The sequence below is a fragment of the Dreissena polymorpha genome, chromosome 16 (assembly GCF_020536995.1).
Source record: "Dreissena polymorpha isolate Duluth1 chromosome 16, UMN_Dpol_1.0, whole genome shotgun sequence".
In the NCBI taxonomy this organism is placed as follows: Eukaryota; Metazoa; Mollusca; class Bivalvia; order Myida; family Dreissenidae; genus Dreissena; species Dreissena polymorpha.
Window position 1 is genome coordinate 9,736,347 of NC_068370.1, and position 70,689 is coordinate 9,807,035.

At 35.4% G+C, this 70,689-nt stretch overlaps 2 protein-coding genes across 5 annotated transcripts; one reads left to right on the top strand and one right to left on the bottom strand.

Moving 5' to 3' along the window:
* The first annotated feature begins 9,062 nt into the window (after nucleotides 1-9,062).
* On the top strand, nucleotides 9,063-39,729 carry LOC127861891 (ankyrin repeat domain-containing protein 29-like). Of its 2 annotated transcripts, none has more exons than XM_052400610.1 (9): nucleotides 9,063-9,199; nucleotides 15,083-15,193; nucleotides 17,624-17,722; nucleotides 20,024-20,122; nucleotides 22,053-22,250; nucleotides 24,082-24,180; nucleotides 27,981-28,076; nucleotides 28,797-28,895; nucleotides 29,735-39,729. In XM_052400610.1, exons 1-9 carry the CDS (start codon nucleotides 9,188-9,190, stop codon nucleotides 29,843-29,845), a joined length of 924 nt encoding a protein of 307 aa, XP_052256570.1. In that variant the 5' UTR covers nucleotides 9,063-9,187; the 3' UTR covers nucleotides 29,846-39,729. The 2 variants fall into 2 exon arrangements, with proteins under 2 accessions (XP_052256570.1, XP_052256572.1); XM_052400612.1 differs by having other exon boundaries at nucleotides 9,073-9,199; nucleotides 15,086-15,193.
* A 9,912-nt stretch (nucleotides 39,730-49,641) lies between these two features.
* On the bottom strand, nucleotides 49,642-59,971 carry LOC127861887 (tRNA 2-selenouridine synthase-like). 3 transcript variants are annotated; one of them, XM_052400603.1, is made up of 3 exons: nucleotides 59,828-59,971; nucleotides 52,736-53,270; nucleotides 49,642-52,456 (listed from the first exon to the last, which is right to left on the bottom strand). In XM_052400603.1, the coding sequence occupies exons 2-3, from the start codon at nucleotides 53,244-53,246 to the stop codon at nucleotides 51,813-51,815; spliced, it is 1,155 nt and encodes a 384-aa protein (XP_052256563.1). In that variant the 5' UTR covers nucleotides 53,247-53,270; nucleotides 59,828-59,971; the 3' UTR covers nucleotides 49,642-51,812. The 3 variants fall into 3 exon arrangements, with proteins under 3 accessions (XP_052256563.1, XP_052256564.1, XP_052256565.1); XM_052400604.1 differs by lacking the exon at nucleotides 59,828-59,971 and adding an exon at nucleotides 59,128-59,295; XM_052400605.1 differs by lacking the exon at nucleotides 59,828-59,971 and adding an exon at nucleotides 57,944-58,068.
* Nucleotides 59,972-70,689: the final 10,718 nt, after the last annotated feature.

Consider the following 70,689-nt stretch of genomic DNA (forward strand, 5'->3'; position numbering starts at 1 on the left):
AAGAAAGAACATAAACACCCAAGAGACCCCTCAACTGTTTAACATATGCTATGGAATGCAGAGAGAATTGTGACTAAGTTCAGGTTTGGCTAGTCAGACCAGTGCCCCTGTTAGACTGGCAGCATGAAAACAGAACACTCGCTACGGTCCTGCCCACTACATGAAATATTAAGGCGCAATATCTTTGCGGAGGAGACCTTAATGCCAAGGAAGCAGTCTGGAGGATGTGCAGCACATGGTTACCTTTAACCCATGTATGCCTAGTGGACTCTCCCATCCTTCTAAGTTGGATCAATTTATTATAAAAATTAGGGATGTCTAGTATGTTTATTTCTATATTTAGAATATTTCTTACAGAAATTCCTTCAAGCAAACAGCGCAGACGCTGCATCATGCGGCGTCTCATCTGGGTCTACGCTGTTTGCCAAGGCCTTTTTTTCTAGACGCTAGGCATGGGTTAAGCAGAGCCGGTTTTTCCATCTGAATGATCAACATGAATAATGAGAAGTTATAACTTTATTGTATGATGTTGAAATTATTGTATTTGATATATGCACGTTATGTGAGGATCTGGAGGAAATCTTTCCTTTGATCCGATTATTCACATGTGACCTATTGACTTTGCTTGTCTTACTCGGGGAGACAAACTCACCTTCTAACCACTATGGTATTCATAAGAGAAGTCAAATTTCAAAGTAAGTCATAAATATGTGCCTAGGTAGAATATTTTCTTTTAGAAAGTTATTCGCTCGGCGTTTTCGGAGAAAACCCGAGGTATTGTCATAGCCAGCTCGTCGTCTGACGTCCGCCGTCCGCGTCGTGCTAAACCCTTTACATTGGCTCTAAAATCAAAGTAATTCCACCTACTACTGTGAAACTTCATATGGCTATGCACCATGATGATTTCTAGACGCACACCCATTTTGGGGTCACAAGGTCAAAGGTCAAGGTCACTGTGACCACTAAATATTTTTGACAAGCTTTCATTTATTCAAAACTGCACCCGTAGCCGAGCATGGCACTCGTTATGCGGTGCTCTTGTTTTAATATAATTATACAACGTGTCATTGCCACAATTGTTCACAGATTAGACAATAAAAAATATGTCTGCATATATATATTTTATCTGCAATATATCTAAACCTTTCTACAACTCGATGATTGAAAAAAGACACTTTACGGTCAGCGCTTTATATGGCCAGTCCATCGTCAAAAGTTGTGATGTAAACCTCCTAGAAGCCACATTATAGACCAATTTTCTTCAATGGTCAGAACATTTAATACTGTCTAAATGGAATCTCGAGTTGTAATTTGGTAACGAAGTATCAAAGACTATGCCCGTACGTTGACTCGAACAACTTTGGAAGTACTTTTTTCCCAATTACCATGGATGGAACTTCCTAAGATTATTTTGTCCTATTGCTTTCTATGTCGAGTTTGAAATTTGTTCCTGTCCGTTTAAAACATTTTCGGCTAAAGTATTTTTGTCTAGTGTTGCCTCACTAACACGGCTTCTATTGCATTGAGCAAACCAAAATTAATATATCTACTAAAACCATCAAACAACCATTGTGACTGGATTATGCGCGGACGACCCATTGTTCCCTACATAAAGAGCAAAAGTAGGCATCAATACGTAACAACGTTTTAAAGGAATTATAATTGTTATTGTCGTATTTACAGCCTAGTGACGTTATTTATTAGACATGTTCACAAATTCGCAAAATGACGATAATAAAAAATGTCATTATTATACTAAAAAACTAAAAAAGATAGGTATGATGTAGTTTATTCACATAATCAAAATAACACATTTTAGCGAAACGTGCTACGGCCGTCGACATCATTTGCATTGTGAATACTTGAGGCACCGTTTATTTCCCGATCTTCATGGAACTTTCTCTGAACAATTGCCGTATTAATATTTCGGCCAATTTTGGAACAGGGTTTCTGTAACATAGAAGACAAAACGTGTAAACACTAAAGGCCGCACCTATATTGTCAAATATTCATGAAACTTTGCGAGAACGTTTGTCCCCATGATATTTCGAATTAGTTTTATACGTGGTAACGTAGAAGTTAAAATTGTCCCCCCAAGTATAGCTCGACCGAGTCCGTACAGGAGTACGTTTTGTTAAAAATTCTGTCACTAGCTCGACTTAAGGAAAAAGTTGTGAATACTCGTCAGGCCACATTTATTACCCAATGTTGAAACGTGGTCTGCACATTCTAATGATTTCGCCACCGAGTGAAATATGATTCCTGTCCACATACATGCATCAATGAGGCGGGTCAGTTTACCTTATCTGATTGAATGAAAAACATTTGAACACTTGAGAAATAATATATGTAACCCACTCACGTGAAACTTGCTTACAATCTTTTAAAAATGTTGTGTGATGCAGTAACTGGAATGGGTTGAAATGATGGTTCCAAGTGTGTGGGAAGATTTATTGAAAAACGTAGTGAACAACTACACGGCGAGTCCGTTTAATTGAACAAGGACGTGTTGCATTGATATCCGATTATCCCCCGCTAAATTTGTTAATTGATAGGTGTTATTTCCAAGCTTGCAAACGTGGTATAAGGTCGTTTCGGCCCTAAACCAAATCGGCCTCGATGAGTACACCTTAGACAAATCGGCCTCGAGTCTTTTCGGCCCCATATCTAAGACGTTTCGACCCCAAAAGCATAGTCATTTCGGCCCCAATTTATTCAATCTACTTTTCTGGTGTGATCTTTTTGAAAACCTGGGGAAAATGTTTTTTTAATAAATTTTATTATTTTTTACATGTAATAGAATAACATTCTGTTTTGGTTTTAAATCGAAATGCATTTATAAAGTATTAATAATAATATTATTTAATATTATTATTATATAACCGATAAATTGGCGTCTTATACTATAAATTATTATTTTAAATTTCATTGAACTCCATCAATAAATAATTTAACTCATTTAAATGATTTAAGACTGCAATGACATTTTAATACATCGTAAACACTGTAAAAGATACTTTTACCCGTGTATCTATATGTACCTTTTAATATGTTTTAATGATATTTATATCACGATAAATCGGTCCATAGTCTCTTTTAACTCAAATTGAGTGGTTTTGTACATGTTATTGTATGTATTTTAACTAAACTACCTTTTATTATATTTTATTAAATGAAACATGTTTAAATTAATCATATTTACAATTGTTTGTGCACTACGATACCTTAAAAAAAGTTATTAAAAGTATTTGAGATCGCAATACATGTTAGCATCCGTACTGAATTAATACGATAATACATCATTGTATTTTTTTTTCGCAAACATATTTTTTTTTATTTGGATGCCTATGTGTTTTATGTGAAAAAAAAATTGCCTCCTGTCACATATGCTCTACAACAACCCGACTTTACAGCGTTACATCGAATAGCTAGCTGTGTAGGAGTTTTGCTGTTAATCGATCGATTTTTTTCCTTGTCATTATTTTTGTCACAATAATACTAAGTCAACCATTCATAATAAATAATAATCAACACCTACAAAAACCTAGCCCGATCACACATTTTCCCAAGTACATGTAAAATTGACACATACAGTTTGTAACGCGCTTAATATCTTCTATCTTCCACGATCAATTAGCACCGTCTTTAATAATGGGGGGCTCTATTTAAAAACGGATTACTGAGAACTTAAAGAGTGAAAGCCGAAGAATTTGAAGCATACGATTATATCACCTGTAAATCTTGATTTATCAACCTCATTACTAGTTTACAAAGAACTCAAACCTTCGGTCCTACTTAACACTGCAAAGGACATGCAAAGACACACAAAAACAGACAAAGACATTCAAAAACAGACAAAGACATGCAAAGACATGCAAAGATCTCTATTTTATATTCCTTAGCAATATGATCAAAATTATCCGCTTTTTATCAACATCAGACACAGTCAGACGGAAAATACTTGATATTGCAACATAAATATACATAAACACGTTCATGCATTATTTCATCAAGATGTTTGGTGGCGATAATTATTATGTATTATACATTTGAAATGTGCGTCGATACGGGTGAGAAATCTGCAAAGCTGGTCAATTATTCGTGTCATAAGCGCTTAGTCTAAGTGATTTATGGTAAAACTTCTTGTATCGACAATACTCTAACATTGATATAGTAAGATCCTAATATATACCGGTTTACTAGCCCATCGTGTTGCAATAAACGAGACGACGCTCAGAAAAATATATATACTTAATTCGTGTCGAGCCTCATACATTAAAAACGATGGACGGTTATCCGTTCTCTATTTATCTTAAAATTGAACAAATAATATTAATTTTATTTTATTTTGAACCTGACTCATTGTCATAAACAATGATGACTTTAGAGATGATTCCCGTACTATGGCTTCATTGGTCATTGTCGACTCGGGAACTACTTACATGTAGCCCGGGTACTCTTTAGTATACTTACATGTACCCCGGCTACGGTAAATATATTAAAACGTACCCGGAAAATTTAACGCTACATCGGTCGTTGTCGGCTATTTTTATTTATTTTTTTAATTTACTATATTCGCATTTATGTCAATTTTCTATAAAATGGTCTCTATATTATCGGAACTCATACTCAAAAAGCATGTTGATGCATTTTTTAAAGAGAAGTTTGTTTAAGATAATCGGTAGCGCGTTTTACGACATCGGATTTGGGGCGGGAATATAACTCGGGTACAGTCTTATATCGACCGGGTACGATTAAGTATATTTACCGTACATAGGTACAATAATCACTTTTGGATGCTGTATTGTAAAGAATATATATTTTTTGTTTAAAAAGAGGAACGTATTAAGGACAGGTTACTTATGACTAGTTGTGTAGTGGTACACTCCCAAAATAGACGTTCTATAGTCTCCTCATTATTTGAACAAGAAGAGCATATGGGTAATTCCAACATTTCCTAAATGTGCTTTAGTTTGTTATACCAATACGTGTAATTCTGTGAATAATTCTACACTGGAGTGGAACCATTGGAAATGTGACTCGGTATAAATTATAAAAGGCAAAAGGAAAAACATTTTCCATTCGGCATCACTGATTGGTGTATTTAGATTAAAACTCCATTTCTTTGATTGCTATTTTATTTTCAGTTTTTTAACACATCATGCATTCGTTTCGACCTCGGTTCTGGACTTAAGATTATCTTTAAACGTGGAGGAATAAAGGGCCATTCTTATTTTCAATTTGTATTATGGTCCAATTTTATATTGTGCATTTTGAAATTAATAATTACAGACTTTTAACACATTGATACCTGAGAAAATACATTTCAAGTTCGTATGTATGAAATTCATCTTCTGATAAAAAGTTCCCATCATTATCAACGAGGGCCCCAATGTAATTGTATGTCATTGTACCAAGAATTGAATAGTATATGCTTTTATTTCCATTAAGTTTCTGATAATTTTAGAAATAGTGGATAATAAAATATATAGGCTAATCACAGGCTAATCTGGGACGACACTTTACGCATATGCATTAAGCCCGGTTTTCTCAGAACGCGACTATATATATATGTATATATTAATATAGCTCGTTGGGTCATTGTCGACCTGAAATGGCCCACAAGTCACCCTATGGTGACTTCAAGCTGATTCATGTCACCTTGGGGTGACTTCAAGCCGACTCTATGGTGACAAAAATCGGCCTATAGTCACCCTCGGGTGACTTGTGGGCCATTTCAGGTCAACAATGACCCAATTACCATTAATATACCCATCCTTTTTCACTTATTCTGATTATCATGTTTGTTTGTTATTCAGTGACCGTACAAAAACTCTACCTTCAGGTTATCTCAACAGCTAAGGAACAGATATTTAGATCGGCCAATGATATAATCAGCGAGCAGCTACATAATAATGTCACAGGTCAAGAGTTCAATCTCCCCAAACCGTCAAACCTGCATCGAGCTGCAAACCGTATTTGGCAAAAGATGAGACCGGAAGAACCGAAAGATCTCAATTTTCAGGTATGTATTGTTTTACTATATATTACTTGTATATGAGCTTAAACCCTTGTGGTCAAAACAGATTTCAAAATATTTGCGTCTATGCAACTCCTAGCTCCAGCAGAAGAGGTGGTTTTGACATCTGGTGTTGCTTCCAAATTTGTAACCTCCGATTTTAGCCAAAACTTTAGACACAACTATAAGACGTCGATAAGCGTGCTATAATAGGGGCTATAACGGGTAATATTTGTTATAAATAGTCACAAGTTTTTCTCCGACAGATTTTTAAAAATACTCCTTGTATTTTAAAGCCTGTGCATTCAGCCTGTGCAAAGAACACAGGCTAATCAGTGACAAGATTTAATGCAAAAGTACGCCTTACCCTCATAACTCCAGTACATATTGTCGATACATGTACATATTATTATGAATTCTAAATTGTTAAATAGTCCATGTATTTTAAAGCATGTGCATAAAGCTGATCACTGCAGGTAAATTGTGTTTGAGTTTTCTTATCATCTGTTGATATCAACTTGGCGGCAGTGTACATCTGCTGGTCATGAAACACATCTGGTTGAAATTAGACAAGAAATCATTCAAAGAGCCATTCATAGTTTTATCTGCAGAAATATATAATGAAGGCACATTGATTCAAAAAAGTAAAATTATCTACATTAATTTATATTATAAGTTTTTTTTTAAACGAAGTAGATGGGAAATCCATACTCAAGCATGTTAAACGAGTTAAACATTCCCAATATTATTTTGTTAAATGGGGCCGAAACGTCTAGGGGCCGTTTTTGATCGGGGCCGAAATGTCTAGGGCCGAAATGACTAGGGTCGAAATGGTTTGGGGCCGAAAATTCAAGGGGCCGAAATGGTTTGGGGCCGCTATGTCCCAAAAGCGCAAACTTTACGAAACTCTGTACACAACTTCTACGGAGACGCTGATTAATACGCTTTTATAAAGATTTAATGAAACATAGAAAAGCAGTTCTCAAGAACAGGTCCATATTTGAAAAAAAAATCCAAAATGCAGTGTAATGTTTTTTATGGGTGCTATTAAACGAAGGTGTATAATGAAAATTTGTTTCCTCATTTAGCCGTGTATAAACTCGCCAATTTTTTTTAATTTAATTAATATAATAATCTATCAAAAAAACTTATTAAATTTGTTTGTTTCAGTGAAGAAGTGGTGAAAAGGCGATGCGTAACGAATTTTGCGTGACTTTGACCTTGGTTCGGGGGCTTTGGTCCACGCAGGCTAATCGGGCACGACACTTTTCGCTCTGATTTTTTCCGCTTTGACACTTCCCGCTTTGATATTTTTCGTTTCAAGAATTTCTCGTCTTAGCAAAAATCAAGTTAAGACGGTAAGTGTCGTCCAAGATTCGCACAAGCTAATCTTGGACAACACTTCACGCACATACATTAAACCCATTTTTCATCGAGCACGGCACAAATGGTTTGCGTCGCAATTTGACATGCATCATCCTCTTGTGCATATACCTTGGTAAACATTAATATCAAGTGTCCATAAAATCGGACAAAGTAGTTCCGATATATTGTTCCGAAGGTTGATGAGCATGCGTTACGGAAACGCCAAAGCCATCTCTACAAGCTGACAGATGTTGGTCTGGTCCTACGTACATCTGCAGGTACTTTGCCAGGCTGTCAAGAACACAATAGCGAATGAAAGTTGTTTTTCCCCGGGGGTAACTTCCTATATAGGGGTGTGCCAAAATATGGGGTGTGTTTTTCGTCTAAAATTATAGATATGGGTATGTTTTTGAACATCTAAGTAAAGATATGGGTATTGAAATCAGAAATTTGCTTGTATATAAATGCATATAGATTTGAAAGTATCAGTATCAAAATAGGTATGATAAATTTCATTCTTGTATATAAATGGGAATCAAAAAGTAAATTTCAGTAGCGAAAAAGATGCAGAAACTTGACTGTTTTTATCTGTTTGCACAATTTTGACGGACGGGATTGTGTGCATATTTTCATTTCCTGTCGAAGAATGCAGTTTGCTGGTTGACTGTAAGACGGCTTCACTATATTAGGCTGTACAGATCGCTCAGGTTGGTCGATAAGCTTCGTAGTGCAGGACATTGCCATGCCGTCGGTATCGCTGCCGTTGGTTTTCTCTGCCGTAACGAGTGGGGGGTATAGCTGCGTTTGAGTCGCAATCGCCGCGTTTGGTGATCCATGATTAACTAGTGGCAACGGTGTCGCTAATAGAAGGGGCAGTGGCGGAAGCATTTACCTCGGATGGATGCAGTTTTGACTGGTCAACATTTTCGGGACTTAATGGGAACAGTCCACAACGTACAAACTCATGGATCGCGTTCTCAATCTTTGTGACATCTTCCCAATATTTTCGGAAAACACCTGGAAATTGCCGTTTAGTGAAACTTTGGCCTAGATATTCTGTTAGCCAGTACTTCACTTGCCGTTTCCATGATGATTTCAGTGGCCCGAAGAAACCAACATCACACGATTGCAGCAAGTGTGTGGCGTGTTCAAGGAGACCGTAGAGAGTTATCTGGTTCTCGTGGCAAAACTGCGCCTCAGCGAGGCTCAAATGCGTAAAGTGTCTATATATTGAAATGGGTCCACTTTTTCAACAATGGTATCGTATACAAATGGGTCTGCTTTTTCAAAAATCTTGTTTCAATATGGGTCTACTTTATCAGAGTTCCGGTATAAAAATGGGTCACATTTCGGGAGTCTCAGTGGGACACCCCTACCCTAAAATTTGGGAAGTTACCACTCCCACCCCCTCCCTTTTTACTCCAAGTAGCAGTGGTTTGAGCCCGAGGGTTGAATCAGTTTTTCTTTTTTTAACTCTAATCTCTTTTATACTGGAGCTATTAAGTTGCGATGCTTACATTAATCAATTAAAAAAAACATTAAACGACAAACTTCAAAACATGCCATCATCTTTTGAAACGATCCTTTTAATTGTGTCGGACGATTTGACCGAAAGTTAGCAAAATCAGTTCATTGTAACCTGCCACTCGGTGATATTTTCTTGGGTGTAATTCTTGATAGACAGGAGCCGTAACTCTACTGACAGTTCACGATTTTCCTAATTTGGCAGCAAACAATAATTTGTAATACGTTTGCTTTACTGGAAAATTTAACGAGCACGTGCTGTACCCTTTAGTTTTACAAATGTCTTTAAAGGTAGGTATGTATGACTGCATTTCAACAGTAATACAAACACATGTCCCATAATAGCTCCAAGTCCAACCAGGCTAGGCAAACCAACTGTGCATGTTCCTTTGACATCTGGCATATTCGCATCACCACGCTTTCTCGTTGATAGTAATTGCAATACATAGTTTTGAGGAAATTTAATTCTTATACAATTCCAAATTCATTATAGTAAAGATGTGATTTTGGAGCAGAGACTGAATGTTTTTCTTCTGAAATCTCCATGGGTCAGTGTAACAAAAGCATAGATATGCCAGGAAAGGGCTTGGCCTGAAGTTTACATTTTTATAAATTGCATTAATTTTAAGGCATAAAGAAACCTGGTTGTTGATGGTGCATATATTTGGCAGTTTCACATCATATCATGAAAAATATATCCTCCAATTACCTTGAGTCCAGCGGTTAAGGACACAACTAAAATAATTTCTGAATTAATTCAAACAGAGCCGCAATAAGTGATGTACCTTTAAAGATTTATTTCATTCCCATTAAATCCATGTTAAAATTGTTTAATTACAGTGTGTTAAACCACTCGAAGCCGATGGTTCCATACACTCCCGCAAATACCATACACATACGCACGTTGTTTACCTTGAGTCGAGAGGTCACATCCAAAAAGCGAGAGTACTCGATTGCAATAGGCATGAGGTCAACAAAACTTCGAAAATTCGATTCACTGAACAAATTTAGAGAAACTGAAAGTTTATTTAAACTTTTTTTATAACTTCTATTTACCATTTAAAAAGTTTCTGTTTTATTGGTCGAACTTCTTTTGAGCAACATTGACAGGAAAAAGTTCTTAAGAATTGAAAAAAAAAACGTTCGCATTTTGTTCAAATAAAATTTCTGCATACATGTTACTATTAAAAGATTTGAGAAAGTTATCATCCAATTGGGACAGGATATACCCACTGAACATGTGGATAACAGGCATGTCACCTATTTTCGTGATGCGCGCGCACAGATTGTTCCATGCAAAATTTTCTGGGAATCGTGAAAAAGTAAAAGAATTTTCGTTTCAAAAAATCAAATCCATGAAAGTATGTGTTTTCACTAGCGCAGTGGTATGCAGTTTATGTGCAATTTTAATGAAGAGTACGGAAACAAATGCATGGAATAGGCATAAATTTGTATTATCAGTTGAAGTAAGATTTTTAAATGCAATTAAACTGTTTTTTCCTTATTTTATTCGTGTTTGAAATTTATTTCAAGCGTAGTAATGTTAGTAAAACAAAATACTCGGAGCGCATGCATGTTACGTAATCACGAGAGCCACGTTCTTAATGTCAACAAGGTGATCGAAATTGGGTTATGCTCGAAATAAGGGAATCGTACGATAGGGGAAAATGAAAATAATCTCAGTTTTCTTTAGTGCTCAGACAGTCGTATAAACTTGTCCAATAGAAACACAGATGCTTTGTGTCACAACACATAAAAATGTCATGATCATGATCAAGGACTTCTAGAAAAAGACGACCAAAAACCTAAGAAACAATATAATTTATAACAAATTGTTCTATCTTGCCAAAAGAGAAAACAATTTACCGTAATAACTCTATATTTTCGGACACTTAAAAATAATTATTTTTTTCGTGTCCGAAAACTTAGATACAAAAAATATTCACAAAATACAGATGTCCGAAAACTTAGAGTCGAATATTGAAGTGTCCGAAAATAGCGTAAATTGATTCAACGACTACCGGTAATAGCACACGCTTGTAAAATACCATGCCGTATAGTATAAATAACAGTTATAAAAGTTTGCACTGCATTTAAAGTAATTTTAAAAGCTTAATTTATTTGACAGAAAGTTACTACAAGGCTGTACTTTGACCAACAAGTTCAAAGATGAGCATGTGATGTACCGATACTCGTAGTATGATCCTGTAATTAACGCAATAAAAACAAGCAAACTAAGAATTCTTTGTTTGTTAATTTCCGATAGTTGTTGTCAAACACCTTCCATTGTTCGTAAAACATGCAATAGGGTACATCAAACTTTGAAGCGTTTAGTATTTGTCACAGTTATTTAACTGAGAATGTGTAGTACCACTGCGGTAGATAATTGAATTGTTAATTGGCACTACCCCTGGTAATTGTCATAACGCTTATTATATCGGGTGAAACCATTGTTTAATACCGGTTTACAAGGTTATTTACCCCATAACGCAAATGTAATGGTCCGTTGCCCTCAGGCATGCACCTTCCATGTTTTATGATTTTAATCTGGTTGTAAAACCCCATGATCGAAGTGTCATTAGATATCGAAAACAGAACTGAAATTTGGTAACATAGCGCTGTACAATATATTGTCCGAAAACTTAGAGACATTAATTATGGACGAAAACTCGTGTGTCCGAAAATTAAGTCACGAAAAATAATAATTTTTGCTAAAATTATTATTTTTTTTTTTTTGAAAGAAGTCTAATGCGTATTTTATCTTAATTTCAATTCAATTACATCTAACAACGTATTATATGATTTTGTTCTTTTAATTTGAATGATTATAAAGAGTTATATCAAATTTAGTATTTCCCTAATCAGTGGACTTTTCATGTGGAAAAAAAGGCTAATGAATTTATTTTCCCAATTTCATGAAAATGCCGATAAAATTCCCAATTCCAAAGCCATGGGCTATCTTCCCAAAAAGTGGGAAAAAAAACCTGCCGAAAACTTAGAGTGTCCGAAAACATAGAGTAATTACGGTTATTCAGAAACACATTCCCATGAGTTTTGTAAATTTCCTTTTTCTAATAAATGTTGTAAAATATACATTGTTTAATCGATTTTCTGAACATGTGAACCTGTGATAATTATTCATTGAAATTCTATTCAAAATCTTTGCGTTTTTGTTTACTTAAAAAATATGTTTTTTGTTTATTTAAATAATAATTCATTACTAATTTAGTAATGTTTTTTGTACACAATACACAAATAATTAATTTATTTGCAATTCAGTACATCTGAAATATTTGTGAGGATGAAGCCCATGAATGCATCTTTTATCATGACAACTTCAAAAGATATTCTTTTCTTCAGTTATTGATCCTCCATTAGGTTTGAACTCATTTATTTTAGCTTGATTGCATTGAAAGCCTAAGGCTTATACAAAAGCTCTCGACTCTGTTTCCTGGGCCTAGAAACAGTACTCGGTGTTTTGGGGGGAGATCAAAAGAAAGCTTCCACGATGGGGATCGTACGCTAGGCGGACACCATATCCATTACACCACAGTGTGACGGGACAACTATGGCTTGATTTGGTGTCCCATGTCTGGCCACATTAATTATTCAACTCTTCGTCATAACATCAAACAGATGACATAATGATACACTGACAGAAATCATGGAATTTCGTGCCAGACATTACAATAGTGTGTACATGTAGTTATAAAAGACCGTAAGCTAATATATTACAGATCATTTTTGTCACTACAACGTGGGTGTTTAGACCATTTTAAAAAATTGCTTTGTTTCAGTTTCAAAGAATCTTATTAAATGCATTGTCAATAATATTCCATATATATTTTTCCTGAAACATTTTGCCTTTCTTCAAAGCTGTTCAGTGGATTATTAGATTCGTTGATAAGTGAGGTATAGTATCATAGTATAATTGTATTTAAAATGGACAGTATATCCCAGTGTGTTTGGTGTATTACTTTTTAAAGTTAAACATTGGGTTTGGTGTTAATTTTATATAGGGGGGTTTTGGTATATGTAACCAGATTCATCTTTTTACAAAACCTCAAAGATCAAGTGAACCATGTTATGTGAAACCTTAGTCAGTTACCTTCCCATAATACCCACTAAACAGATAGATCCTTATAGTAAGTTGGTGTCAGTTTTTAAATAGCTTTTTGGTATAAAAAAATCTTCAAGAACTTTTAAGATGATAAAACACAAAAAGGAATTGTATCCATTTGTGTTTCTTGGCTTGTTCAATCCCATTTTTAATGTGGTATTGGGTGAATTTTGTTTTCCTACATTTAGGGTGGACATTATGTGTTATTTGATTTAAATACATTGCATGCCATGTTGTATACTGCAGACATTTTTAACCAGGTTTTCCAAAGGAAAAAACTTGTTATTAGATTGGTGAATGTCGGCAGTCTGGCGGGCGGAACAAGCTTGTCCGAGCCATAACTTTGTTGTTAATTGTGAGATTTTAAAATCATTTGGCAAATTTGTTCACCATCATCAGACGGTGTGTCGCGCGAAAGAGTTACGTCGATATCTCCAAGGTCAAGGTCACACTTTGAGTTCAAAGGTCAAAAATGGCCATAAATGAGCTTGACCGGGCCATAACTATGCCATTCATTGTGAGATTTTAAAATCATTTGGCACATTTGTTCACCATCATGGGACAGTGTATGGCATGAAAGAATTACATCAATATCTCCAAAGTCAAGATCGCCACAGCTAAAAATATTTATTTTGATTCAAAGGGGGCTAATTATAAATAATCAGTTCAGTTTGAGTTGTCTCCCTTTATCATATTTTTTTTCACATTGAAAACTTGGTTTTGTGACAATTTTTGTCCCATGTGGAAAATGTTTTTAGTAGCCTTACACCATTATATATATGGGCCGTGCTCTGTGAAAAGGGGGTTTACATGTAATGCATGTACGTAAAGTGTTGTCCCTGATTTGCCTTTGCAAGTTGCACAGGCTTTTCAGAAATGACACTTTCCGCTGTTATGATATGTGTTGTTTCAAGAAAGTTTCTTCTTGGCAAAAATCCAGGTAAGGCGGAAAGTGTGGTCAACACTTTATGCACATTCATTAAACCCCTTTTCATAGAGCATGGCTGATATATATGAACTGAAAGCTATACATTGATTAACTATGTTATGGATTATGGTATTTGTTAATATCTCTGTACTTTTTATGCCCCCCTTCAAAGAAGAGGGGGTATATTGTTTTGCACATGGCGGTCGGTCCGTCCACCAGATGGTTTCCGCATGATAACTCAAGAACGCTTAGGCCTAAGATCATGAAACTTTATAGGTACATTGATCATGACTGGCAGATGACCCCTATTGATTTTCAGGGCAAAGGTCAAGGTCACAGTGACTCGAAATAGTAAAATGGTTTCCGGATGATAACTCAAGAATGCTTACTCCTAGAATCATGAAACGTCATAGGTACATTGATCACGACTGGCAGATGACCCCTATTGATTTTCAGGTCACTAGGTCAAAGGTCAAGTTCACAGTGACTCAAAATAGTAAAATGGTTTCCGGATGATAACTCAAGAATGCTTACGCCTAGGATCATGAAACTTCATAGGTACATTGATCATGACTGGCAGATGACCCCTAATGATTTTCAGGTCACTAGGTCAAAGGTAAAGGTCACAGTGACTCATAACAGTAAAATGGTTTCCTGATGATAACTCAAGAATAATTAGGCCTAGGATCATGAAACTTCATAGGTACATTGATCATGACTGGCAGATGACCCCTTTTGATTTTCAGGTCACTAGGTCAAAGGTCAAGGTTACAGCGACAAAAAACGTATTCACACAATGGCTGCCACTACAACTGACAGCCCATATGGGGGGCATGCATGTTTTACAAACAGCCCTTGTTTTATCATAGGCATTTTTTAAGTTAGATAAAAACAATATAAAATGTATATATCTAAGTAGGTAACATAAGACAAAGACTTCAAAGCTCTTCTTTTAAAAAGCCCTTATTTTCTTACTTCTGTTAGCTTTTCATGCTAAAGCGAAATTATATTTGCATAGACAAAAACTTATTAGTTCCTTAGAAAACTGATAATTCCGAGGTAAAATGGTTATGTTTTAAAAATAACAAAGCATATTCACCTTACTATTTTTCCTGTTTTGTCCCAGAAGGAGACCCCATCTGATCAGCAGCTTCACCTGGCAGCTCTGCAGGGCAACCTTGATCAGTTGAAGAAAGTCCTGGACTCTGGCAAGGTCCATGTGGACTGCAAAGACAAGGTATGACTCTAAGGTCCATGTGGTATGCAAAGACAAGGTTTACTATAAGATCCATGTGGACTGCAAAGACAAGGTATGACTATAAGTTCCATGTGGACTGCAAAAACAGTGTATAACTATAAGGTCCATGTGGTATGCAAAGACAAGGTATGACTGTAAGGTCTGTGTGGACTGCAAATACAGTGTTTGACTATACGATCCATATGGTACATGTATGCAAAGACAAGTTATGACTGTAAGGTCTATGTGGATTGCAAATACAAGGTATGACTGTAATGTCCTTGTTGACTCCAAATACAAGGTACATGTATGTCTGTATGTATTGACTATTAAGTCGAGCTATGGGTGTAAGGTCAATGTGACTGCAAAAACAAGGTATGACTGTAAGGTCAATGTGACTGCAAAGACAAGGTATCATGAGGTATGACAGGTTGACTGATCCAGATTGTCTTAAAGTGACTGTATAAATGTAAAGCTAAGTAATTATGATGTTAATTTTTATGCCCCCCTTCAAGGAAGAGGGGGTATATTGTTTTGCACATGTCGGTCCCTCTGTCTATCCACCAGATGGTTTCCGGATGATAACTCAAGAACGCTTAGGCCTAGGATCATGAAACTTCATAGGTACATTGATCATGACTGGCAGATGACCCCTATTGATTTTCAGGTCAAAAGTCAAGGTCACAGTGACTCGAAACAGTTAAATGGTTTCCGGATGATTACTCAAGAATGCTTACTCCTAGGATCATGAAACTTCATAGCAACATTGATCATGACTGGCAGATGACCCCTATTGATTTTCAGATCACTAGGTCAAAGGTCAAGGTCACAGTGACTCGAAACAGTAAAATGGTTTCCGGATGATAATTCAAGAATGCTTACGCCTAGGATCATGAAACTTCATAGGAACATTGATCATGACTGGCAGATGACCCCTATTGATTTACAGGTCACTAGGTCAAAGGTCAAGGTCAAAGTGACTCAAAACAGTAAAATGGTTTTTGGATGATAACTCAAGAATGATTTGGCCTAGGATCATGAAACTTCATAGGTACATTGATAATCATTAATGACTGGCAGATGACCCCTATTGATTTTCAGGTCAAAGGTCAAGGTCACAGTGACTCAAAATAGTTAAATGGTTTCCGGATGATAACTCAAGAATGCTTACGCCTAGGATCATGAAACTTCATAGGTACATTGATCATGACTGGCAGATGACCCCTAATAATTTTCAGATCACTTGGTCAAAGGTCAAGGTCACAGTGACTCAAAACAGTAAAATGGTTTCCTGATGATAACTCAAGAAAAATATGCCTATGGTCATGAAACTTCATAGGTACATTGATCATGACTGGCAGATGACCCCTATTGATTTTCAGGTCACTAGGTCAAAGGTCAAGATCACAGTGACAAAAACGTATTCACACAATGGCTGCCACTACAACTGACAGCCCATACTGGGGGCATGCATGTTTTACAAACAGCCCTTGTTTTTTTCAGGTACACAAACTAATGCTAAATGCAGGTATTATCCAAAAATACAATATATCTTTGATAAAGTGAGTCAGGCATTTATTTTCTTCTATTTGGTCAGGAGACCGATTGATGAATTTAAGATCCTGACAAATAATTATGTCTTATGATTCAACAAAATTAAGACCAAATTACCGTTGATATGAGACATTAAAATTTAACGTACATTTGTAATCTATGCAAACATACTTCGCCTGTTTCCTTATCAAGATAAATCCGGTTTTGACACAAAGGGATGTACATTATTAAGTGTACTTAACTGACACATTACATTGCTGTAAAACGCAAATGCAGTAAAGCTATATGGAATGCATTGACTTCGTTTAGGTAGAATAGTAACGATTTTTGCTAATTGATAACAACTTTATTCTATTGAGTGTATTGTGTTTTTCAAGGGTGTTGCAGATTATACAGCCATCACCTGGATCTGTATCAAAGACAATAAACGCAATTAAACGATGACTGAAATTGATTCTGCTCATTTATTACAAATTATTTTAGAACATATTAATTTGTGTTTGGTTGTCGGCGTTTAACTATGATAGTTATTTAATAGGACTAATTTGTCTTTAACGGGAATTCCGTCCCAATAACCTTCTAATCATAACATGAACTTGTTAAAGGCATACAATAATAAGGGCTGAAGACAAGTTAATTGGAATGTGACAAACAGGCCCCACCTCCTGAAAGTGACTCCCAAGTGTCCTCCCCCACCACGATATTTCACAACCGCGATTTATTATAAATCAGATATTGACTGACGCATTATTTTTCTATATCAGAAATTGGGGAATTTAAGTGCTGACAAAAAAGTCATGTTTTGTAAATTGACAAACTTTGTGCTGAAGGAAACAAATGGTTTGACAGTATATGAAATTTAATGATTGGTTCCAGGAAGGGACAACGCCTCTCATTCTGGCTGCAGCCAACAACCACATTGAGTGTGTCAAGGAACTGCTGAAGAATGGAGCTGACGGTGGTGCAAGAAGGCTGGTAGGTCACTGCAGGGATGGTTTTGGATGCCATCCATAGCAGGACACATGTCCCAGTAAAACTGGTGCCTGTATTTCATTAAGGTTTTGTCAATAGAGGCGAATCAGACATAATTTAACAATTGCCGTAATTACACTTTAGTTTTTGGACACTTAAAAATAATTTTAAAAAATTGTCTCCAAAAATTTAGATACGAAAAGTAATATAAATTCCGAAAATTTAGAGACAAAAATTAAGCAATAAATCAATGTACATTACTTTTCTTAATATTAACTCTTATTTTTCTGCTATTAAACATTAATACAACTTCATAGCCTTGGTAACTCTTGCCTGAAATGATAAAGAACAAAAAAGTTAAAGCCGGAAACATTCTTCTTCCTTAATAGGACAACACTGTTTCAAATGCTGTTGGGTGAATCTATGATTTTCTACCGGTATACATGGATATTTCCTCAACTACGCAAATGTAATGGTCCATTGCGTTCAGGCATGCACCTGCCAGGTTTTATTACCTTAATCAGGTCGTAAACATCTATGATCCATGATCCAAGTGACACGAGATAAGCAAAAAGAGGGCCGAAGCACAGTAAAATATACTGTCAGAAAATCAAGAGACATTTATTATGGACAAAAACCTGTATGCCCAAAAAGTCACAAAAGATTATTCCATATATTTTTGCTAAAAAGAGGGTGTCCGAAAACTTAGAGTGTCCAAAAACTTAGAGTTATTACGGTATTGACATTTTTTAAACATCATTAGAAAAATATAACAGCTGATTGTGACTTGTTTTGCAGAAGATACTAATTTTAGAGCAAAGTTATTATTAAAGGAAGTCATCCTAGAGGGTGACATGGGTGATATCTTTGTCCAATGGGACATAATGATACCCTCTGATTATATCAAACGCAAATCAAAATCACTTAATATCCAGCAATCCATGCCCATTTCACCTACCGTAATATTCACTACTGACATGTAATGATAACACTATCCATTATCAATCAAGACAACAGCCGGCATAAGAAAATTAAGACATCAATGATTTAGCAATATTTTTACAGATTTTCTGAGGTTATTTTTCCACAGTCCCTGATATGGCTTACTGTATTTATTCACTGTGAATGTATGGTGGTGAATTTTTATAATTAATCTTGTTTTCAACAAAAAAGGCTAGACCATGTTTCAAACCTAGATGGCATGTATTTTATTATGTTGCATTAAACATTTCATGTAAAATATATATAGCTCATCAGAAGTCACGTTTTTAGCCCAATGTTCATGAACCTGTGTCATGCGATTTGTTCTAATGATATCTGGGCCACTTGCAAAAACTGTTCCAAACCTTTGAAAACTTGTCCACCAGGGACGGGGCAGTTGTCCTTATAAAGCTATAGTTAAAGCTTGTTAACACTTAAGAAGTCACCTTTTAGTCCAATTTTCATGAAACTTAGAAATAACTTTTGTTCTTATGATATCTTGGCCAGGATTAAAACTGGGTCATATGAAGTAAAAAAACTAGGTCAATAGGTAAATTTAAAGTAAAAGCTTGTTAATGCACTGCAAGTCACATTTTAAATTAAATCTTCATGAGACTTGATAACATTTGGCATAATGATTTAGCAGCTGAAGTTAAAAAAGGTTCCAGTCCCTTTAACAACATGGCCATCATGTATGGGGGCAGTGTTCCTTATATTTCTATAATGATACTTTGTATACAATCTGAAAGTCGCATTTTAGTTAAATCATTAGGAAACTTTTTTAAAGATTGCCCAGAATGTTAGTTCTTATGATATCTCAATGGAGTTCAAATATGGTGTTGGTCTGTTAAAAAATACAGCTGTGTATTAATTTAGCCTGTTTGTCATAAAGGGCAATCTTTTCACATGGGTTGGAGTTGCTTATTTCTGAAGATGATTATAAGACATACTTTGAAAGTGTGACGTTGATTATACTGGTGATTCTGAAACATGGCCAGCAACCCACAGTTTAAATGGTATTGAATTGCTCAAATTAAATGTTTGCATTACTTCTGATTACTATATTTATTTTTTCAGAACATCAATTGGGGATAAATGCATAGCATTCTTATTTGAAGTCCTATTTCAGACGGTTACACATGGTATATTCTTTGCTGAGTTATTTCAGGCTGTGGTTAGGACAGATTTCTCTATTTCAGGCTGTGGTTAGGACAGATTTCTCTATTTCAGGCTGTGGTTAGGACAGATTTCTCTATTTCAGGCTGTGGTTAGGACAGATTTCTCTATTTCAGGCTGTGGTTAGGACAGATTTCTCTATTTCAGACGGGTACATGTGCGTTATTCTTCGCAGCTCAAGGGGGCTTCCTGGACATAGTGCGACTGTTGATTGACCATTCTGTGCCTGTTGACATACCTAGCTATGTGAGTGGTCTTGTGGTCATATGACCATTCTGTGCCTGTTGACATACCCAGCTATGTGAGTGGTCTTGTGGTCATATGAACATTCTGTGCCTGTTGACATACCCAGCTATGTGAGTGGTCTTGTGGTCATATGACCATTCTGTGCCTGTTGACATACCCAGCTATGTGAGTGGTCTTGTGGTCATATAAACATTCTGTGCCTGTTGACATACCCAGCTATGTGAGTGGTCTTGTGGTCATATGACCATTCTGTGCCTGTTGACATACTCAGCTATGTGAGTGGTCTTTTGGTCATATGACCATTCTGTGCCTGTTGACATACCCAGCTATGTGAGTGGTCTTGTGGTCATAGAATTTCATGTTGAATTTTAATTTATTCTCAATATTATTTGGTTTATATGATTTTTATGCCCCCGAAGTAGGGCATATAGTGATAGCACTGTCCGTCTGTCCGTCACACTTTGCGTTTAGGTTTCGAAAAATGCTCATAACTTCTATTTCGCTTCAGATGTAACCTTCATATTTGGTATGAATGTGTATATGGACAACGCCTTTCCATACACACACAAGTTTTGACCACTTTGACCTTGACCTTGAACTTAGGGTCCATGTTTAGGTTTCAAAATTTGTGTTTAGGTTTCGAAAAATGCTCATAACTTCTATCAAAGCGTTTATCAGGGGGCATAAGTCATCCTATGGAGACGGCTCTTGTTAAGCTTGGTTTCATTTGCCTTTTACATTCATGATGACAATTATGGATGGGAAGAGTTAAATTAAAAGATAAGAAACAGTTGAATGTTCAATCGTTTAAATGATTGTTGCATTTTATGATGACAATTTCATTCCTATGGCTAGGCTGATACTGATGCATGTAATTGTGGTGGAGAAACACAAATGTGTCCATGTGTCATACATGTATATGCACAAATGTTTGGAGACTTCCCAATAACATGAATGGCGAATGTTCAAGAATAAGTATTTTACTGGAATACTAATTGTATTTTTATGTCATAAAACTTTTATGTTAGGGCATTAATATTTATGATTAATATTTATGCCCCCAGTAGGATGGCATTCAGAAGTCGGATTGTCCTTACATCTGTCTTTCCATCTGTCTGGCTAACCGTTTTCCAGAGGTTTTTTGCGGAACGCTTTCAGTTATTCAGCTGATTTTTTATGTGTGAATCTATATACATAACTTAAAGATGAAGTGTATACAGTACTGTCTATTGACTTTGGCGATGCTATGGGCCTTGGACTTTACAAAAAAATTATCTACATTAAGAGTTTTTTTAGGAGGATTTTTACTCCATTCTTTTAGATATTCAGCTGATAGAGATGGAGTGTTGGTTTCTTTCAGGTCCATTGATTTTTTGGGAAGTTTATGGGCTAAGACTTGGACTTAGAATATTTCTCTAAACTAGCTGCTGTGTGGCTTCAAAGCCCAAATTTTTGCATTGTGTTTAACAGTCACAGGTCTTGTTATTTTTATTAGCTAATATTTTCATAGAAAACCCGAGTTATTGTCATAGCCAGCTCGTTGTCTGCCGTCTGCCGGCGTCGTGCTTAAATCCTGACAATTGTCTCTAAAATCAAAGTGCTTCCACATACAACTTTCATATGTTGATGCACCTTGATGAGTTCTACACGCCACACCCATTAGTGGGTCACTAGGTCAAAGGGCAAGGTCACTGTGACCTCTAAAAAAAATAAAAATAAAATAAATTCTGACAAACTTTCATTGATTTAAAACTGCACCCTCAGCCGAGCGTTGGCACAGGTAATGCGGTGCTCTTGTTTTCTATTAAAACAACTTGTATCAGGGTTTTTTTACATTTATAATTTTCAATGAAATTATTGATTAAACTAAATGTTTATATATTTCCCATATTTCACAATTTGACATAAGCAATCCCCATGTACATGTCAGGATGGGGGTACGCCCGTGTTCGTGGCGTGTCAGTGCAATCACCTTGATGTGGTGAAGGAGCTCCTGGACAGGGGTGCAGACATCAACACACAGATGGTGGACGGGGCTACACCCCTGTTCATCACTGCACAGAATGGCCACTACCAGCTGCTGTCCTACCTCGTGAAACAGGGCGCAGAGATCGATGCCAAGCGCAAGGTAGGAGAAATTTGGGTCTGGTATTTTAAATACAAGTTATGCAAGATCGGGGCCTGGTATTTATAATGTTAGGTTTAAGAATTTGAGGCCCAGTATTGAGGGGTTTGCCTAAATTTTAATATAAAGTCAAAGACACTCATTGTTAAAATATATTTTAGTTTTGTGTCATTTGAAAGTTATATTCTCATCATGATATGTGTTCAATATACAAAAATGATGACTATATATTGGATTTTTTTCAACATCAATAACTGACATTGTTAATGAATAGACAAGTCGCTATTATCACCAAGCACTCGCCAGAACGTTGTAATATATTGTGACATATCGGGGTGTGGAAGCCCCATCTGTTGTTAATTTGTTAATGCCATATCAATTGATCATATTTATTACACATGTGTGTATGAGTGGATACTGCCTGCAGAGGCCTTTAGGGTGTGTAGATTTTATTTGCCATTTTATTAAAAATTAGTTGTTCAGGGTTCACTCTTGGGTTTAAAAAGTTGTTGCCACTTACTTTTGCCAAATTCAAAAAGATGTTGCCAAACTGTAGCCACATTGGGGTAAAGAATATCATGTAATAATAAAACAAACAAAAACATCTTTCTGCACTATGTAAAATAAGTTTTTTTTGATAACAGCACATTTAAAAAGTTAATTTAATTACAGCACATTGAACAAGTCTATTTAATAACAGGACATTTAATAAGCAGCCTGCATATGTCGCTGCAGTTTGGATGCTTCAGCAGCTTTCTGGTGCTGTGACAAAATTAAGGAAAGCAAACATAATATTAAGATTATAGTAATAAATGTATGTGTAGCATATAAATTATATAAATGCGTTCTAGCATATGACCTACTAAATAGTGCCCTTTTTAACCAGGTTTTCCGAAGGAAAAAACTGGTTATTAGATTGGCGAATGCGGGCGGGCTGGCTGGCGGGCGGGCGGAACAAGCTTGTCCGGGCCATAACTATGTCGTTCATTGTCAGATTTTAAAATCATTTGGCACATTTGTTCACCATCATTGGACGGTGTGTCGCGCGAAATAATTACGTCGATATCTCCAAGGTCAAGGTCACACTTTGAGTTCAAAGGTCAAAAATGGTCATAAATTAGCTTGTCCTGGCCATAACTATGTCATTCATTGTGAGATTTTAAAATCATTTGGCACATTTGTTCACCATCATGGGACGGTGTGTCGCACGAAAGAATCACGTCAATATCTCCAATGTCAAGGTCGCCACGACTGAAAATAGATTTAAAAAAAAAAAAATTACAAAGGTGGTTAATTTTTTTTGTTCATTTCAAAAGTTCAGTTTGAGTTTTCTCCCTTTATCAGATTTTTTTTTCACAATGAAAACCTGGTTTTGTGACAATTTTGTCCCTTGTTACTTGTTGTTGAACTTAAACTTTTTGACCTCCCCTAAAGTAAGCTAAACGGGACACACTGACTTAAAATAGAAAATTATTATTTTAAGAAATGTGCTTGATTTTATGGACATCTAAAATGTGACTAAATGGGATGTGACCTCCTTTGTCTTCTTAGTCATTTTGATATACTGAGATTGCTTAAATGTGTAAATTATTATGATGTCCCCCATTGCTTTTATTTCTAAACAACAGACTGTCAACAATGTAATTTATGTGCTTGTTACTTTAACCATAAGCAATCCATGCAGAAGTAAATACTTAGAGTTTCATTTAATCCGTATTTAAGCTTCAAGACAGCATAAATATTTTTTTAATTTTCCAAGTATCTCATAACTGGAGCTGTAAAATGTTACATTATTAATAATATATACCAAGTGACCCTGGTGGTGTAATTTTAGGACAATGCCACTCCACTATGGATAGCTGCCCAGATGGGTCATCTGAATATAGTCAGAGAGCTGCTGGCAAGTGGGGCTAATGTGGACATCGTCAGAGAAGTGAGTACTGGATCTTTCTATTGCAGCTCTGTGCCTGGGAAAACTGGGCTTAATGCATGTGCATAAACTTTCTGCCTACACTGGATTTTTTTTAACTCTTTCCTACTCAGAAGCAAAGTGAAAATAGCTATGTGCCAACAGCATAAAACCAGAACAGCCTAACTCGCAGTCTGTTCAGATTGTATGCTGTTTGCTGCTCATCAGTTTCTTAGGGTTGGAACTGAAGCCATTAAAACTCGAATCTATTAAGAAAGGTCTTTAATTAAATTTAACTTTCTAAGGGAATACAAATGCATAAAATATGCATCTAAGTGGTAACTGGTTAAACAAAAAAATTCCATTAAAACAGAAATTGTTAACCCTGATTAGCATGTGAAGACTGCATTTTCGTAGAAAGCAGCAATATTGTAGCTCTGGTCCTGGATTAAGTAGAACACAGCACTATTGTAGCTCTGGTCCTGGATTAAAAGAAAGCAGCACTATTGTAGCTCTGGTCCTGGATTAAAAGAAAGCAGCACTATTGTAGCTCTGGTCCTGGATTAAAAGAAAGCAGCACTATTGTAGCTCTGGTCCTGGATTAAAAGAAAGCAGCACTATTGTAGCTCTGGTCCTGTAGAACGCAGCACTATTGTAGCTCTGGTCCTGTAGAATGCAGCACTATTGTAGCTCTGGTCCTGTAGAACGCAGCACTATTGTAGCTCTGGTCCTGTAGAAGGCAGCACTATTGTAGCTCTGGTCCTGTAGAATGCAGCACTATTGTAGCTCTGGTCCTGTAGAATGCAGCACTATTGTTGCTCTGGTCCTGTAGAACGCAGCACTATTGTAGCTCTGGTCCTGTAGAACGCAGCACTATTGTAGCTCTGGTCCTGTAGAACGCAGCACTATTGTAGCTCTGGTCCTGTAGAACGCAGCACTATTGTAGCTCTGGTAACTATTGTAGCTCTGGTCCTGTAGAATGCAGCACTATTGTAGCTCTGGTTCTGTAGAAAGCAGCACTATTGTAGCTCTGGTCCTGTAGAACGCAGCACTATTGTAGCTCTGGTCCTGTAGAACGCAGCACTATTGTAGCTCTGGTCCTGTAGAAGGCAGCACTATTGTAGCTCTGGTCCTGTAGAACGCAGCACTATTGTAGCTCTGGTCCTGTAGAACGCAGCACTATTGTAGCTCTGGTCCTGTAGAACGCAGCACTATTGTAGCTCTGGTCCTGTAGAACGCAGCACTATTGTAGCTCTGGTCCTGTAGAACGCAGCACTATTGTAGCTCTGGTCCTGTAGAACGCAGCACTATTGTAGCTCTGGTCCTGTAGAATGCAGCACTATTGTAGCTCTGGTCCTGTAGAACGCAGCACTATTGTAGCTCTGGTCCTGTAGAACGCAGCACTGTTGTAGCTCTGGTCCTGTAGAACGCAGCACTGTTGTAGCTCTGGTCCTGTAGAATGCAGCACTATTGTAGCTCTGGTCCTGTAGAACGCAGTACTATTGTAGCTCTGGTCCTGTAGAACGCAGCACTATTGTAGCTCTGGTCCTGTAGAAAGCAGCACTATTGTAGCTCTGGTCCTGGATAAAAAGCTCGAAAGGAGAAACTTCAGGAATTTGTATAGTGTCTTAATTGTTTGATGTCCTGTTCTACAAAGCTAGTACCGCTATTCACAGAAATGTGCAAACAAATTAAATTCATTGTCGAGTTCAATTCATTAAAATATTCCAGTTTACAATGTTTTAAACTTAATTCAATATATAACAAAAAACTGTGTGTCAATATTTTTATGCTCCCCCAAAATAAATGGCATATAGTTGCCGCTTCGTCTGTCCGTGCGTCTGTCTGTCTGTCTGTCCGTCCTTGCACAATTTTTGTCCGGGCTATTTCTCAGCAACTTATGACTGGAATTCAATGAAACTTTATGGGAAGCTTCACTACCAAGAGAAGATGTGCATATTATCAGCGGGTTCTGGTCGGATGATTTTTCACAGAGTTATGGCCCTTTGAAATTTTCCATTAACTGTACATATAGTGCAATTCTTGTCCGGGCTATTTCTCAGCAACTTATTACCGGAATTCAATGAAACTTTATGGGAAGCTTCATGGCAAAGAGGAGATGTGCATTTTATCAGCCTGTTCTGGTCGGATGATTTTTCATAGAGTTATGGCCCTTTAAAATTTTCCATTAACTGTACATATACTGTGAAACCATTATTATTCGTCAGACATTAATTTTCGTCTTTTTCGTCCTTGGACCGATGGACGAATTGAAGATCCTAACGAACAATCATGTCCCATATTTGAAACAAATAAGACTGAATTACCGTAGGCATGAAGCATTTAAATCCAGCGTAATTCACGCATATACACAGGGCTCGAAATTAACACTCGCACACTCGCAAAATGCGAGAAAAAAGATTGCAAGGTAAGTTATAAGCCACTAGTATTTTTTGCAAGTAAAGAAATAGTGAAAAAAAACAAGTTATATTGCTAAATGCGTTCGACGGTGTGAACGCTAAACCGTAGGTCAATTTTTTGAACGTCCGAATACCCATATGCGGAAGCGCGCACCTTGTTTGTAGACTGGTATACTTATTATACAGATACTCGGATTGTATTGATACAAGGAACATAAAACAGTCGACTTTTCACACTCAAGTTAAATCCGGTTTTGACACAAAGGGGTGTACATTATACAGTGTCCTGACAACTGACATTTCCTGTAAAACGCGAATGCAATAAGGCTGTATTGAATGCGTCGACTTCGTTTAGGTATAATAGTGTTGATTAGCGCTAATTGTTAACAACTTTATTACCCATTGTGTGTATTGTGTTTTTCAGGGGTGTTGCAGATAATACAGCCAACACGCGGCGAATCCGGATTAAAGACAATACTATTAAACGCAATTACATTATGAGGATGTGTGATCAACACCCGACTGAAATATATTCTGCGCTTTTATTACAAATGAATAAAGAACATATTGATTTGTGTTTGGTTGTCCGTGATTGTAATGGAAAAAGACTAATTGGCAATTGGCTTCGTTGTTTAAAACACTCGTTAACGGTTATTCAGTCCCACTTATCCGCTAATCATAACAAAGAAGGTGTCAATGACATAAAATAATAAGGGACAGTTACTATCACCTGAAATAAAAGACTTGTTAATTGGCATATGCCAAACAAGGCCCACCTCCTGCAATTGACTACCAAGTGTCACCCCTCTTTCCCCAGCACGATTTTTTCGCAACCGCGTATTACATGTATTACAAACATAACAAACAAATCGGATGCTTTTTTTGCAAAACCAGAAATGGACAAATTTAAGTGCTGAAAAAATAGTCATTTTTTAAAAAAGGACGAAATTTCGTGCTGACAAAAATAAATGGTTTCACAGTTGTTCAATTCTTGTCCGGGCTATTTCTCAGCAACTAATGACTAATTCAATGAAACTTTATGGGAAGCTTCATGACCAAGAGTAGATTCGCATATTATCAGCGGGTTCTGGTCGAATGATTTTTCACAGAGTAATGGCCCTTTGAAATTTGAAATTTAAAAAATATAGTCGCGGCTTCGTCTGTCCGTGCGTCTGTCTGTCTGTCCGTCCGTGCAAAAAAATTATTGTCCCCCCTACTACTGTGCCCTCAAGACGTTTCCTTTTATCTGAATATATAGTGCAATATTGTGACAAAAAAAAAACTTTGGGGAGCATCACCCGTCTCAGACGGTTTCTTGTTATTTATTTATTCTTATGATTATAAAATAAATGTGTGAAATCTAGATAATTTTTGGTATGTATTGTATATTCACCTGTTTACTAGGACGGCGCTACCCCGCTGTTTAAAGCATGTCACAAGGGGCATCTAGAAGTGGCGGAGGAATTGCTGAAAAAGGGTGCTACTTTGGGACTTTTGAAGGTGGATTTTACAATATGCTTTTGGTGGAAATTGACTGTCTTGTTGTTTGGTAGTTATTTAGTTGTTTGTTTTCTTAAATTAGAGAAACCTAATCAGAATATGCGCTGGTAGCTAATATTTAGGTTGTATATACCACAATTGTTAAGAAATTATCAGGATAATCCTTTGATAGGTCAAATAAATTGTGATTTGCATATGAGCCGTGCTCTTTGAAAAAGGGGGTTTAGTGCCTGTGTGTAAATTGTCGTCCCAGATTAGCCTGTGCAGTATGCACAGGCTTATCAGGGACGACACTTTCTACTTTAATGGTACTTTTCGTTTACAGAAAGTCTCTCCTCAGCAAAAATCCAATTTAGGCGGAAAGTGTCGTCCCTAATTAGCCTGTGCGGACTGCACTAATTAGCCTGTGCGGACTGCACATGCTAATATGGGACAACACTTAATGCACAGAGCATGGCCCATATTTAAAATATTGAAACACATAAATTAATGACAATGTCATCCAAATTATAAATATTCCAAATTGAATCTCAATTTTGTGTCAACAATCTTCTTCAATTTAAAAGTAGTAAAAGAGTTTTAAAAAGTAACTGTTTGTTAAAAGTAGCAATTTTTAAATGTTAGTAAGAGTCCTGCCACATGTACAAGTATTCTTAGGCCACTTAATTTAATGTCAAGACTTTGTCCCAACTTCATACTATTGTTATGTTGTTCTGTCAGAACGGTGAAACAGCATTGCATGCAGCAGCGCTGTTTGGTCACATGAAGTTGACACGCCTACTCATGTCCTATGGTGCAGACAAGACAATCAAAAACAAGGTAAGCTTGCATGTAGTGGGTGTTATACTCAATAGGATGTGAGCTGTGCTCTGTGAAAATGGGGTTAAATGAATGTTTGTAAAGTGTAGTCTAGGATTAGCTCGTGTCTGCACAGGCTAATCGGGGACGACACTTTCCGCCTAAACTGGATTTTTGCTAAGAATGGACTTTCTTGAAACTAAAATATCATAAAAGCAGAAACTATGCGGACTGCACAGGCTATTCTGGGCCGACACTTTAGGAACATGCATTAAACCCCGTTTTCACAGAGCATAGTCCATATAATAATAAATAGTGATTGTGTCACTGCTTTTGGAAGTCTGTCTGTACCTATCATTGTGGAATGGAATCTTGCAAATAGAGGACATTTGAGAAAAACATGTAAATTATTGAAACAAATGTTACAATTTTACACTCGGTGTTTAAAAAGTTTTATGTACTTCCATAATGACAATTCCATGTTATTATGTTTATCATACATGCACAATATTAAATGTATTATGCATTTTGTCTATTTTCATTTGCAAATTGTTTCACTTAAAATGCGCAAAATACCATTGTTGGGCATGGGAAATTGATCCTGTAACTATATTACATTATCATAAAGGGAAAAAAATCACTTAACACATAAAGTGAAAATAACTATAAGCAATCACCATAAAACCAGCACAGCCTGTGAGTAACTTGCAGACCGGTCAGGTTGCTCATCGGTACCTTATGGTTAAGAATGAAGTCTTGATAACTGAAATCTAGTAAGAAAACTGTTAAATTTCGTTTGATTTTTTCTTAGTGACTACAAATGTGTCAAAGTACGTATCTATGTGGCGTTCAAATTGTAGGAGGGTCAGACACCATCAGAGCTGGCGAGAGATGCTGGGTATGACTACATTGCAAAGTACATCGAGAGTTACACACCCCAGATGAATGGCAAGGCGGAGGGACACTCATGATGGCAATGTCTGTCTGCATAATGTGATACTTTTATCTTCCCATCATCTGTGTTCACAGATATATATGATACATGTTGCTTTCATGTTATGGTGTCCAGAGTTTTCTTTTGCGTCCATGCTTTTGTTTACAAATCAAAAAATCTTGCTAGGATGTTACATTGACCCAAAGGTTGTTTTTTTAATTTAAATTGTAAATTGTTTAACTTTGTATTAGTTAAAGCAACAATCTGAAGCTTTTTTTTTTTCATTTTTGAAACAAAATATATTAGTAATATTTTATAATTCTTTCTAACACATGTTTTTTCCTGGTAAAAGCATGTGAGTTCATATATTTATTTGATGAGATTAAGTGGGAAGAACATTAATTCATTTACTTCTCAAATAATATATGTAATACATATTGTTTTCTAGAAAACAATGTTTTGCTTACATTGGTATTACTGTAAATTAAAAAAAAAATGTAAGGAAAAGGATGTATAATTCAAGAAACCTAGGTTTTCCTCTTTTTATTTTATATGACTTGTTCATGTGCATTATTTGGGTATATTTTTTCATTATTGCTATTTAATATAAGTATTTTGTTTCACAAGGAAAATTCTAGATTTGAACCGAAATAAATCATCTTCATAATATTAATCATAATGCTTTAACTATTATGGGCTTAAAATTATAGCAGTCAGATTAAATAATTACTGTCTGAGATGAGACTTTTCACTTGCACTTCATGATTTATATTTACGTGATTTTCTTCATGCCTTTGTCTATTTAAGTTTAGGATGATAATATTGAGAACCTGACTTGTATGAAAAATGCCAAAGTCATGAAAAGTCATGAAAATGGTACAGATGCATTTTTTGCCAAATGATATCATTTCTTGCTTGTGCATAATTTTCTATTTTTGTTGTTGTCATATGTTAAAGGGTGCCATGAATAAGAAAAATAATTTGTTATATTTTTTTTACAACTTTAATTAGTTTTACAGCACATTTATGCAAGTATTTGTACATGTTAACGGAAAAATCAACAATGCAGTATGATTTTGTCTTGCTGGTTGCTTGGTTGAAAGGAACTTTTATGTTTGATGCCAGTTATATGCAGAACTGTTTGGATTTATTCTTTTAGTTGATGATTTTTTCTACGCAAATATGTGTTTGATTCAAATAAGTTGTAATAGTACAGAACATGTTTATGTCAATATGAGTACAGTCAAACCTGAATTCAGCGGTCAGTCAAGGGAAATGATCAAAGTGACCGTTGTCCACAGGTGACCGTTGAATTCGGATCACAATTTTAAGAAGGTTGGTCAGTTGGTAGTATTACTACGTTGTTACCCCACCCAGTCGTTTGCATACAGTGTAAAACAAATGCTCATTGCATTAACAAAGCATAATAACAGCATTAACTTACGCGTGTACATTGAATAATAGAGAATAATATCTTTTAGATTGATTTAATTTCATAATGTTAAATTAAACAATGACTTTATCAACGCTGGTATAATTGTTTTCTCATGCATCTCATTCATTCAGTAAATAAAGCTTGTCACGGTCCGATGACGTCACGTCCGTAAAAGTCTAAAAGGCGGAGTCGGTGTCATAAACTGATAGTATGGTGTAATTGTACCGTTCTAATTCAAAGAAATAGCGGTCATTTAATTTAGCGATAATTACTTTCAACAAGTCATAAACTCTGATAAATTTTCTTTAGAAGATACACCCTGAATTATCCCCGGAAAAGAAACCTTCTCAACACCTTGTAATTTGTTTACTCGCAGCGGGCCGCTTTTATAATATCATAGACAATTACCGCTTTCAGACGCTTTAAATGTTGCAAATCAGTCCATATTTTGCCATTAAAGCTGATCATGAATCCTCTTATCGCTTTCTTATCAAAACACTCGCCAGCTTAATGTTGTTTTAACACTTTATCAGCGATACAGATCAATTGACTTTGTCACGCGCTAATGCGTTATGCATGCAGACGATAATTGCTATTAATACACATTGTTATTGTTAATGTCACCTGTTTAAAGTGATATTATGGGCGTCTAACAGTTTATAGCTGGCTATCGCAACCGTTGTTTATTTTTGGTATTTTCACTACATATACAATGTACACTTATTTTTGTTAATTCAGCATCAACATACTAAAACACTATCCCGGAGAGAGAAAAAAATGCATTTCAATATCAACCGTCTTTTCGTTAAACAACTGATCATGCATGTACGATGTGAACCTAAATTTAGTTTTAGTGCAGATTCGTTCATACGACAGAAAGACACAATTTTGTTTTACGGATCATTTCGGCTTAGAGGAGTGGGTGAGTTATGTAAAATAACGAATATAAAATATATTTTTAATAAACAACTTGTAGCAAAATGAGTTGCAGACAATTGGTCTTTTAAATCAATCAAAATGAAAATTCAATAATAATGGTGATTCAGAAACAATTTTACATACCGGTCATGGATGCACAAATTGTTTGTTTACTTGCAGCAGGCCGCTTTTATAATATCAAAGACAATTACCGCTATCAGACGCTTTTACCGCAAAATAGACGGACACATGATGTGCTGTGTTTTTAATTTTCGCGACTCGAGACGACTGACGCGTGACCGTTGAAATCAGGTCAAACATGAATTTCGAAGTGGAATGTAGTGGCCGTTGGCCGTTATGGACAGGTGGCCGTTGAATTCAAGTGTAATATAGAGTGTTTTTCGTCGGGGGGATTCCAGACTGACCGTTGTCTGCAGGTGACCGGTAAATTCAGGTGGCCGTTAGGTCAGTTTCGACTGTATGTATTTTTTTAGAAGTGAACGTTTGTGTTTAAAGAGCGAGTGTTATGTTGTTATATGTCCTATGTAACTTATTACAGAGAAAAAACAAGTTAGAATTGTTATCATTATTGAGCAATGGTTAATTGTATTTTTAGTGATTTGCTGTCATTTGTTTGCGTGTTTCAAATACCATTAGATGAAAATAAATCTTTTGTAGCATTATTGTATGGGGAATAGACATTAGAACTTTTTACACAGTTATTTGCATGAAGTTTTGGAATTGTTTGCATCACTTGCCACACGTGGTCATGTGCAATACAATGGGGATTCACAGAGAAACCTGCATAACTCAGGTGTAGATACTTACCTTGGTAGGTTTGTATGAAAGTATAGTTCGGTGTGCCATTTTTGCATGGCAAAATATGATCATGTTTTTTAGGATCAGAAGATTTATAAAACATAGCCTATATCATGAATTTTAAAATGTTAATAAGTCTTTTGCATTCACAGAATTAAAGGCATGTGGAGAATGCAGTTTTAATTTTGTCTATGTTGAAGAGGTACATATATTCAAAATCTTAATGCATTTGCAGTTATAAAGCAATACTTTACAAAGATTGTTGTAAGTTGTAAGGGTTATTTTGCTTGAATACAAATATTGTATACTTTGTGGGAGAGGGGGTGTTAAAGCCAGTTCGCCTTTTTAAGGAAGTGGTCCCATATGTTACCTATAGTTGTGCAGGGTTTAACTAAGGGGTTAAAAGTCTTGTTTTTTAAGTTATTTAAACCCCAAAGTTGCATTTAATTATATTTAATAGCAGCTGAGTAACTTGTTGTAATTAATCTGTTTTTAAGTTGAAATATTCATGGACTTATATATCCATGTTTGCATGTTAGGTGTTGCTACTCCGTTTTATATGTGATTTAGGATTTTGTTTTCGTCTTAAATCATGTTGTTACTTTAGAGAGTTGTATTGACCTTCAGTTACTTAGCTGTTTTCGTCGTATTGTTGTATAATTAAAGTGTTTTAAATTTCATTTAAGGCATGCATTTAATAGTGTTAATGGGGGTTGTTTTGTTTGCATTTTTGTTGTCCCATACATAATGGGATGCATTAAACATTGCACTTGTCTATACGTATGTATGTGGAGGTACATCAGTCGTGTTCTGAGAAAACTGGGCATAATGCATGTGCTTAAAGTGTCATCCCAGATTAGCCTGTGCAGACCGCACAGGCTAATCAGGGACGACACTTTCCGCCTAAACTTGATTTTCGATAAGAAGGGGCTTCCTTAAAACTAAAAATACCATAAAAGCAGAAAGTGTCGTCCCTGATTAGCCTGTGCAGACTGCACAGGCTAATCTGAGACAACACTTTACACACACGCAGTTTTCTCAGAACATGACTCATATGTACTTAAGCTTGTGTTTCCAACTCTTCGTTAAGTTCTGGCTGGATCTCGCTAAAACTTTCACAGTTGAAACATCCTTATGTGTAGATGATCTAAAAAGGAATTTTGACAGCAATAAGTGTTGGAAGAATTACAGCCCTTTTTCTGTTTTTCCCACTTTTGAAAATATAACACACAATTTTGTGATTTCAACTTCTCTTTAACTACTTGGTTGATCCTGCTGAAACTTTCAGTGTTGAATGACCTTTATGTCCAGATGATCTGTACAAAAAAATTGGTGAGACAAGTTTGAGCCAAATCATTTTCACACTATAAAAAATAAAGTCCCAAAAGTGTGTATTATTAAATCCTAATTGAATACTGGTGGAATTTCTCTCAATTTTTCACTGTTAAAGCCACACACCTTATTTGGCGTAGTAAATTTAAGTTTAAATAAGAAACATATTTTATCTATGCCAATTAGAATATATCTGGTGGTTACAAGGTAGAAATCGGTCTATTTTGCGTTTTAAAACTTAAAAATAATCGCGTTTGTCAAAATGGACATATACGTCTAAAAATCCTACTTTCTGTTTAAAAGCGATACCGTTTGAAAAGTAATAAATTACTTGCTAACAAGGCTATAGATTTATTTTCATCTATGCCAATTAGAATATATCTTGTGCTTACAAGGTAGAAATCCGTCTTTTTTGCACTTTAGAACTTAAAAATAATCGCGTTTGTCGAAATGAATGGACGTATACATCTAGAAATCCTACTTTCGGGTTTAAAAATGGTACCGTTTGAAAAATAATAACTCACTTGATAACTAGGCTATAGATTTAATGACAATTTTGCAAGCTTTCAAATTGCATCTATATGAATTGATGAACATGTATTTCATTTTGGGTTAGAGGCAAGGTGTATGGCTTTAAGTGACTTCAAGGTTGCCTAAAAAAAGTTTGACTGTGACAAGTTTTGGCTGAATTATGGCCCTTTTTTTTTTCGTCCACTGCAGAATATATGAGTTGCATTCTGAGAAAATTGGGCATAATGCATGTGCGTAAAGTGTCGTCCCAGATTAACCTGTGCAATCAGGGACAACACTCTCCACTTGTATGGTATTTTTGGTATAAAGAATGTCTCTTTTTACCCAAAATCCAGTTCTTAGCAAAAATCCAAACTGCACAGGCTAATCTGGGTACACACATGTATTTTGCCCAGTTTTCTCAGAACGCGACTCATATATTGGATTTGTCAGTGTCCAAACATGCATTGTAGGGGCATTATTTTTTAGCGTTAAAGAATTTGTTGCGAGTTGAACATAAACTTACAGCAACATGGTTTTGTTGTGTTTTGCCAGCTTATTTTTCAGAGAGTATTTATATTATGTAAATAGACTGTGTTAAAAGCTGTCTTCCTAGTTTGTACTCAAATTTCATTTGGTTCTAAAAGAAAAAGGTTTAAGTATTTGATTTTGAAGTTTAGAATACATACCTTCAATTAAGTGGTAACGGGTATTTTATTTATTGCAGTAATGTTGATGACTGATGGGTGTGATTGGATGTAAATTCTTCTTTTATGAAAGTATGACTTGTCCTATGTGGATAAGTTTTTATTTTAACCCATTAGAATTAACAGGCTAAGATGTTTGATTAACTAGTCATATTTTAAGTACCAGCTTTTGGTCCCATGGTGTTTAATATGACAATATGATTGTGGTAATCAGTTATCATGCGATATCATTGTGTCATTCTTTATTGATGTTTTGATTGTGAAACATTTGTGTTTCATAATACTAATGTCAAACATTTACACTCTAATGTAAATCAGCTGTGTTCAATTTTACAGAGGATTACAATGGGTACATGTACAGTTATTTTATGATTTTAGGATTTTGAGGTTGCAACTTTTAACGTTTAACATATATGTATACGTGCACTGACTTTGATACTCCACAAGCGTGATATAAGGCTGACTTTTTTGGACAGTTAATTTTGCAATGTTCAGTATTTGTTATAATTATTTTCTTCATCACTAACTGAAGTTTTCAGCATTTTTGTACAGAGTGCTGTCCATAAAGGATTGTTTTTAGCCACGTGATTTGATATTACTATCTTTGCATTTTGTTACTGTTATGGCTATATAATTTATGTATTTAATAGTAGTATCATAGGTAGAATACTATTTATCCATAGCTTTATGTATAGTTTTATTATTTTATAATCATTTGAGAGTTTTGCTTGTTGTGTAATTTGTAGTTATCTTTTTAACCAGATAGGAGAAGTAGAACGTTGTATTCAGAAAATCCACTTTATAATCTGCCCATTCATTGAGTTTTAATTTTCAATGTTCTTTGTGCATGGTTAAGTGTAAATCATGTTCAACTGACAACACTGTATGATTTAGAATGTTTATTGCTCATTTTATTGTTTTTCAAGCATATAATATAATTTTTCATAAAAAAAGATCAATAGATTTATTACAGAATAATGATGATGAGCTGCATTATACAACAAGGGTTTGAAAGACTAGAAAAAACGGAGTAGATTTTGTCATACGCATTGAATTGATTAGAAGAGTTCTCATGTTCTTGCCCAAGAAGAAGCTAAGGTTGGAAGAAGTATCTCTACTTCAGTGTAGTCTTGTTATAACAACATGTAATTATAAACTCTGTGGGTGCTTGAAAAATTAATAAACTCTTGATAATCAACATGATATTTCAATTACTTCTGGTTTCGTGATTAATGAGATTTTTATGACAAAAATTGTATGGACTTTTCATTGTTTAATAATTGACTGATAGAAACGTGTTATTATACAAATGTGTGCACTAATAATTTCATTCTCAGTTGTTTCAGATAATAACCGGTTTAAGAATCAATTTAGTTATGGGACCAGTGCCTCGATATATTTTATAACCAAAAAAAATGAAAATCAAAGTTTAACCCATTCATGCCTAGCGTCTAGACAAAAAATGATGCGGCGTCTCATCAGGGTCTGCGGTGTTTGCTTAAAGGTATTTCTGTAAGAAATATTCTAAATATAGAAATAAATACTAGTATACTTGTCATCCATAATTTTGGAAATAAATTGATCCAATTTAGAAGGATGGGAGAGTCCACTAGGCATAAATGGGTTAAACAGTACATGATTCTAATCCGGGTTTTTAGCTCACCTGATTGCTCATGTGAGCTTTTGGGATCGGTCTTTGTCCGTCATACGTCCGTCCGTCGTTCGTCCGTCCACATTTAGTTGAAAACACTATAGAGGCCACATTTTTTGTGCGATCTTCATGAAACTTGGTCAGAAGATTTGTCCCAATGATATCTCAATCAAGTTCGAAACTGGGTCATTCGTGGTCAAAAACTAGGTCACTAGGTCAAAAAAAAGAAAAATCTTGTAAGCAATGTAGAAGTCACATTTCATGCCCAATCTTCATGTTACTTGTCAAAATGTTTGTCTTCATGATATGTTGGTTGAGTTTAAAAGTGGTTCCGGTCCATTGAAAAACATGGCCGCCAGTGGGCGGGGCAGTTTTCCTTATTTGGCTAAAGAGAAACCTGATAAATGCTCTGGAAGTCACAATTTTTGCCCAATCATCATAAAGCTTGGTCAAAACATTGGTTTTATTGATATCACAGACAAGTTCGAAAATGGTCCAGATTGGTGAAAATACATGGCCTCCAAGAGGCGGAGCAGCTTTCGCTATATGTATATAGTGAAAACATGTCAACAAACTATATGTCACATTTTTGGTCCAATCTTCAAGAAATTTGGTCAGAACATTTCTTTCCTAGATACGGGAGTTAAGTTCGAAAATGGTTCTGGTCCGTTGAAAAACATGACTGCGAAGGGAAGGGGGCAGATTTCCTTATATTTATATAGTAAAAAAGGCTTGCGAACAGTCAAGAAGTCACATTTTTTACCCAATCATCATGAAACTTGGTCAAAACATTTGTTTTATTAATATCTCGGACAAGTTTGAAAATGGTCCAGATCGGTGAAAAAACATGGCCACCAGTGGGTTGGGCAGTTTTCTCTATATGTATTTCAGTATATGGAGATTCAGTGATTTTTTTTTGCTAAAAATTACCGCCGATTTTCGGCTGATTCCCAATTATAAAATTCAACGTTTTTTTTCCCAAAAAGCTGACCAAATCTTCCCCAAAAGCCCAATTTCCCCAAAAAAAAAAAAAAAAAAAAAATTTTTTTTTTTTAAGAAAGAAGTCTCATATGGCTTTTGATTTCTTAATTCTAGATCCCAATTTTTTATTTAAACATCCTACAAAATATATAACTTTAATTTAGTCCTGTTTGTCAATAAATAATTCCCAACTTGCCGCTTTTATCAATTAAAACAATCCCAATTTGACCAGACTCCTTTTCTCAAAATGGCTAGAAAAAACCCTGAACATGCACTTAATAACAATTTTAATTCTGTTACTTATAATCATATTTATATTTCTTAATTTTTCCCATTTGTATGGTTAATCGCACTATTTTTCCCAATATCATGGTTTATCGCGCTAATTTTCCCAATTCAAATGGTACAGGCTGTAACATTGAATTTAGTCAGAACATTTTTCCTTATATGACTATAGAGAAACCTTGTGAACACTCTAGAGGTCATATTTTTTGCTTAATCATCATGAAACTAAGTCAATACATTGGTTTTATTGATATCTGGGAAAAGTTGGGAAATGGCTCAGATGGGTGAAAAAAAAACACTTTTTAGCTCACCTGATTGCTCAGGTGAGGTGTTAGGGTTGGTCTTTGTCCCCTGTCCGTCCGTCTGTCCACTGGTTTGTAAACACTCTAGCATTCACATTTCTCAAGCATTCTTAATCAAAGTTGCTGAGAAGCTATATGGCCACAAGATCTCAGTCAAGTTTGATAATGAGCAAAATCGCATAATAAATGACAAAATTATTGCCCTTAGATTGTCAAAATTTTCATTATATTATACAAAATCCCTGAAAACACACTAGAGGTCACAATTGTGTTTCAGATTCTATGAATCTTGGTCAGAATATTAATTTTTGCAAAGGTTGATGTTTGGTCATGAGGGGTCAAAATATAGGTCACCAGGTCAAATCTTACAAAAACCTTGTAAACACTCCATACGCCAGAGTTTTGGCTCATTAATGATGAAACTTGACCAGGATGTTTGTCTGGACAATATCTAGGTCAGGTTTGACATTTGGTAAAAATTGAATGTACAGACTCCTCTTAGGTGAGCGAACTAGGGCCATCTTGGCCCTCTTGTTTAAGTTGATACACTAGGTTTTAAATTTGGCATTTTACAAATCCTGGGACAAGTTGCTGTTTCTGTTGTTGCCAGCTTATTTGCATCACTGAATAAGTCCTTTGCATGCTTGGAAATTTGTCGTCTTCTAAAATTAGCATTTTCTTCGATTTTTTTCAAAGAATACTATCAAAATAGCAAACAGTTTGAATCCTGATGAGATTCTAAGTTCTGTGGCGTCTCATCTGGATCCAAACTGTTTGTTTGCAAAGGCCTTCAAAATTCGGTTCCAGCACTGAAAGAGTTAGACAATATGCAATGTGTGTGATGTATTGTGTGATCCAGTGGCCTAAATGTGTGTTCATTAGCTGCTTAATCATAATCATGGACAGTGTCAAATACTTGTGATATGCCTAATGTACTAACGATTTAAAGAAATAAATCGAAATAAACAATGAAATAATGTTTATTTGTGTTGTTAGTTTGTTAATTTCATTATACACTTTCATTTTTAACCAGGTTTTCGAAAGGAAAAAACTGGTTACTAAATATTAGATTGGCGAATGTCGGCTGGCGTGGTGGGGGGGGGGGGGGCTGAACAAGCTTGTCCGGTCCATAACTTTGCCCTTCATTGTGAGATTTTGAAATCATTTGGCACATTTGTTCACCATCATTAGGTGTGTGGCGCGAAAGAATTACATCGAAATCTCCAAGGCCAAGGTCACAATTTGAGATTAAAGGTAAAAAATGGCCATAAATGAGCTTGTCCGGGCCATAACTATGTCATTCATTGTGAGATTTTAAAAATCATTTGGCACATTTGTTCACCGTCATTGGACGGTGTGTCGCGCGAAAGAATTACGTCAATATCTCCAAGGTCAAGGTCGCCACAACTAAAGATAGATTGATTTTGAAACAAGGGGGGTAATTATGAACAATCGGTAACAATGCACATTTTGATTTTGAGTTGTCCCTCTTTATAAGACTTTTTTTCAAATTGAAACCAAGGTCGCCACGAGTTAACAAAGATTGAATTTTACGCAAGGGGGGTTACAATGCACATTTTAAATTGTCTTCCTTGATCAGACTTTTTTCAAATTGAAAACCTGGTTTTGTGACATTTTTGTCCCTTGTTTAATAATTTGAATAACTAACAAATCTGTTGCACAGCGAGAACGGCAAATGATTAATAAGCAATGATAAGCAAAAAATGAACATTAATGTGCGCATTTTCACCCTTAGGCTAGTTACAAATGGGCCGTGTTATGTGAAAAAGAGGTTTAATGCATGTGCGTAAAGTGGCGTCCCAGATTAGCCTGCGCAGTCCGCAGGGACGATACTTTACGCTTTTATGATATTTTCCGTTTCAAGAAAGTCTCTTCTTAGCAAAAATTTAGTTGAGGCGGAGAGTGTCATCCCAGATTAGCCTATGCGGAACCCCTTTTTTACAGAGCACTGCCCAATTTTATTTCAAGCATCACATATATTTATCACCATTAACATGACTCAAGTCTATTGAAGAGTATTTGCCAGATTCTCTAACTAGTCTGAACGCGAATTCTTTTCGCAAATATAGCTCCATTTGGGTTTGGGTAGACGGAAAAATCAATCCCTGACTAAACGTCCTTAAAGAACGAGTATTCCATTAATAATCACAGTGGAAATCGTAACAAAATACAAAAACGACACCAATATTTAATCAAAATATTTATTTACCGGTATAAGACAATCATAAACTAGGAGATACAAAGGTGAGATCCAAAACGCCAAGATAATCTTGTAACAGAAACTACATTTCATAGTCATGACTGTAACACTGGCATACTATGGCGATTTTGATTATTATGATGATGATTGATTAATTGATTGATGAGGATGATGATGGCGGTGATGATCTTCATTATCATCATAATCATGATCATTATTATGATCATGAAAGGAAACATAAATGTTAAATATTTGCATAGGTAGTCGTACAGTTTTCTTCCGTGTAACATAATCAACTTAAATTGAATTAATATGCATTATTGTATAAAGGAAAATGTCTTAAGACGTGAAATTTTTCTTCTTGCTTTTCAAACTCAACATCGCGTGGATATATGTTTATGTTTTTCTCCTGTATTAACGTTTGATAACAAATACCAGACGTTAATAAAATAATCCTACAAGTTTAATAAGTTAATTAAACTCAAATGCTGTCCAAGGAAACACATGTACAACTCTTTAAAACAACAATCGTGACGATACAGGATACTTCATTAATATTAGTGTAATTAAGTACGTACACTGAAGTGAATGAATATCTAGAATTGTCACATAATATTGAAATCAGTTATTCTAACAAATTTCTAGCAAAAGAAACAAAATGAATGTATAATAGGAAAAAGTATTGACTACTGTAATTATCTACAAGAACAACGTGAAATATATATATATATTAATGTCACCCTGTGTGCCTTTACACTTCAAGCTTTGCTCTTTTCACACATTTCATACAAGGCCCGCCCTATATTTGCTGCCAGAGTCTAGTCAAATCTTTTAAAGAAAATTATTATCTCAAATGTGATCAACACTATTTAAAAATTGAATAAGTATATTCTAGCATACTTAGCCTGCATTGCAGTCAACTCAGAATTTCTAATATTCTGTCATATTACCAAATACCTATACGGTACATCATATATTTTAAACCGAATAATTCAATTCTTTCTATGTGCCTTAAGAACTTTCTTCATAACGACCGCACTGTCTGAACTGACACGTGGACGGTTGAACGACGTTGCATCCTCCGATTTAACGTACGTCGGTTTTCCCCAGCTAACACGACGTGCCTTTTGCGCTGTGTCCGTGTTGACGGTCGATGTTCGCCGATTCATCGTGCCCTCTGATATACGTCGAACTTTCACGTGGATGGGAGCTTGCTTTTCTGGAATCTCGATTTTGTTGACATCGTTGGTTATCTCGTCCACAACTTGTCGAAAAGTCTCCGAGCCGGACGGAAGCTTTTCGCGGTTGATAAATTGTTCCCGGAAGTACGGGAAGTGGTATCCATTGAGTTCTTCGTTGTAGCGCACACGCGGAGACATACACTCAGTCTGGACGCCCGCATTTTCTTCCCTCAAAACAGGGTGAGCGCCCAGTCCGTCGTTTGCTGCTAACACTTCCATATTCTCTCCCTCACGACACCGTTAAAACACAATTTTAATTATACGTTTTGTTATGTGTTTTTTTCTGTTTTTTTTTTGTTGTTGTTGTTGAAACATCCAAATTTGTTTTAAGGTACGCTCGATATAATATTAAAGAAACGTTTAAAGCTTTAAATGAACAATTGGAAAACAAATGCAGCCCCGACGTTTAAGAGGCGCACGGTCACAGAAGTTTTAGTCTCTCTGATCTGTACCAACTTATTATTGAATAATTAATGCTCCTTTCTCATGTTTATGTTAACATTTTCTTGTCGCGGCATTTCCATCATTAAGGCTGAAGAGCGAATATAAGACATTCCGGCTCAAGACTTTTAACGATGGTATATCTCCGGAGATCTAGCGGGCTTATATAGCAGAACCCTTCAGCACGCGATAGTGAAGTCACAACTCGCGTATATATGCGCCGTCCGTAAAGGAGACTGATTAAACTTTCATTCGAAAACTACAACAAACACGCGAAGAATAAACAATTACGACGCAAGTTCAAAGCGAGTTCAGAAATTCAAGTCCTTCAAAAAAGCCGCATGTAATGTTCAATTTTAAACGACAGTTTGCACAACTCAATTAGTTAACACTGATTTAGTCATCCTCTTCCGCTGTTCCTCTTAGCTCCTCGATTGCTGGTTACATCGGGGATTAAGTGATCAGGTTCAGACAGGATCAGCCTATTTATTGACTGCATGGTCAGGCGAGCGTGGAATACACCTAGGATATGCTGTAATAGGAGAGTGATTGCTCCGCGGAGCGGGTTGAAAATCCTCTCAGCGATATATCAATTTAAGTCCGGCGTACGATAGGTTGAAAGGTCAGAAAACTCCGTCTAGAACGAAAAGCATCTAGTACAGCAATGTGACAAAATAACCCGAAAGATGGTCCGATCATCATCCATGCCTGTACATATGTAGTGCTATGCGGTGTTTTTGAGTGTTTAATTTAAATTGGTCTGTTTATCTAAAATAAAACCACATAACATTGATCCTTTTAACGGTGGCCCTACTGTAAGACTGTAGATGTATCGTTATATGCATTTATCATGCGCAGATATCCGTCTGATGAAATGGTGCCTTATATGTAGAGATTACCAGGTTATTGCCCTCACGTTTTGTAATAGATCTACATCTTAAATAAAACAACGGCGAGGCACGCAGAGCCTATATAATTTGCGCCGAAACTTATATACAACAAAACGATAATAGGGCAGTGACCCGTTTTTCTGTTTTTCTAAACCTTAATGTCCACATTTTTAAAGAGATAAAGGGAACTCGCTGCATCGTTGCGTTTTTAGCGGGGATGAATATATGTTGTATGACGTTTGGCGCGTTAATCATGACGTCACGAGAACTTGCACTTAACATTTGTAATTTACGTTTTTGCTGTTTTTTGTTAAAATACTGAATGCACGTTAATTTATTAAGAAACAATTATATGTTCGTTTTGTTTCAATTTGATAACAAAACACAACTAACGCATAAAGGAAAGAACCAACGCCCTTATAATTATTGTTTACTCCAAATCAGACTGAACTACAATTAAAGACGAACCCGACCATGAACTCTGGAGTATTTGTTCCATAATGTTCAACTGAATCAATAAATAATCGCTACCTAATTGTGTCTAATTAAGTCCAATGGTTAACCCCAGGTTAACCCGAAAACAACAAAAGGAGTCGTAGAACATGTGACAGTGGATAATATCGACACTAGGGTATCGTATTGCCATCGATGGCACTGTTTGACGCATTAAATAATTATACGGCCTACAAAGTTCCGTCTCCCGTTGTCATACTATTAGAAGGAGAGGTCGTTAAACGCGTATCTTTGTTGTCAACACCCAGATCACGTAGGTTATTCGGTACTAATTTAATATAATTTTGAAACGTGATTAAAAAATCACGTGCAATTTTGATTTAACAAAATCGGTATAATAATATTCGTTGTTTTATTATTTTTCATGAGCGCAATAGTTTTCAGTTTATAATGGAAGCACTGGTGTTTGTTGACCACGAACCCGACTGCAAAATGAACACCAGTGAGTAGAAGTAAAAAGATACACGTGACAGCGCATTGACTACTCGATAATACATCGATATGTGATATAGTTACAAATGTATTAATATGTAAATACAATTACATGCATGTATAGTGTTGTTGTGAAACATACAGATTTAGTGTTGCTTTTGTGAAACTCTTATAAAGTATTACTGCATGATGTGATGGACAAGCAGTTAACGCGAGAAAACGCACGTAAAAATAATGCTCAAATGAACCTCGTTTGGAGAAAATTGAATTGTATGCATACGCGTAAAGTTTGTTCACAGATCAGCCCCTAGCGGTCTTCACAGGTTAATCAAGGACGACATATTCCGCGTTAACCCTTACAGCGCTGGAACCGAATTTTAAAGGCCTATGCAAACAGTTTGGATCCAGATGAGACGCCACAAAACGTGGCGTCTCATCAGGATCCAAACTGTTTGCTATTCTGATAGTATTCTTTGAAAAGAAAAACACGAAGAAAATGCTAATTTTAGAAATTCAGCAGACGACATTTTATTTTAACAGATGACAAATTTCCCAGCATGCAAAGGGTTAATGAATTTTTTTGTTTAAAGGTGGTCGCATATAAACGAAATTCCAGTTTAGGCGGAAAGTAACGTTCGTGATTAGCCTGTGCGGACCGCTAGGGTCTTAAACGAGTTTTCCCACGGCGAGGTTAAAATTATGATCATAAGCCACCAATTATGACACCGACCCTTATCAAGAACCAAAGTTGGCGGATAGATTTTAACCAATAAAATAGACTGAATGTTAAATTTTAAACAAACGCTGTCGAAGTCAGTTTTAGCGTGTACCACTTACATCCCGGATCACTTTGACAGGTTACACTGAGTCAAATCATAAGATAATCGCATGCTAATTAGCTTCAAGTATTTCAAACATCGCCTTTTGATTTAATATATATTGCAAAGACGATTAGCAAATATTTGTACAACTCGGCCATATCTAATTTAATAAAAGCAAGGTTTCGTCGTGATGTATGACCTTGTACTTTCAAACCATGGTAAAACATTCCTTATGAAGTTATCGATACGATGCGATTGGCATCCTAAAAGTTTAATGATCTGACCAAGTAATAATTAAAACATTATGTTACAATCATAATCTGCACATCGCCTTGTCGCTTGTAAAAATCAAAATACGGCGGTACCGTAAATACTTGAAATTCACATTGCTAGGTTTTGTAATATTTTAATGCAATATTGAGCGGATTTTTTATACAGCAATGTTATATTGCTTTTATAAAATCGCATATGACATATATTTAAAATCAAATAAAAAAACATGATTATGTTGAAGTTTTATGTGTTAAGGGCTATGGTTGTATTTTGGAGTTGACGAGGTTCTTCCGTCGCCATAGTTGCAGTATTTGTTGACCCGTATGTTTCTCACAAACTATCAAATTTGGGGTGAACTTTGAATTATAGCCTACGTAAACGGTTATAAAACTATATTATTCATATTTAAACATAATTTGGTCTAACGCTGTGTTTTGGTAAGATACGCTGACGTACCTTTCGAGCTGCTTCGTCGAATGGTACAGACCAATAAATATATAAGGTCCGTGTTGCACTCGAAGAAATTCTCACATGGTTTTGAAATGCAACTACAGCATAATTCTTTTAAGATATTATTATTATTGTTTCAGTTAAACGTCGTTACTTCGAAGCCACTGTTACTGAGAAAAATACTTAAAACTGATTATTATTCTCATAAAACATTTATATGATATCTTAAATATATGTACCGGTATATGCAACTATGAATTTGTAGTGACTTCTCCACACGATGTGATAGGCACATACTGTCTATAAAACGATATCTTGGCATTGTCATTACTTTTATTATTATGAACGGTATATGTTAAACCAGTTTATGTGTTTTTTTTAATTAAATAGCGTTTCTAATATTTCCTTTAAAGTTTTGAGAGAATTATCAAACTTGTGAAAACAAGGGTTGATAACAACTCCTCGGATTATCACATGATAAAAACGTATAAATCTCGAGATAACATCCGGTAAAACGGTTAGAAAGATCGTTTATTCGTCATAGTTCGAATTAAACATTAATGTTTAGATTAAAGTATGAAGGAAAAATCGTTACCGATAAAAAAAGTTCGCAATAAGGAGGAAATCGGTTGAACAAAGTCCGATATATCGGTGATCGACTTTACCTTTTTAAAGGACACGTCATGGAGTAGACTGGGATTCCTACCATATTGCTTGCCATAACCCCATAACACTGATTAATTGGGTTACGATGGATAGAGAAATATATACGAGAGGCCGCTGCGACTGTTAACCCATTTATGCCTAGCGTCTAGAAAAAAAGCCTTCGCAAACAGCGTAGACCCAGATGAGACGCAGCACGCTGCGGCGTCTCATCAGGGTCTGCGCTGTTTGCTTAAAGGAATTATGTAAGAAATATTTTAAATATATAAATAAATATACTAGACATCCCTAATTTTTTAAATAAATTGATCCAATTTTGAAGGATGGGAGAGTCCACTAGGCATAAATGGGTTAATGCCCGGTGGGCGGAAATGTACGTCGGTATCACCTATTATGCGAACGACGATTTGGGTAGAGTAAGAGCAAGCGAGCATTGCGTCTGCGACCCGTATGTTCTAGCACCACTCTGATACAAGTAGACCACCAATCTGTCCAGAAAATTATGTACGCTATTGTTGATAACTGGTTTTTATCCATATTCAGGACGGAAAATTTGGCAGCGTCTCATCTCCGACAGAGGGTCTCCCACTAGTAAACAAATGACCGGCGGATGATCAAGTGTATGCAAGTCCATATTTGGGGTAACTGTAGGTTAAGAAGAACTATCAACACATATTATGTCGGGCAAAGTTACGTAAGCGAATCTAGGTTGAAATGACTTTTTCAGACCAATCAGTTCAAGGTCCTTCACAAAAAGTATTTTCCCCAATGCATTGCAAGAACAGTTAAAATAATTTGTGTAATTTGTGGATTTTTGCAAAGAATACATGTATCAATTAAAACAAGCAAACTCGTTGAATTGATATTCCCGCCAAATAAATTTTGTTTATGCATGGGTGTAGAACTAAAAGAAAAGGTATACGTGAAGGGTTGAGCCTTTTGTCAATTTTTTTAAAACTCATTTGTACCTGTGGTGGGTTTGCAGACAATAAAATGCAGATAGTTTTTTTTCGTGGATCAATTAACATTGATAGTATCATGACAAGAGGAGAAATTGCTTCTTATGAGCATTTTCTTAAATTGAAATCTTACATACCGAGTTATTGCCCCGAAAAGTAACAACATACAAAAATAACAAAGGACAAAAACTCAAAACTAAGACAGAGGAGGGTTCTTGAGCGTTCAATATTTATCTAGGTGAATTAAGAAGTTTTGCCTTTTCCATGAAAACATCTTAATATACACTAAATTTTCAGAGTGTTGGAGAGTGAACACAACCATGACAACATCCGCCATGACATACGTGGAAATAACATAAGATTTTAAGGTTAATCATCCATCATTGAGTACGACATTACATGAAGCATTTGTGTAACCTTGACCCTTTACGTGAATCTTACATGTAGAATATTGTGTGATGTTGAAATGAAAATTGACCGTAACCCTAGACATGAATATTAAATATGACACACAGCAAGGAAGAAGATGGAGAAGAATTATGGAAGGTTATTACAGAATCCACTGATGCATTGATAAATAATGGTTAAATAATAAATATTTCTACAAATGTGTGACCTTGACTTTGGTCAAAACACATAGAAATTGCACTGCCTGATAATTGAGAACAATTACACCAGGACATTTTGAGAATCCAATTTAGTATGGTAGAATCCTTACCAAATAAGGCATATTCAATCAAAATGGGTGATTTTGACCTTTTTGTGTGACTTTGACCATGACACTAGCAACCTGGATCTCGCTCAAGAGAAGAATTGTGGACAATTATTACAGAATCTCTTGATGCATAGTAAAGGAATGACTAAATAATGAATAATTTATTAAATTTGTGACCTTTGATCTCAATGCATGACCTTGACCTTAGCACCTAGGATTTTGGGTGTTGAATGTGAAGAACCCCAAGATGATTGAGAACAACTATGGCAAGTTTAATGGCTCTGGCACATGTGTTAATGGAGATAAAGCTCTAAGCTTATATTTAAAAGCATTTGTTCAAGATACAAAGTGCCATCACTCCATTATTAACAGATGGTGTACAATGCCATTTGGCGTGCATCATCCTCTTATCCATATACCGTATATATACTCATACCAAGTTTCAATGAAATCCCCCGAAGCACTTCCAAGATATGGCTCAGGACACAAAAGTGCCGAAAAGACTAACGGGCAGAAAGGCGGATGGACGGACAGACAATGCCAAAGCAATATCCCTCTGCCTATGGCATGGGGACGGACGGAAGGACGGACGGACAGAAAGACGGACAGACAGACAATGCCAAAACAATATCCCTCCGCCTATGGCGTGGGATAACAACAAAACAACATAAGTGAACACCATATTCTGAACTTGATTCATAAGTATGAAAATATTGTCTTCATAGTTTGTGTCTTTACAGTTTCATTTGTTTTAAATTTTATTCTTTTAAAATAAAGTGAAACAATAAGCATTGGTTGTACATTAATTAAACACTTTCATTTTAAATCAGGGACTTATACAAATGTTTGTATAGACTCCATATATAGGTCCCTGTATTAATTTTGAATGGAGCCATACCTTAACAAGAGCTGTCAGAGGACAGCGTGCTCGACTTTTCGAGTGCTTGTCATTATGACGTAAGCCATCATGGGGAAATTGTTCATAATAAATAATTTATTAGACAATCTTTCAAAATTAAAAAAAGGAAAAAAAATAATTTTTTTTTGGGGGGGGGGGGGGTTGAGAGGGGGTATAAAGTGGGGGTGTGGTCATTTATTAGACGATCTTTCAAAAATAAAAAAGGAGGAAAAAAAATCATTTTTGATGGGGGGTGGGGGGGGACTGAGATGGGGGTATAATGTGGGGTGTGGTAATTTATTAGACGATGTTTAAAAAAATCATTTTTTTTGGGGGGGGGGGAGGGAGGTTGGGGGAGGTTGGGGGGGGGGGGGGGTAAGGGATTCTGGGTAGGGGCATGGGGTATTGTTTGGATGGAATCCATTGTGGTATTCAGGTAAGTGTTGTTTTGTCAAAGTAATAATAAAATGTGATCATAAATAAAGAAGTTATGGCAATTTAAGCAAAATGTTCAATTATCTAAGTATAAAAGGGGCAATAATTATGACAAAATGCTTGATAGAGCTGTCTGCTCTTGTTTATAGGTTGGGGTGATGTTGGTAAACAAGTATGCAAAATATGAAAGCAATATGTCAAGGGACAATGAAAATAAATGGGGTAGTACGAAAACTTTAACATTTGCTGCACATTCTAAGTGGAAAAGGGGCCATAATTATGACAAAATGCTTGATAGAGTTGTCTGCTCTTGTTTATAGGTTGGGGTCATGTTGGTAAACAAGTATGCAAAATATGAAAGCAATATGTCAAGGGAAAATAAAAATATTTTTATATTTTATATTTATAAATAATTAGGGTAGTACGAAAACTTTAACATTTGCACGCTAACGGCACAGCACAGAAACGCCAACGCTGGGGTGAGTAGGATAGCTCCACTATATATATTTCATATATAATAGTCGAGCTAAAAATTAAGAAAAATAATGATGATTTTTACAATAATTCAAGTCGAGACATACCAATTTGTGTATCAATACTGATCTGTAAGTTATAATGCACTTGGCTCTGTCTGCATATTTACACAGCAGATTAGGCACTCCACTGATCAATGACTGCATCATTATTAGACTGGGTAATACCTCTAGTCAACAATCTGCAATCTGTATGAATAGTTGTTACGTAATCATGTATAAGATGGTACAGGATATGCAAACATGAAAGTGATATTAAAATGAATTTACATAGGTCAAGGGATAATATTGAATTTAGCTGTCTCTGCATAAATCCACATTGGAAACATTATATAAAATCTTATTCACCTGATAAAGTAAGTAGTCATATCAATGTATAAATGTTATTCAGAATCAAATATTTGATAAATCAAATACTGATATTTTTTTACGGATCCCTGTAGTGTCTACTGATTTTAATGTAGGACAAAATTTGTTGATAAAACCCATTACTTGCATTTCTTATTACAATTTTACTATATGCTTAGAAAAATTGCAAAATTTAAGTTTAACTTTCTATAAAGTACAATGGTCTACATTTTGTTAAGTATTTTAAACTGTTTGTGATCCAACTACTGTAATATTATTCACTTTGTTATAATAACAACATTTTATTTGTAACAATAACGTTAAAACTTTAACAGGTAATTACAAGTTAGTAAAATTTTCCACATGGTCTCATTGCTTAACCCATTTATGCCTTGCGTCCAGAAAAAAAACCTTGGCAAACAGCGTAGACCCAGATGAGACGCTGAAAAATGCGGCGTCTCATCAAGGTCTGCGTTGTTTGCTTAAAGGAATTTCTGTAATAAATATTATAAATATAGAAATAAATATACTAGACATCCCTAATTATGGAAATAAAATGATCCAATATAGAAGGATGAGAGAGTCCACTAGGCAGAAATGGGTTAAAATATAACTTACCAGCATGTAATGTATACTGTAATATACTGTAATAGGTCATAACACGACGGCTTATCCTGATTATCTGCAAATCATATTGACCGTAGACACATACTTCATCTATGCTTAAAAATCTGTTGTTTTTTTACTTTTGATAAATGATACTAACAGGCATTTGATTATCAACTGTACAGACATTTTAAGACATTGATACACTTACTTTAAAGCAACAAGTCTACAAAAGAGCAATAAATAAAACACTTTTTGTGTGAAAGTAACTTATTCTAAAATGTCAATTACTCAATTTAAATTAAGAATTTAAAGAAAGACACAACTCCATTTTAATTCTTAAAACTCAATAATCTCCAAACAGAATGAGAAACCAAGTGTTGACATTCCTATTTAACTGATAGTTATAAAGTGAAAATATGAGTGCAAGCTAAATAAGACATATTATTTAGTTTTTGAATGCATCATCCTGCAAGGATGCTGTACAGGAGACATACTGGTGTAAGCTAAACTCAATTTCCCAAAATCAACTATGTGCAAATGGGTGAAATTGAATCAGGCAATATCCTGATAGTCTGATGCTCTGCACACTGAGAATAACATCCAACATGCTGGCAGCTCTACACTAGGCAGCCATATGCACAGAACTAACATTCATACTTCCAAGTTCTGCCAGCTTACTGGCAACATTAAATACAGTATCTTCATTCAAATTTACAACATTTATGTGCACCACATCATGCTGAGAGACATTATTCTTCTTCTGAGAGAGACTGTACGTCGGGTCATAGTGTTCCAATAGCATCCTCTCCACAAATTCTTCCCACTGATTTCTGCTAATCATTTCTATCCAGCTGTTGACAACTTCTTTACTTTGCCTTCCAATCAATTTACCTAGAATCTCTTTAAGTTGTTCTTTATTTTCAATCCAGTTTGGGTAATCTTTAATGATATGTTTCACTCTCTCAGCCAAGGGCAAACATACACAAAACCTTGGCGATTCTTTGAGACTCTGAAACAAATCCGGTGGTATAAACACATTGCCAATTCTCACACTCTCTGACTCCAGCCAGACAGGCCTATCAGTCACAAAGTTCTGCAAACGATCACAGATTTGGGTCTCAAAGAACTTCTGTGAGGGCTGGGTTTCCCCATGCCACAGTCCCAACACTGACCCCTTGTGCCTGGCCAGGCCCTCAAGGTCAAGTATCTGGTGACCTTGAGCCCCAAGGGCATGGAGGATGTGGGTTTTACCACTTCCGGTCAAACCTGAAAAATAGCTTTGAGAATATAGGAAGGAATTTATACTTTTCTTTGTCAAATTTCAGTTGATTAATCAATGACTTAGCTTATACTATAAACAAAATATACTGATGTTTTCAACAAAACAGATATAAACCATGAAGAAAATTACTTACATTTTTATTTTTTTAACAATTAATGTACACAAAAGGACATCTTCTACCTGAATGATATTGCAGGACGAAATCACCAGGCTCATCCCTTAAATAAGAGAAGATTGAAAAACAAAAAGCCATTCATGCAAACCTGAAATAATTCTGTATTGAAATTTGTAGGGTAGTGACTTCAAATCTTCCCTGACGGTCTCTCGGTAGTGCTTGTAACCCCCATCCAGCATATATATTTGAAACCCGATCTGAGCTAACACGAGACCGAGACTGTAGGACCGCTGACCTCCACGCCAACAATAAACAAGGGGAGAGTAATCCTGTGACCGTTGGTAAAAGTAGTTCTTCAAATGTTCCGAGATGTTTTTCGATATCAAAGATGCACCAAGTTTTCTAGCTTCGAAAGCGCTTTTACTGTAAACAGTACCAACAATGACTCTCTCTTCATTGCTTAACACTGGTATGTTAACAGCACCAGGGATATGATCTTCATGAAACTCATTTGGTGTCCTCACATCTATGATGTCAGTAATCTGTTCATGTTTATAATTAGAAATTATTTCTGGGAAACTCTGAATAGAAGGCTTCTTTCTATGGTAATGTCGAACAAAAGCCTTTAGCCTGCAGAATTGTTCCCATTTCGCTGCCATAGTTGATTAGTTTCAATTCAATCTCTGAAAAATAATCAATAACAAAATAATTGGCAATTTATAGGTGCAATATGTTCCATTTTAACGCATGAAATTAATATTTGGAGATCAAAACATGTTAAAACAACCATCATTTCAAGACAATGTATACCAGAGTGAAAACTCGTCACAAAATACGCCTGTTTAAAGGTCAGGGTAAAATTGATCTGTAAAGAATGTATTAATTTGTAGAAGACATGATGGCACTGGAAAAATTATGACAATGATTACCATGGCAAAGTCATGAAATCAGGTCTTCAACATTTTTTTTTTTATATCTAATTAATTTTAAGGATTGTGCAAATCTTAAGTAAGGTCTTCATGTAAGGTGCCTTTACATAAAATGTCAGGGCATGCTGCCATCTGAACTTAAGTTTTTGATTTGAAATAATTATTCTATTTTAAGTTAAAGTGACCTTAAATTTGATCCGACTGACTGGCCCAAAAATGCAAGTTCCAAGCTAGATATTAAAGCATGTTGTAAGCAACCAAGACACATAATTTTTGCACAGTTCCACCAAAAAACTTTTTTTTTTGTAAATGGTTTTTCTATTTATAAAAGCAGTGACCTTGACCCAAACATTTCCAATGTGGCCAATACTAGGCATGCATGTATGCTACCAACACACATTTAAGAATTTCTATTTTTACCATCAGTGACCTTAACCTCTATTCAACCAGCTCAAATGCAATCCAAAGCTAGGTCTACGTGTTGGGAACCTATGCAAACAAGAGCTTGTCACAGTAGGGCCAAATCCCCGCTGAAATGTGTTTGCTTGTATGACAACATTTGTTTTAGAGAGTAGAATAATATTTGTAAAAACAAATAAAGGGAGATAATTCATTATGCTCCGGAAAAAAATTTACTTTGAAATTTAATAAAGGGATATAATTCAAACACTAAGGTAGATAGAGTTATGGTTCTTAGTCACTGCACTTCTCCTACATGCCATCTGTTTAAGTTTGAAGTTTCAAGTAAATCCCTTCAGTAAATTAAGAGTTATGCTCCGGACAAAAACTTACTTTAAAATTATATGAAAGGGGAGATAATTCAAAAACTAAGGTAGATAGAGTTATGGTTCTTGGTCATTGCACTTCTCCTAGTTGCCATATGTTTATATTTCAAGTTTCAAGTAAATCCCTTTAGTAGATTAAGAGTTATGCTCCAGACAAAATTAACTTGAAAGTCATAGAAAAGGGGAGATCATTCAAAAACTAAGGTAGATAGAGTTATGGTTCTTAGTCACTGCACTTTTCCTACTTGCCATCTGTTTATATTTCAAGTTTCAAGTAAATCCCTTCAGTAGATTTAGATTTATGCTCAGGACAAAAGTTTACTTTAAAATTATATAAAAGGGGAGATCATTCAAAAACTAAGGTACATAGAGTTATGGTTCTTGGTCACTGCACTTCTCCTAGTTGCCATCTGTTTATATTCCAAGTTTCAAGTAAATCCCTTCAGTAGATTTAGAGTTATGCTCCGGACAAAAATTTACTTCAAAATTATATAAAAGGGGAGATAATTCAAAAACTAAGGTAGATAGAGTTGTGGTTCTTGGTCACTACACTTCTCCTAGTTGCCATCTGTTTATATTCCAAGTTTCAAGTAAATCCCTTCAGTACATTTAGAGTTATGCTCCGGACAAAAATTTACTTTAAAATCATTGAAAAGGGGAGATCATTCAAAAACTAAGGTAGATAGAGTTGTGGTTCTTGGTCATTGCACTTCTTCTAGTTGCCATCTGTTTATATTTCAAGTTTCAAGTAAATCCCTTAAGTAGATTAAGAGTTATGCACCGGACAAAAATTTACTTTAAAGTTATATTAAAGGGGAGATCATTCAAAAACTAAGGTAGATAGAGTTATGGTTCTTGGTCACTGCACTTTTCCTAGTTGCCATCTGTTTATATTCTAAGTTTAAAGTAAATCCATTGAATAGATTTGGAGTTATGCTCCGGACAAAGTTTCAGCGGGACGGACAGACGGACCAATTACTATATCCCCTCCAAAAAAATTTTGGCGGGGATAAAAATGTCAGTACACTATCTTGATCTAAACTCAAGTTATTAAGCAAAAACATCTTTTCTATTTTAGGTAACCGTGTAGTCAACCTTCACCAGACCCGCTCTATTTGCAATCCAAAGCTAGGTCTGCATGTATTAATCAACCTTTAAACATAATATCCACGTAAAACAATATTCCTTACTTAAATTATTGAGTGGACACGGTTTTTTCATTGTAATCAATGGTGACCTTGACCTTTAATTGACCAGCCCCAGATGCAATCCCATGCTAGGTCTCCATCTAAATTATCTACACAGAAGATGTAAATGAATTCAAGTTATTGAACAGAAACCATTTTTCCGAGTGCTTGATGCAATTTGGCAGGTTATTTAACTATCCCTATTAACATAATAATTAATGTTCATGATGATCTGATTCTAACAGTTTGACCATATTATCCTGGCCACGGCCTTCCCAGCCCAGGTGAGCCCATAAAAAGTCCACTTTCTTTAATTTTGAATATACATTAAAATGGCTCTATCTATATTTGGTTTAAAGGGACCTTTTCACAGAGTTTGGCATGTATTGAAGTTTGTCATTAAATGCTTCATATTGATAAATTTAAACATTGTATCTAAAAAGCTCCAGAAAAAAAAAGAATATAATTAAAGAAAGAAGATAGTCAACCTCAACAGGGCTCGAACCACTGACCCCTTGAGTAAAAGTCCAACGCTTAGACAACTCGGCCATCCGTGCTCATGCAATGAGTGATGTCTTTTATACTTTATATAAGCAATCCTTGTTGTGTCACAAAATATAACAACAACACTGGAACTCTACAAATTATTCAATTGTTTCGTGTTGTAACGCTTTTATTGATTTCAGGTTTTTAAATCGTTAAAAGATGCATAAAATGGATATTTTAAAGCAAAGTAAATTTTCAGTATCACTGTTTCCTCACAAATATAATAACTACAATGAAAATTTGTGAATGTGAAACTTTTTTTTTTAATTTTGTCAATTTACCAAACATGAAAAGGTCCCTTTAAAATACTTTATTGCAATTTAATTGATTACAATATTGAACTTATCAGTGCCTCGCTTAAAAAAAGAGTGATACAAATTAATTTAGCTTTAAACATGTAATTGCTTGTTGAAATATACATCTTTAATGCATGTGTTTGAATATGTAGACTTTTTGTCCATAGCGACCCTTCACAAAAAAAATTAATTTTTTTTATTAATAATAAATAGACTATAGACAAGTAAATTGTAATTGTTTACATTCAGGATTTTCTGCACATGCACACTGACTGGTTGGCAAAAACACTTGTTACAGTAATGTAAAACATGTATAAAGGACTTTTGTTTAGACAATAAAACGATTAAAATAATCCGAAATAAACATAAAATCTTTTAAATAATAGCGCAAATAAATCATATCTAGTACCAATAAATTTTTATTCATAAATATATTTTCGTCTTTAAAAACATACACTTAGTTATTAGCATCAGAGTAAACATGATCGGAAGACTAAATACTGAAAATCCCACAAAACAAAACAAATAAATAAGCCGTATTCTTTCTTAAAGTAAGACTTTTATAAATGATATTTCAGAAATAACGAAACGTATATTTATTTGATCACAATTATAAGTGGTGTGGATTTTGTTTTTCTTCATCAGCGATTGAATGTGTAAGAGGTAATCGGTTGTGATAAACAAAGATGCAATTAAACACCGGCTTAAACATGATGAAACAAACAGTGTCAAAATTGGTGTGAACAATTAAATAAAAGGAATGACATTTATCGAGAGAATTTATTTAATGTGTAACATGGGAAGTTTTTACAGACATATTAAGGTTCAAATCAGAACTATATGTTGCCTACATAAAATCGATCTATTTGATGTTTGTTCTCATCCTTAAGTGTGTTCTTTTATAAAATTAAATTTATTCTTAAAGAATTTACATTTCTGAGATTTTTTATATATCTAAAATGGTGTGCTAAGCATTAAGCAGAGAGATATTTGAGGTAACCACATACCAAGCTCGTAGATTGTGTTCAACTCCCGAGTTTGTTTTTTAGTAAAAACCAATAATAACAACAATAAAATCATTACTAAAATGCATTTCCTTGCATGATTATGTTTTATTCAGATATATTTGATAAAGTTATATTTGATATAGTGCATGATTATCAATAAAATAGATGATTATGTTCACCGTCTCTATATGCGCTTATATGAATTCCATCTCTTTTTGCCAACCAGTGGGCGGAGTCTAAACTTTGCAGGTGCGCGTGATGTCACGCATTTATTCGTCTATATATTATATAAAATAATATATGTTTTTGTCTGAAGGGCCTAAACTTAAATAAACCACTGATAATTATAATGTGAAAATACTGAGCTCAGGCCAGGGATTGAACACACGACCTCCAGAGTGGTAGTCAGACACTTTAACCACATCGCTAAAGAGCTAGCCCAACAGCAAGGCTGTTGGAAGTGACCTTATTTCACCACACTCCTCCCCCTTTTAATGTTTCAAGGCCCAGACACGCCCGCTACAGCATGTCTTGCATTGGCATGGCCCTCCCAGAAACCATTAAAAAGCTCAGACCCATACCCCAATTCAGTTCTATTTTTTTTACCTCGTCGCCATTATTGTGAAAATACTGAGCTCAGGCCAGGGATTGAACCCACGACCTCCTGAGTGGTAGTCAGACACTTTAACCACGTCGCTAAAGAGCTAGCCCAACAGCAAGGCTGTTGGAAGTGACCTTATTTCACTACAATTATGCAAAAAAAACTCTCGCAATAATGTTGTTCGTCGGTATATAATATAGAGGATATTTGTTGGATTCGGTGGATTATCGATTTTAATTCACGAGTGATCATAGAAAATAATATTTTCACGAGTGGCACAGCCACGAGTGAAAATATATATTTTATAGCCTGCAACCCGGGTGAGTCGCGGGTACTTAAGGAATATTCATTTGCGTCTAGAAACCATCTTCAAATATCAGATAAATAATTTATAAGACAAACATATCTGACTTAACTTCATTGGAAAATAGCCTTTTTATGACGAAAATCCTTCAATTTTAACTGCGTTATCAACAAAAACAACACCACTGTCCGCCATTTTTGTTTATTTTCCCTCACGGTTGACTCGCGGTAAATGGGTTTAAACGACACTTATATTAAATTCAACATTAATATACAGTAAGATCTTACATACCATTCAAAGTAACAATCAATAACGTATATAACAATTAGAACATATGGAATTTAAGACATCAAATAAAATAAATATCACAGTTTTTTTTAGTTATGTTCAAGCAGTGTCTAATTTTAATTCTCAATATTCAAATAACTGTTCATGTTCATTCATTCTTCTGCGCAATGGGGACACCTGAAGAAGCTATCTCGCCTCAAAAAACGTACATCAGTGCAGAGACTCAGATGTACCCAATGTGCACACACACTACATTCACCCCATTTCACAAAAACAACCGAAACATCCTTCCTCAATGCAGGTGGACTACTTTTCTAACACACACAGCATACGTCATCTGTGTCACTTTCAAGAGATGAATCTGACTCAAAATCAACGAAGTGTTTATAGAGCCTGACCTATCGAAATAATTTTTAAAAATCGGTGGTGTGTAACCCCTTCACAAAGAGAATAATATTGGTAGTGTCTGACCTAAGCAACCGCAAGCAGACGAACTTAAAAAGTGAAAAAGTTGAAAGGGAAATTTCATTTTAATATGGATTTTTACATAATTTTGGTTTTAAATGATTTTTTAAATCGTTTTGGGTAGTTACTTACCAAAAATTTATTCATACTGGCAGCAAAAGATGTTTTCTGTCAGATTTCAAAAGTAGGTCACGCAGGTTTGTTTACAAACACAATCCAGAGGGCGCTAATGAAATACCGCGAGTCAAAACGACCCGCGACTCAACCGGGTTTGAGTATATGATCACGAGTGAATTAAAATCGATAATCCACTGAACCCAACAAATATTCTTTTTATTTTATGCTTTTTTTCGCAATTTATATACATTGTTAAAGAGTTTAACTAAAGAATTTCGCTGGGAAAATGACGTCATTTCGTCAAAAAAATGACGTCATTTAACATAAACAGTGAAAATTATCGATAATTGTCACTGATAATTTTCATTGTTTGAAACAGTGAAATTTTCAGTTTTAATTCACTGATATTTCTCTATAAACCACCGGAAAGCATAGAATATAAAAAAATAATCATGAATCAATGTAATGGTATCCATCCCTTATCATGACAAAAAAGTCAAAACATGTGACAATAACTCAATATCCGAATATGTAACAATATCCGAATATATAACATCCGAAATACTGTATGAAAATCACATTATTAAAGTAAGCACGTTTAAAAGCATTATGAATACCAAAGTCATGGCAGAGGAATTAATAAAAAAATTGAAATCGTAAGGACATGAACTTGTAACATGTGCCATCCTTAAATATTGTTGTGATTTAGTTTCACCTTGTGATATCGGAGGCGGATAGTTTGCAAGGATTCCGAATGAACGGTGTAAATGTAAACAAACGTGTTGCTCATTTCTTCGTTGAAAGAAGTATAGTTATTATCATCAACGTGGCATTTTATCCCTCTCCAAAGGCGGAGGGATATGGAAATGGCTATTTACGTTAGTCTGTCATTCAGTCGTCCGCCTGTCACAACTTTTAATGGCTATATTTAAGAAACTATATATATATATATAGGGAGATATCACCATACCACATATATATATGTATCACCATGATACGATATCGATATCATTATCAATGAGATGTGCCATGCACAAGAACCACAGGTGGTTAGCGTGTGGCTATGATATTACCGTAATTAGTGAAAACATCATTTTGAATGATAAATAATCATATTATAACAAAAAATCAACTTGTCTGAAAAAATATTTCACTTTCAAATATATGTATAACAAGGTATTCAATTCGAAATCACCTAAAACCAAAGACCTATAGAATACAGATTGGAAACTTCGCGCCTTATCGGGCTATCTCGCGGCGGGGTCACGTGGTCGAGAAACTGATAAGAACACTTAAGATCAGCAGACGATTTATTCCATAAATCAATCGGAGGAGTCCGAAGATAGCGGATGTATCACGATTGCGATAAGATAGCGACGTGTCCAGTAGCAACGGCTACGATTATGGAGCAAAGTTATGCGAAAATGTTACGGCGCTATAGAAAGGCGGCTGTAACTTGGTCAATAATGATCCGATTTTTATAAAATAAAGTTTCATAGAAACATGAGTAATTATGCTTTTACAAAATCTTGTTTCTATTAACCTAAAATAAGAATTTATTATGCCGCGATCGTTGAAGTAATAGCGCTATAAGAATTTCCAAATCGCGACGAGAATGCCGTTGAATAATTTATTTGAAAGGCTTTTGCTGATAAAATTTTCTTGTATACATTTTTAAATCAAACATTTAAAACCTTATAAAATAATATTATTTCAAAACGGATAGATATATGTGGACACATAGATCTAGGTCTCTGATAAAAACAACATTACAGTATAATAAATGCTATGATCGTTCGATCCAAAAACGGTTTCAGTAAGTCTTAATTCAATATTGATTCTGTGGATTTTTTCAATTTTTTAATTCTCTATTTTTTATTTAGATCTTATTCATGAGTTATAGGTTATTTAAGTTTTGTTTGTAACCAAGTTTTTTTTTCTATTGGTAATTAATAAAAGCTATAAGTGTCATGGACTAGGATTTCGCGAAAAGAAAAAAAACACATTTCACTCGCGTATTAATTGTCGGATCAATTAGCGAACTGAAGGAGATGTTATGTTTGTATGAAAAATGACAAAGGTTTTCACTATGAACCAAAGCACGTTTGACGACAGGTGTGTACAATAGGGTATAAGAGCTAAAAATTGTACCAACTTTGTACAAGGCCAAAATCCTTTAAAATGAACATTTTCCTCCAGTTTCTTTAGTTGAAACCTAGATAAAAATATCACCAAGCATAAAAATCTGACATTATCTATTTGGGATGAAAAATGAAAAAGTTTATTAAAAAGAACAAAAACACGTTTGACAGCAATCGTGTACAACAGAGGAAAAGAGCTTAAAATTGTACCAACATTGTATAAGGCCAAATCCTTTAAATTGAACATTTTCTTCTACGTTTTTGTAATTTATACTTATATTTACATCTCTCCTACCATAAAAATTATACTTCAACGATTTGGGATGAGAAATAGAAAAGTTTAAAAAAAATAAACAAACCACTTTGGCGACAGGTGTGAAAATGATTGAATGGAATAACAGTATAAAATTGTACAAAGGCAAAATCCTTTAAAATGCCTTATTTTTTCGTCTACTTTATATAAATCATACCTAGATTAACATCTCACCTAGCATAACCATCTAACTTAATCAATCTGTGATGAGAAATGAAGAAGTTTTTGAAAAAAAATCGTTTGGGCCTTACAATAATTATCAAAAAATGAACAAATCCATTGTTCTCTTTCAAATTCCGATAAATTAATAATACATAAGAATAATAACTACCAAAATCTGAAGCGTTATCAACAAAGAAAATAAAACATATTTTTATTTACACAAAAAAATATTCAATATGTCTGTTTGCGGCGACCGACTTTGCCCATAATTGATTGCTTTAAAACAAAATGGCCGGCAGTAGCTAGAACAGGGAAGAATCTACAGGTACACCGGCATCTCCAAAATCAATGTCACGTGACTCGCGTCCGCTGTTAGATATTATCGCATATCGCTATCGCGAAGACGAGAGTTTCCAGTCTGTGTTATCTATAGGTCTTTGCCTAAAACAGGGTGCATCACTTTGAACTAGACAAAACTTGTTGACACTCAAATATTAAGCTACTTTTTATATTCCAAAGAATTTAGCCCATATAAAAAGTATCTCTAAATTCTTTACGTGTCTTATAAATGAGACTACACTTTGAACAGGCATAACTTCATCAATTGTACAGCGATCTCGGCCTTATTCAACGCAGAAATGAATTTCCTTTCTTGAAATGTATATATCTTGTTATATTTCTACAATGCTGGGTCAAATTTTAAGAAAATAACACGATACACAAGTCGATAACATCTATCAGACAGGATAAGTGAAGTTTTGCAATTACTTTTGCATTATTGAAGATAGCAACTTCATATTTGGCATGAATGTGTATCTCATGGAGCTGTACATTTTGAGTGGTGAAAGGTCACTTCAAGGTCAAAGGTCAAATATATGGCTTCAAAGCGGCGCAATAGTGTTTCTGACAAACACATAACTTGTTTTACTATTGAGTTATTCTATGTTCCTAGTGTCCTCTTAGTTTGTACAATTTTCAGCCAAGAGTCTAAAAAAAACACTACACTATTTTAGATTTTAGCTGCAATAATTAAAATTGAGAAATTGGGGAGAATGTGCCAAAACTTAAAATTGTCAAAAGACTTGTGAATATTTATTTTAAATCTTGCAGATCCTAACATGTCTGTGATAGTGGAGACAGAGACTGGGTGGTTACTGGACCATCATGCCTACTCTGTATGCCGTGTTTCTGAGGGTTCAACAGGTATGGTATATATGTCATGCATCTCTTTTACAAAGTCATGCTTTCTCTTCAACAACATATCTTAGTGCTAAACCATTCCCCATTTGAAGCAAAGTGAAAATGGCTTTTGCAACCAGCATCAAACCAGAACAGCCTGCGAGTAACTTGCAGTCTGTTCTGGTTTTATGCTGTTTGCTGCTCATCAGTATCTAAGGGTTGCAATTAAACCTTTAAAACTTGAACCTAGTAAGAAAGGTCTTTAATAACATTTTACTTTGTAAAGGACTACACATACGTAAAACTGCATATCCAAGAGTTAGTGCTTAACCAACTTTGACAGGTATCAATTTTTCTTGCAATATTATACAACTCTGACTTTTCATCAGAACTTCCATATATACTGTATATGGTTGTACACATGTACTTACAACTTAAAGTGTAAGTGTATCACAATATCATTAAATACACGTATTATAATAAAATTAACACTTGGAAAGTCTCAGAATTATTTCAATACATTTTTTGAGAAGGTAAGCTGCAGTTTTTGTTTTTTTTTCGTTCAAACAGATCCGTTTAAAAATCTTGCTTTTTGCAAATACGTTTTATTTTTTTATTATGTTTTAATTTTAAGCCAAGTATTTATCATGCAGGAAATCTCTGCACCAGGTACCAGATGAGACGGAGTTTGTTTGACATTGTGTCACCTTTTGTGATGGACAGTCAATTTAAAAGGACTGGTGGTCATTTTCAGTCAGAAATGGGAGAAGGTTGTGTCACAAATAAAAAGAGAAAAGTGAGTCACAAGTCATAATGTCTGGTTTAAAAGTACTTTAAATATTTCAAAAAGTAAAAAATCGTGTTTGTTGATAATCTATAATATGAGCACATACTTGAAGTAAACACAGTGGATATTATTTTGTGAAAAACTATCAATTTAAGGCAATATGTATGAAGTATTTTGCTAGCAAACATTTTTATATGAAGTATTTATCACTGATCGTCACTGTTTAAATGCTAATACAGATGTATCAAACTTCAGTTATTGTATAGAACACTAAAGTAGATACATATTCAATATATATCGCTGACTGACATAGTTTAGCTAGATGCATACAAATATGGTATTGTTGTTCCATGTGATATATACATGAAATTGTTACCACTTAAAAGTTCATGTGAGATGTTTATTTAATTCATAGCGAAAAAGGAAGGAACCATTAAATATTGGTGAATTGCGCGCAGAAGAGTTTCATCAACAGGTGAGAATCACTTTTTGACACAATGTCCATAAGTTTTTTTATGAGCTGACCTGAGTACGTTATGCAAATGGTGAGCTTTTAGGATACAGTGATGTACATTGTCAGTACCGTAAGTGCTGGCGTGGTTGAATGTGTAAGCTTTTCTTCAAATGACTTTTCCTACTCGATTGCTTCCCTGAAACCCCTGAAGGGCTCAAATATATGATTTTGATTGTAAGATTGTATTGCTGTCCTTTATCAAGTTTGTTAAAGTCATTCCTCTTGCTTAAAAAAAGCACGCAGTGTGGTTCAAGTTTTCCTTACTTTTATATGCTAGTATTAAAAGCTTTAAAAATCTCTAAAACTGAAAGACCTAAAGGTTTGATATTTGGTGTGTAACAAGGTACTGTAGTTCTTAAATGAGTTTGTTAAAAATATGCGCCTGGGATTAAAATTGGCTCTGCCCTGGGGATTGCTGGTTTTTCTTACAAGTTAATTGAAAAAAACGAGTAATATCTTCTCTGAAACTGCAAGGCCCAGAGATATTTGGCATGTACATTGTAACTTTATGGTGACCCTCTACTTAGTTCGTTTAAATCATGCCCTCCAGGGGTTGACATTAACTCTGTTTCCCTAACATGCATTATAGTGAAAAACAAAATGATCAAAACTATAAAGCTTTACGAGAGCGAAGATATATAGGGCCGTAAGCATAGTTTGGTCACTGTATTGGTCCTGTAAATAGATAGAGGTTTGGTATTTTGTTTGTAACAGCATAGTGATCTTCTGTCAAGTATCGAGTCTTGGCAAGGTAGTCAAAATATGCCCTTTACTGCTGGTAAATAGGTTGCCTTACTTTATGTTGTTCAAAACAAACCCAGCTAAGATCACTGTATAATCATGATTTGGGACAGGGAATCAAGCCCAACATGTACACCAGGGTGCTTAATTTCCTTTTATGGCTGAAGCGCAACCTTGTGAACACTTTGGATTTTTTTTTTCATCATCAAACTTGTTCAGAACACTTGTTCCAATGATATCTTGGCTGATTTCAAACTTGGTTACAGACATCTCAAAAACTGTTCAGAACAGTTCAGATCTTTTGTGTCATTGGTGAGCTACCTGGGGCCTTTTGCCCTAATGTATTAAATATCTGGACATTTTATGTTATTCCAAGATTACTATGAAATGGGGTCACACATTTTGCACCTCTGTGTTTTCCGCTCAGCTAAGCACAATTTGATCATTTTGAGTTAATATGTTCTGTCTAGATCCGGAATTGTGGATTGTCAGTTGTGACCCCAACATGGTGGGTCTAGAGGCCATATTAAATTTTCATTAAATGGTCAGAAAGTTTATCTTGATAATACAAGGACTGAGTTCTTTTTTGGGCCTTGTGTGTTTAAAAAAGTCACCACTTTTAGTCTAAGAAAAATGATGCAACCACTTTAGAGGCCATAATTATGACTCAATCTTGATGAAGCTTAGTCAGCATGTTTTTCTTATAACATTTTGGCCAAGTTTGAATCTGGGTCACATACGTCCAAAAACAAGGTCACCTTTTCAAAGGAAAAAAACCTTATTACCACTCTGCCAACCACAATTATGACTCAATCTTCATGAAAGTTGGACAGATTGTTTATCTTCACAATATCTAGACTGCATTCAACTCTGGGACATGTTTGTCCAAAACTTGGGTCATCAGGTCAATTCTTAAAAAAATTATTCTTAAAACATACAAAGAAACATTTATTACTTAATCTTGTTCAAACTTTGTGGGATGTTTATATTGGCAGTAAATAGGTCAAGATGAATGTGGGTCATGTGTATATTAAAACTAGGTCATCAGATCCAATATTAGAAAAAGCCTCTAGAAGCTACAATTTACACTCAATGTTGATTAAACATTTCAAAATAATATCTAGGCCATGTTTGAAACTGGGTCGCATGTGTCCAAAAACGCGGTCGCCAGGTAAAATTATTTTAAATTTTTGTTATCACTCTTACAACCACATTTATGACTCAATCTTGATGAACTTTGGTTTAAATGATTTAAGGGACACACAATCTTAGCAAAGTGGATGAAAACTTTGTGTCTGAAAATGAGGTCATTTGGTCAGATCTTTATTTTTTTTAAACATTTTAGAGGCTACATTTATGACTGTCAAGTCTTCAACAATATACAATGAAGGCAGGTCAGCGCTTTTAGGGCTATCATGGGCGTCTTGTTCTCTTAATGTCATGTTAAAGAATGTATATGCAATAAATTTGATTACAAGCTTGTTACCTAACTTTAAACTAATTATTGCCTGACAAAATTAAATTTTATTCTTTTGGAAAAAATATTTTCATGTACTAAATAGACAATTACAATATCTGTACCATTTGCAAGATCCAATAATACAAGTTTTGAATGACCAGTTGTTTAATGCAGGTCAAGTCACACATCTGTCAAGCCCACACCAGTTTTCTGGAAGCCGGCACCCAGTCTGGGTATTTCTTGTTGCCAGATGGTACCCAGCCCAATGACAACAATATGGCATCTAGATCAGCAGCTGCCATGCAGGGAGCCAGAGACATGTTTGCTGGTTTATTGGTGGGAACTGGTGCTGATTGCACTGAATCTTGGTTACCTCTCCGGGATATCTATAATGGTAAGCCATTTGCAGTAAGTAAATAACAACATTAGGAATGTTTGGTATTGTTGCTAGAACTTCAATAAAACACCAGAATCATTGTCATGACATAATTGCTAGTTTAGCTAGCTTGTCTGTTATTTAAGGCAAGTGTCCAATGGCCTTTACATTGCAGGACAATACATGCAACATGCTATGAATATTTAGGTAAATGTGATATCATAGGCCATTGTTTTTAAGATTATTATTCTTAGCCCTTTACCACTTAGATACGTATATTGACACATTTGTGGTCCCTTAGAAAGTTAATTTAATTAAGACCTTTCTTACTAGATTCAAGGTTAAGAGGCTTCATTTCAAACCCTTAGATACTGATGAGAAGCAAACAGCATAAAACCTGAACAGACTGTGAATAACTCGCAGGCTGTTCTGTTTTTATGCTGGCTGCAAAAGCCATTTCACTTTGCTTCTTATGGGGGAAAGGGTTTTAAACACTTAACATTGCAGTGACAGCCAACAATTATTTAATGATTTTGGTATAACCCCCAGCATATTCTGTTAATTCAAGCGGTGCTGATATAGAAATCTTCCGGGTATTCAAGTATAAACATATAATCAGTGATAAGTATTGAACATTGGAAGCATATTATTAGACATTAAAGTATGAGAACAATTTGTATGATTAGGTCTGGCATTACGCAGTGCAGACATAGTGAATGGAGTGTGGCAGCATAAGGGAAAGCACTCTGCAATATTATACATTGATGAACAGCCATTCATTATCCCCCATGAATGTACCTTCATCTTGGGAGAGATGTCTCAGCTGACCATTGGGGCCCCAGGTGGGTTTTTAGTTCTTTATGCTAATTTTTTGTAAATGAAAAATATGCAAAGAAAAAATGTATTGGTATGTGCAGAAAATCAACCAATCCAAAATCTGTTGTAAAATCTTAGATTACTGGTACAAAGAAAATGTTATTAAAGATTTTAAATCAAAACTAAGCTTGTGTATTTTTGGCAACAATATTGCTAAACTGAATGGAACCAGTATGGTATTAGTTCAAACATTATTTTCTGCATGTAGTAATTTCACTTTTGGTATCTTGTGAAAGATATTACGCAAATGTTAATTGAAATGTTGTATGATCCATATGCACTGTAAAATTATGCATGATATTGAATCATGTGTTCACTTGTTTTCCAGTTTTGGGTACTTTTGATCTGCTTGTGTTGGACCCGCCATGGGAAGCAAGTCTGTGAAACGACTGAAAAAGTATCATCTTTTATTTGATAAATTTATTAACTGCTTTCAAAATGACACAAATATTACAAAGAATACTAGTTTTGCAAGTTTTTGTAAATCGTTAATGCCATAGTGTTTTGTTGATATTGTGCTGTATACCCAAAACTTACGTGCACACGATTAAGTGCTAAACATAGATGCAGTGCTAAAAATTGTCCATGCAAAATTACTTATTGTAAAGCTTCTACTGGCACTATGCATTTCAGATGATTCTAATGTTTCAGGTATAACATGCTAGGAAATACAGAGTTATTGGCAGTACCTTTGGAGCAGCTTATGTCCCCTGGCTGCCTGGTGGTTGTCTGGGTGACCAACAGACAGAAGCACAGAGACTTTGTTACCAGGCAACTGTTTCCAAGGAAGCATAATCACACACCTCGCTACATGGTGTTGGCTGAAGGTAATTTTGTTACAGAGTATATAATAACGATTGCAGTGTTCAGACCAGAAATATATGACCCCCGTCATGCCAAAATGGGTCTTATGCCAATGCTGCCAGTTAAGCTCCAGACCAGCCTGTACATCCATGCAGTCTGGCCAGAAGCTACCCTATTTGGGATAATCTCATGGAAGGTTTGTGATCTCATTAACGGACAGGGTAGGTCCTTACAAGAATGTGTGATTCACATAAGACCCTTTTTTGTATGACGTGGGTCATATGGTCCATCAAAAGAATTATTTTGCATTTGTAATCCACAGATATTTGCCCATTATAGTACACTCATGTGTCTTTTATGGTCTACCATATTGTAGCTTTTGTATGTATATTCCAACCAAAGCATTGGTTTAAATTCATTTTCTCATATTTTCTTAAACATTGTGTGGATTCTTTAATATCATCATACTGACCACAAGTCAAATTGTCTATTGCAATTTTCATGGGGAAACTATGAAGGGATCATTAGTTGCTTACACTAGTAAGGGAGTTTCGTTTGATATTTTTTTTTGTAAACCAATACATGTACTTTTTATAATAAAACTGGCCCAACAAAGTGTTAGGGGTTATTCTGGAATCAGGTAGTCTGTCTTGCCATATGGCAGGCAGTCAGTCCATCGGATTTTTTTTCTGGGGCTTGTCTTGAAAAACTATAAAACCTGTATTTGCGACAGTAACAGTTTTAGTTTATGGATCCTTTTTTATATTTTCTCCCTTGTGTGTTTGTTTGATAAGGTTACGAGGACAGGCAAGCCTGTGAGGGCCATTGATGACAGGCAGAAGCGTCCGTATGAAGTGCTGCTCCTGGGTAGATATGCAGACAGCAGGGAGCTGGTGTGGCATGACAGGGAGCCAGTGAGGCATGACAGTGACAAAGGTCTAGAAACTGCTACAAACAGTGCGGACGATCTTCGTGATAGCCCTTACAAAGAAGCGATCAAGATGAAAGCTAATTTGACAAGTGAAACAGACTTTTTACGAAATGGGTCTCATGAAACGCAAATCAAGAAACATTGTACAATGGAAGGTTGTTCTATGCAAAGGAATTTTACTATCATGGATAGTGGTTTAGGTGATGAGCAAGAGGAAAAACAAACAGACCTTGGCTTTGTTACAGACAAACAGTATGTGGAGCCTGCACCAGAAAGGTTTACAAGAGTGAGTGATGAACACATTTCTGGGAGCAAATGTTTGAAAGATACTGGCCTGCATGCAACAGTAGACATTCCTGACAACAGAGTCATAGTGTCTGTACCCTGCAGTTTACACTCCAAAAAACCTCCTCTTTATGGTAATTTTAAGATTTATGTAGTTAAAATATTAAGTATCCATGTTTAAAATGTTGTTAATAATCTCTCTCCTAGTGTTTCATTAAACTTAATGCTAAAGACAAAAAAACTCTTTTCAGGTTTGTCATGTTTTTCAAGACACAACTTAAAAATGCTTATTCTGACTGAGACATGGGAGTACATCTAAAAAATGTACTTTTTGTTGTTGAAAGACATTTTATATAAAGTAATCATGCTTTTAGTCTTTATATTGTTATATTTAAAACAAGTACTTAAATATGAGCCTGGCTCTGTGAAAAAGGGGTTTAATGCATGTGCGTAATATGTAGTCCCAGATAACCCGCGCGCAGTCTGCACAGGCTATCAGGGACAACACTTTCTGCTGTTATTATATTTTTTTTCGTTTAAAGAAAGTCTCTTATAACATGACCTACGCTCCAGGAGTGAAATAACGTAATGCTCTATTTTGTTTATTACACGGGTGTTATTGCACTAGTTATATAACTGTGAAATGACGTCATTTTCTGACAAAATGACGTCATTATTCCAGCGAATGTCTTCAGTTAAACTCTTATACAATGTGAATAAACAGTGAAGAGAGCATAAAATTTAAAGAAACTTGTTGGTCATGTTATAAATAGAATCTTACATTCGTGGTCGTGTTGTATTGAATTTATCAAACTCGTCATCTAAATAAAGATAAAAACTCGGCAAGCCTCGTTTTAATCTTCATTTAGATGACTTGTTTAATAAATTCAATACAAAACGACCACTCATGCAAGATCCTATATTTCTTAGCAAAAATCTTGTTACGGCAAAAAGTGTTCCCTGATTAGGCGGACACTGCACAGGGTAATCTGATACGACAATTTATGCA

Coding starts and splice junctions, on each gene's coding strand:
- LOC127861891 (XM_052400610.1), top strand. Junction 17,723..20,023: donor ACGGTGGTGCAAGAAGGCTG/GTAGGTCACTGC, acceptor TCTCTATTTCAG/ACGGGTACATGTGCGTTATT. Junction 22,251..24,081: donor AGATCGATGCCAAGCGCAAG/GTAGGAGAAATT, acceptor GTGTAATTTTAG/GACAATGCCACTCCACTATG.
- LOC127861887 (XM_052400603.1), bottom strand. CDS start 53,246: ATGGCAGCGAAATGGGAACAATTCTGCAGGCTAAAGGCTTTTGTTCGA. Junction 52,457..52,735: donor TCAATACAGAATTATTTCAG/GTTTGCATGAAT, acceptor GCTATTTTTCAG/GTTTGACCGGAAGTGGTAAA.